This window comes from Coregonus clupeaformis, chromosome 17, assembly GCF_020615455.1.
Source record: "Coregonus clupeaformis isolate EN_2021a chromosome 17, ASM2061545v1, whole genome shotgun sequence".
Lineage (NCBI taxonomy): Eukaryota > Metazoa > Chordata > Actinopteri > Salmoniformes > Salmonidae > Coregonus > Coregonus clupeaformis.
In genome coordinates this window covers 7,015,207-7,076,777 of record NC_059208.1, presented here as the reverse complement: position 1 = coordinate 7,076,777, position 61,571 = coordinate 7,015,207, and the positions used below count along the sequence as shown (strand labels likewise).

Here is a 61,571-nt window from a genome sequence, read left to right as displayed (position 1 = left end):
CTACTCATTATTATTTGTAGATTAGTCAGTCAATCACAATTTACCCATAATACAGGTTTTGATCCCTCTTGAACACGGCCGTTCTGTTGTTGTAGCGCGCTTTGAGCGGCACTGCCACCAAATGATCGCTAGAGGGGGCCGTGTTCACGAGCTAGCTATTTAACCAACGCATAATAATGCACTGGTTTTCACGTTGACAGTTGCGTGTACAATTACTTCTCTCTTTAGGTGCGTTCACACTGCCCCTTAGCCCAGGGCTAAGCACCTTTTAGCCCGGGGCAAAGCGAGTGTTCACACTTGCACACTCTAAAGTGGGCTAGCACCAACCTTAGCCCAGGGCTAGCTGGCCCTGCTCCCAGAAACATATGGTGCCGAAATAGCCAGTGTGAAACGGTCAAGAACAACGGCGCCTACAATGCTCACTGTCCAATCACAAAAGCTGCACTGTCACTTAATTTATATATGCTTGTGATGCATGTACTAATGCGTTCTGCTCGTTATTTTGATGAGTAAATGTATACTATTTCATCCTTCCATTTGAGGACAAAAAACAAAATACTTTCATCCTTGCAAAAACATTGGTTGCTATGCTTAACAAAAATGGTTGCTATGCAGCAAGCTAAGGTCTTCTCACTTAGCCAACTAAAGCTACAAACTCTACAGCTGGAAGGGCAGCAAACGCTCAATTTTCGTCTGTTTTCATAGCTTTTCTATGTACATTTAATTGGCTATATTCATTACAATAATATTGTTGCATTATTTCGCCTGGATCAGAAAAGTTGATGTCTGTTTGTGCACATCATTTTCTGTACAGGCGCGAGATCGAATTTCAAAAGTGAAACATTGTTTGCGAGGTCAGACAGTTTATACAAACCATCACTGTTGGAAATCAAATGCTTCTCTAGAAACAAGATGAAATAATGTCTTAATAAATGTTTATTGCTAACATTGGTCGCGTGTCAGAGATATAATGTTGGTCGCATGTTGTTTTTGTCTGTTAGCCCAGGGTTTTGGAATACAAGTGTGCTTCTAACACACTAACACACCGACTGTGGCTTTTTGGTACACCAGAAGTACATTCATTTCCAATGAAACGCTGCGTTTGTCTTGGAGCATTGCGTTGCAGAGGTAGTTGCAGTGCGTTCAGTGTGGCGCAAACATTGGATTTATCGAACGTATGCGTCAAACTGTACGAGTCAACGGGATGACAGAAATGGTAGCAGAAGGGGAACGTTGAACTTTTGTTGCACACAATCCTCAGCAATCTACACACAATACCCCAGAATGACAAAGCGAAAACAGGTTTTTAGAAATGTTTGCAAATTTATTAGAAATAAGAAACAGAAATATCTTATTTACATCAGTATTCAGAACTTTGCTATGAGACTCGAAATTGAGCTCAGGTGCCTCCTGTTTCCATTGATCATCCTTTAGATGTTTCTACAACTTGATTGGAGTCCACCTGTGGTAAATTCAATTGATTGGACATGATTTCAAAGGCACATACCTGTCTATATAAGGTCCCACTGTTGACAGTGCATGTCAGAGCAAAAACCAAGCCATGAGGTTGAAGGAATTGTCCATAGAGTCACAGATATGGGGAAGGGTACCAAAAAATGTCTGCAGAATTGAAGGTCCCCAAGAACACAGTGGCCTCCATCATTCTTAAATGGAATTAGTTTTGAACCACCAAGACTCTTTATAGAGCTGGCCGCCCGGCCAAACTGAGCAATTGGCGGATAAGGGCCTTGGTCAGGGAGGTGACCAAGAACCCGATGGTCACTCTGACAGAGCTACAGAGTTCCTCTATGGAGATGGGAGAACCTTCCAGAAGGACAACCATCTCTGCAGCATTCCACCAATCAGGCCTTTATGGTAGAGTGGCTAGACGGAAGCCACTCCTCAGTAAAAGGCATGACAGCCCGCTTGGAGTTTACCAAAAGGCACCTAAAGACTCTCAGACCATGAGAAACAAGATTCTCTGGTCTGATGAAACCAATATTGAATTCTTTGGCCTGAATTCAAAGTGTCATGTCTGGAGGAAACCTGGCACCATCCCTACGGTGAAGCATAGTGGTGGCAGCATCATGCTGTGGGGATGTTTTTCAACTGAAGGGACTTGGAGACTTGTCAGGTTCGAGGCAAAGATGTACTGCCAAATTCTCTAAAACGACGTTGGAGGCGGCTTATGATAGAGAAATGAACATTCTATTCTCTGGCAACAGCTCTGGTGGGTATTCCTGCAGTCAGCATGCCAATTGCACGCTTCCTCAAAACTTGAGACATCTGTGGCATTGTGGTGTGAAAAAACTGCACATTTTAGTGGCATTTTGTCCCCAGCACAAGGTGCACCTGCATAATGATCATGCTATTTAATCAGCTTCTTGATGCCACACCTGTCAGGTGGATGGATTATCTTGGCGAAAGAGAAATGCTCACTAACAAGGATGTAAACAAATGTGTGCACCGAATGAGAGAAATAAGCTTTTTGTGCATATGGAACATTTCTGGGATCTTTTATTTCAGCTCATGAAACATGGGACCAACACTTTACATGTTGCGTTTATATTTTTGTTCAGTGTACAACTGAATGTGACACTTGAGGCTCTCTCACCAATTGATTGTACAATGTACACACATTTGTGGAAACATGTTTATTTCAACATTATAAATAACTTTTATAAACAATGGCAACACTGCCATGTTGCACTGAGTCTTGCTGTTGGAAAACCATGAGTGTCCTACTTTCGGCTGTCGCAGATGCACCTCCCCCGACTTCACTACTCGACTTTCGTCTAGCCTTTTCACTCAAAAACAAGCCCAATATCTCAGGTGATGCTCGTGGCAAAATGTGTGCTCTATGGTACTAAAACCTGGATGACCCTGATTTGAGGTAGCTAACAAAGCCTTTGAGTTGAAGGCAGATAGCACACTTACTGTATGTACAGTTGTATGCTCAATAACAACACACTATCAGCAACCTATAGGAGAATATGACCTACAGTTGAAGTCGGAAGTTTACATACACCTTAGACAAATACATTTCAACTCAGTCTTTCACAATTCCTGACATTTAATGTGGTCCTCTGTAGCTCAACTGGTAGAGCACGGCGCTTGTAACGCCAAGGTAGTGGGTTCGATCCCTGGGACCACCCATACACAAAAATGTATGCACACATGACTGTAAGTCGCTTTGGATAAAAGCGTCTGCTAAATGGCATATTATTTATTTATTTTAATCCTAGTAGAAATTCACTGTCTTATGTCAGTTAGGATCACCACTTTATTTGAAGAATGTGAAATGTCAGAATAATAGTAGAGAGAATGATTTATTTAAGCTTTCATTTCTTTCATCACATTCCCAGTGGGTCAGAAGTTTACATACACTCAATTAGTATTTGGTAGCATTGCCTTTAAATTGTTTAACTTGGGTCAAACGTTTCGGGTAGCCTTCCACAAGCTTCCCACAATAAGTTGGGTGAATTTAGGCCCATTCCTCCTGACAGAGCTGGTGTAACTGAGTCAGGTTTGTAGGCCTCCTTGCTCACACACGCTTGTTCAGTTCTGCCCACAAATGTTCTATAGGATTGAGGTCAAGGCTTTGTGATGGCCACTCCAATACCTTGACTGTGTTGTCCTTAAGCCATTTTGCCACAACTTTGGAAGTATGCTTGGGGTTATTGTCCATTTGGAAGACCCATTTGCGACCAAGCTTTAACTCCCTGACTGATGTCTTGAGATGTTGCTTCAATATATCCACATCATTTTCCTTCCTCATGATGCCATTTATTTTGTGAAGTGCACCAGTCCCTCCTGCAGCATGATGCTGCCACCCCCCTGCTTCACGGTTGTGATGGTGTTCTTCGGCTTGCAAGCCGTCCCCTTTTTCCTCCAAACATAACGATGGTCATTATGGTCAAACAGTTCTATTTTTGTTTCATCAGACCAGAGGACATTTCTCCAAAAAGTACAATCTTTGTCTCCATGTGCAGTTGCAAACCATAGCCTGGCTTTTTTATGGCGGTTTTGGAGCAGTGGCTTCTTCCTTGCTGAGTGGCCTTTCAGGTTATGTCGATATAGGACTCGTTTTACTGTGGATATAGATACTTTTGTACCTGTTTCCTCCAGCATCTTCATAAGGTCCTTTGCTGTTGTTCTGGGATTGATTTGCACTTTCCGCACCAAAGTACGTTAATCTCTAGGAGACAGAACGCGTCTCCTTCCTGAGCAGTATGACGGCTGCGTGGTCCTATGGTGTTTATACTTGTGTACTATTGTTTGTAAAGATGAACGTGGTACCTTCAGGTGTTTGGAAATTGCTCCCAAGGATGAACCAGACTTGTGGAGGTCTACAATTTTTATTCTGAGGTCTTGGCTGATTTCTTTTGATTTTCCCATGATGTCAAGCAAAGAGGCACTGAGTTTGAAGGTAGGCCTTGAAATACATCATCCACAGGTACACCTCCAATTGACTCATTATGTCAATTAGCCTATCAGAAGCTTCTAAAGCCATGACATCATTTTCATTAAAGGCACAGTCAACTTAGTGTATGTAAACTTCTGACCCACTGGAATTGTGATACAGTGAATTATAAATGAAATAGTCTGTCTGTAAACAATTGTTGGAAAAGTTACTTGTGTCATGCACAAAGTAGATGTCCAACTTGCCAAAACTATAGTTTGTTAACAAGAAATCTGTGGAGTGGTTGAAAACGAGTTTTAATGACTCCAACCTAAGTGTATGTAAACTTCCGACAACTGCATACATGTAGTAGTGATCAGTTGCATTGTAAGAAAATATGCATCAACTTCCCTACATCCAAAAGACATGGCATACTGTAACAAAACATTTTACATCCAAAACGAGTGTTTCTTAAGTTCAGCTAGGTCCTGCCCGGTTTCAGCCCATTTGCATCAGTTTGGTTCCTAGTGAATACACCCGGTGTACGACTGCAGGTCCACGAATAACAACAGACACATTCAAAAGCCCATAATAAATAAATCCATCACAAACGTCTTACGAAGATTTAATGTACATTTATTCTTAACACATGGAACATATAGTATAAAGATTCATTAAGCCAAAAAAAAGGAAAAAATTGGAATTTACATCAAGTCTTTAGCTACATCGTCTGAAATACAAATATGCAGAATCCATATCACTGGAAAAACAAATAAACACATTTCAAACAGTTTATGTCTTCATCAGGGGTCTTGCTTTGTCGTTGATGTAGGAGCGGAAATGGAACCGTAGCAGACATGGTTTCAGTCATGTTAAGACAGCGGTACTGGAGACAAACTGAAACTTGATCTGTGTGGGGGGGGGGGGATGTTGCAAGGGAGTCGCAGCAGCTGAGTCCCTGTAGCGAGAGACAGGCGGGTGGGTCGGGGGTGAGGGGTCAAAGGTTAGGTAATCCCATGGCGAACTTGATGCAGGGAATTTCACTTGAGAGTAACCTTAATTCATCGAAGATTCAAAATGGTGAAGCGCAACAGAAGGGTTAGAGAGAAAGAGAGAGGAGAGAGGTGTAATGTACAACATCATATATACACAGCAGTCGGGACTGCGTCTAGAATAGAGGAGCAGTCCTAAGAGGTGACTTCTTCTATAAGGGTCAAGTCATACAATCAAGGGACAGAGAAGAGGTCGGGGTGTTGTAAGGTTCACGATACTTTGGGGGGAAAGCCTTTTGTCATCTCTCTCAGTTCAACATTTAACTAAAATCATTTTTAAAAACTACAGTTTGCTGCCAAGCCAGCGTATCTCAGTGTGAAACAGTATTATTACAGTATGTTGACAATTGTTTTTAAGGTGTACAGTACAGAAAAAAAGTCCTACAATCTACTGCACAGGCCTCCTCATTGAAGACGTCTGTCTGTCTGTTCACAGCTGATAACCTGGGTCCTGTAGGGCTGAGTATATAGCATCCAAGTTACAGCAGTATACCAAACCAGAGTCCAGGAGTCTGTTTCACCGTACATTAACTAAAAACAGGTTTTGCCCGTCCATGCCCGCCCTGCTCACCCCCCTGCCAACCCCAAGGGAGGAGAACCTGGGCACATATATCCCCCAGACTCACTGTAAACGAGACAGCAATTTTGGTTACAGTTTTTATCTTTTCATTAAAAAAGTTGTTTGCCACAGGGCAGCTCTCTCCCTCCCCCCTCTCTCTCTCCCTCCATCCCAGGGTCCCATCTGATCGGTCTTATCACATCATATCCACGTTAGTTTCTCAGTTTCCGTGTTCCAGAATGTTTAACTCCACCGCTACTTCAGTAAATCCGTCCTTTAGTGAGAAGGGTAGACAGTGGAATCCGAGGTGATTTTGCATAAATTAAAAAAAGGACAGTCAGTTTTGCTCTTAGTTCTCTCTTCCACTCACACTCAACAGACACACAAAAAAATAAAAGGGGGGGGGGGGGGAACAGGGCGGGGGAACAGAAAGAGAAAGCGAAGCTGAAACCCCCACGGCTGTCATGACTGGCCAATCAGAAAGAGTACGTCACAGATCACATGGGATACCAGAGAGTTCATGAGTGGTGAGACAGAGATGTCCAGTAGGCGGGACTCGTACAGGGTGAACTCTGAGTGGTTCTCCTCCACCTTAGCCATGGCGTGCAGGGCGCGGGCCGCTCGCCGCATCATGTCCACGCTAGTGGGCTCAAAGTGCGCCCCCTGTAGGTGCATCATGGAACTCTGGCTCTGCTGGTACTGCGTGGCCGTTAGACTGTCCTCCAGGAAGCCCAGGAGGTTACCTACGCTGGCCTTCTGCACAGCGATGGTCCTGGCCGCCATGCCGTCTCCCTGGGCCAGGTTGGCCAGTAAGACCACAGACATCTCCCTACAGACGGCCACCTTCCTCTCCCCGACCAGACGTACCAGCGTCCCGTACAGCTTCTCCAGCCGGCTGAACGGCGGCGTGGCCAGGATAAGGTCCACGTTGTTGTCCTGGATGCTCAGCTTGCTGAGGGTCTCCAGCACCAGTCTTTGGGGGGATAGGGCCCCATGGGGCCCCAGCATGGGGAAGGGGTCCAGGGCCTCGGCCGAGGGACAAACAGCCCAATGGAGCAGGCCGTCCAGCAGGGGCAGACAGATGCTCTCTGGGTAGATGGACAGGTCCAACTGGCCGGAGATGTTAGCCAGAGTGACCAGGCAGTTCTCCCTGAGGACCTCCAGACAGTCCCACCACCACTCGTCCCTCTCACAGCTCACCCTCTCGTCCTCCTCCTCCTCCTTCTCGTAGGTGACAGGGGCCTGTTTCCTCTCTGGGTGGCGGTGATGGAGCAGGACCAGACGGCCCAGCAGCAGCAGCAGCCCCGGGTGTTTGGACATCTCCAGGTCATTGCCGGGGATGAAGGACAGCGAGCGGACGATGTTGGAGACGCAGACGCAGCGGCGAGCCAGGGTGTCCTGCCAGTCCGACAGCGTGTTCAGTGGGGTCTCATCCTTGCTGTGAGGCTCGTCCTCCAGGATGGTGATGTTGCGTCGGCTCTGCTGCGCCTGGCGGATGGAGAACAGGAACTTCCCCCCGTTCTCCTTCTGCTCCTCGGCTGCTCCTCGCACCGCCTCCTCCGTCACCGAGCCCGGCCGGGCCGACAGGACGTCGTCGATGGTAGCAGTGACCGGGGCGGGCGTGGTTGGGGCAGAGGCCTTGGTGGTCTTCTCTGCAGGGGAGGTGGTCTGCTCTTCCTTGCCAGGCTTAGTGGTCTTCTCTGGGTCTTCTGACACCGTCGCGGGCACGGCCACCTTCTTTCTACTCTCGGTGGCTGATGGCGGCACCCGTTTCCGCTGCTTGAGGATGTCGCACTGACTCTCGAAGTGAGTCTGGATGTGTTCCGTGGTGTCCCCCCCGCCGATGCTCCAGTGGATCAGCCCGCTGTCGAAGCTCTGCCGCCGGCCTAGCTTACTGGAACGGCCCCCGGGGAAGGGGTCTTTCTTACGCACCATCTTGATGGGTAGCTTGTCGAACTTACTGGCCTGTTTGGGTTTCTCCTGGAGGAGGCTGAGGTTCTGGGGGGCTGAGGAGGTGGAAGAAGACTCTCCTCCTTTCCTCTCCTTCTCCTCCTCCTCTGCTGTCGAGTTCTCCGTCGTGGATTCCTCCTCCTCCTCCTGTTTCACCTGGACCTGCTGCGACGAGGTGGTGGTGTCCTCCTCCTCTTCGTCCTCCTCCTCTTCTTCCTCGTCCTCCTCCATGTCCTCCTGCTCGGGCAGCTCTTCATCGGACCAGTCTTCGTCGGCAGCATGCGGGTCGATGAGCGTCCGCTGGCCAGGGTCTCCCACCTCATACTCCTTCAGGATGCCGAAGATCTCGATGAGGCAGCGTCTGAAATACTCCACTACCAGCTCCAAGAACCCTGGCAGCTGAGAGGAGACAGGATAGGACAGGCTGTAGTTAGACATCCACATCAATGACAAATATAATCACGCATGAATTCTTTATACAGAGATGTGATCAGGACAACCTAGAAAATCTGGAGGATAATGTCAGATAATACATATTGACATTTTGAAGTTTTATTAGAATGCTTCTTAGAAAAGATTACTGTATCATCTGGTAAGATACCAACTTCAACATGTAATATTTTAAAAGTATAATATTAATATAAAAGTATTATTATGGGTGTTTCATCATTCTAATGCCTGTTGGAACTCACCTGGCAGAGGTTGAAAGTAGAAATGCTGTTGTCATCGTATAGTAAAATATTAATGGTGTCCAAGGCCCAAGTGCTCTCAGCTAGTAAGCCTGACTTCAGTGACATCATCACTCTCCAGGCCTCTGGGGTGCCTGAGGGAACGAGCAGAAAATACATCAGTGACTGATATAGGATGATGGCAATGTTCCCTCTAAGCTGCCGCGTAGCGGCAGGCCGCTCACCGGCGCAAGAGATTGAACTTCACCGAGTTCGCCCCATTAGTTTGCACTATATAGATACACTTTTTTTCTGTGATCGAAAAAACATTATATCAGTCCCTTTTTAATGCAACAAACCAAAACAAATCTAACTTTGCAAGATTGAGTCTGATTTTGTTGTAGGCAGAGCCAGAGCGTAACGGAGTAGAATTCGGGTGGGTAGCCCATGAGGGGTTTTTCCAATCACCAGCGAGTGAATGAATGCGCTTTTCATATTTCAGATCAGAGCCGCGCCTGTGAACATTTGTTGATATTCTTTGCTAGTTAGCAAGTTATTAGCCCATTTATAGATAAGCATAGATCAGCAATGGGGAGTTACTGCTTCCTACAAGAGCACAAAACATGTAGGCTACATTTCAAGCTGTCTTTGAAAAGCGAGTAAGGTAAAAAACGTATGTCTTAATTAAAGGGGCAGTGTTGTATTTTGAGACAGGCTTGAAAATGCAAATAAGTCAATAGGCAGAGGGGTAGCCTACATTGTCTAATCTTCTGTATTGTAATAATAATTAATGTTATTTTGTAAAGTGGTTTGTTGCATCATACAACAATGCAATTTACAGTCACCTATTTGGCCCATGGTGTTACAGACCAAGTAAAAAATCATGAATTAATGTCAAGCCCTTCATAATGTAAAAACATTTTTAAAGTCTCATGCAATGTAGGCCTGCATTGAACACCACATATAGGCTACTCTAGGCTATATCATAGAAATCAAAAGCTATTTCCATGTGAAAATCTTATGGGATTTGCTCCATTGGTTTTGTTGGTAGGCCTACATTATGCTCAAATAGCCTATTGGCTACTGTCTAAAACTGTAAGGGTACAGCCTCAGCGTTCACTGTAAACACGCGCCGGAACTTGCACAAAATTCTAACAACGTTCAAGTTTCCGCTCACAATACCAAAAATGTGCTCAGTGCCCCAAAATTTGAGGGAACATTGTTTAGGAGTATAATTATTTTTATTAAATAATTGTTTTGTTTTTTTAGAAACAGCGTAAGTGACTTTGTGCAAAGGGTCTGCTAACATTTAATCTCCTGAAAATGGCAAGTTTTGGGTGAAAAGAATCTGCCAACACTTTCATACCGATGTCTTTCATGGTGAGTCGTCCTCGGGGTTTGAGGATGGGTTGGGAGGCCTCCACCGACCCTGGGGGGAAGGCTATGTCCCGCCTGATGAGGGGGGGCTGCATGGGGGCCTGGCCTATGTGGGACGCGGGCACGGGGGGCCCCGCCTTCTGCATCTTGATGCCTGAGTGCATGTAGGGCGACTTTGAGGGGGACGTCCGGCTTTCCATGGGGCGGGGCATGGGAGCGGGGCTGGACACCTGGGAAATGTGGTTTTGGGAGCTCTGATAGTTGGACTGCAGGGGTCTGGACATGGGGGGGCCCGAGCCCCCCGGCCCGTAGGGGGACTGTCTCTGGCTGGGGTGTCCCGGCCACTGGCCCTCGTGGTTCATCCGCTGGTCGGCCCCTGGCATCATCTCCTCAGAGCGGTTCATGCCGTGGTAGCCCTGGGGGGGCCCCTGGCCAGGTCCTGGAGGCCCCTGGCGGTTGGGGTAGTTGGGGTAACCCATCTCATTGCGTCCCTGCCACATGGGGCCCTGGGGGCCATCAGGGGCTGCCTGCATAGGGCTGCCCATCATCTGGGGAGGCATGGGGGACTGGGAGTTGGGCCCCCCGCTGGAGGACCCCCGGTCTCGGCCAAAGGGGAAAGGGAACTGGCCCTGGGGGCCAGGTGGTCGGCGGTCAGAGCCGGGGTAGCCTGCGTTGTACTGATTGTACATGTCCTGTTGGCCCTGGGGGCCCCCGGAGGGCTGGGGCCCCGGCTGCTGCTGACCGCTGAAGGGGACATTGTACATCCCATCCCCCTCATGACGCTTCGCTGGGGGACCGTAGCCCCCGTCCACTGGAGGACGCTTGTAGTTCTGAAGACATGCATACACATTGTTAGCATCTCAATATCAAACCAATGGATTATATATCCAGCACGTACATATTGATTATGGATTCAATACATTTCAGTAGGTTATTATATGCCTTTTTTACATTCATATCGTATCAATACAACATCCCACATTCATTTCACTGAATAAGTTATACTGATAAATGCAAGTGAACATTTACAAGGCTTCTGAAGCAGATATGAGTACACAAAGAGAGCAATGGACAAAATGTACTTACGGGTTGTTGCTGTGGAAACATTCCTGGCTGCTGATTGGGGTAGGGGCCACCAGGTGGCGCTCCTTGGCCAGGGTACTGATTACCATAGGAATCATGACTGAAACACAACATACAACATACCGGTTAACAAACTTCGGCAATTGAAATGCAGCAGAACTTAACTAAAATAAACTACACAGAAAACACAAAATAAGATAAAGCAAACGCTTGAATAGATAACATAAGCTCACACTAAGATCAAAGCCTTCTTGAGAAAAGACAGTCATGTATTTAACATGTATAAGACCCTGTATGTGACTTAGCCCAGTTTGAGGTACTGACCGTTGCTGCGGTGGGGGTCGGCTAGGGGAGTACATCCCCGAGTCGGCCCCTGAAGGCATCAGGTTGGGCTGGGGGGCCCCAGGACCCATACTGCCGTCAGGACCCATCCCTGGCTCCTGTCTCCTGTCATATCCAGGTCCGTAGGGGTACTGTTGTCTCGGACCCATCTGCATGTTGGGGCCCATGGGCCCTGGGGGGCCTCTGTTGAACTGCCCCTCCATACCACTGTTAGGCCCCGGCCCTGGAGTCATGAATTGCTCTCCAGCTGCAGAGAGTTAGGGTTAAACACTGAACAGTGTCTCAATATTGTATGGGACAAGTCTGTCTAGGCCACTTAGCAGATGCTTTGGACCCACCACAACCCAGTCTTGGTGTTGCTAGCGCCACGCTCTTAACCAACTAAGCCACACATGATATACTATATACTCCTCGTACAGTATTCTTGTATAATTTCCTGTGACCGCCAAATAAAATATCTAAAAGCCAGTTAAACCTATCGCTCACCTTTCCTCATGCCACCAAAGGGGTCCTTGTTGGGTTCGTAGGGCCCCATGCGACCCATCATCTCCGGACCACCCATCCCAGGCTGGTAGCTGTTGGGGGTGATAGAGTTCCGTCTGGCAAATGCCGGGTCGCCCCCGTCTGCAAATGGGTCCTGCAGCCTACAGGGAGGAGGAGGGGGAGAGGGAAAGAGAAAAGGTGCGCGAGAAATAGAGATTACAAAAAAAAGAAGAAGCTAAATACCATTTTCAATTGTGTTGTTCGTTTGGTTCCCCTTGAATGGAAGAATCTATTCTGTTTTTGTTACCAACTCTTCAGTGGAAGGAAGGAAGGGTAGGGGATTGTTGTCAGGTGTAGTAGAGAGTGAGAGGATGTTTTGAGACAGAGTAGTAGAGAGTGAGAGGATGTTTTGAGACAGAGTAGTAGAGAGTGAGAGGATGTTTTGAGACAGAGTAGTAGAGAGTGAGAGGATGTTTTGAGACAGAGTAGTAGAGAGTGAGAGGATGTTTTGAGACAGAGTAGTAGAGAGTGAGAGGATGTTTTGAGACAGAGTAGTAAAGAGTGAGAGGATGTTTTGAGACAGAGTAGTAGAGAGTGTCATGGGTACCTGACTGGCATGGGGGGCATCTGGCTGTGAGGGGTGGAGGCTGGGGTGGGGGGCTTCAGGTCTCCCCCCTCCGCCATGGAACTACTGGTAGACTGGGGGGTCTGGGGGCCCTGCAGAGATCCAGATCCAGCTGCAACACACACACACACACACACGTTAAGAGATACACACGGTAGAGATACGCACATTTTAGACACACGTCACAGGGCTAAATCCCACTGAATGCACACACAGCTTCAGCGTTATTATAGAAGAGACTCACAGTGACAGAGAGAGATCACTTCAGCCCAGTGTTAAGAGACTAAACCCTATCTCTCCCTCTCCCATGCTGCTGCTGTTGGCTAGCTCAATCCCATCAACTCATTCCCATGCTGCACACACACAGTGCACAGAGAGGCTGGCTTTGGCCGCCCACACACACACAGCGGTGATGAATCCTTCAGCACATCTCAGCATGCCTTGCTGCCGGCATCACAAAGTCACCAGGAAACAATGATCTAAAATCAGCCTCAGCCTCTGTCAGATTACCATGTGTGTTGCATGGAGCGCCTCTCGTCCGTTGCCCGGCTCAAGACTTCTCACTATTAGCACGCCTGTCTAATGAGTCATGTGTTTCATTCATTAACTGACACACACACACACACAGTCATTGACAGGTCACAGTTATTCAAATCTTCTCACTTCTCACACACGGCAACGCGCACATCAATCTGCTTGCACTCCCTTCCCCCGGGGCAGGGATTTCCCTCTACTACAGCTGAAGAGTGGAGGAGGAGGAGGAGGGCGAAAGGGGGGAATCTCAGGAAGGGAGAAAAAAAAAAAGACAGCAGGCGAGGGAGGGAGGGAGGGAGGGAGCAGAAAAAAGCGTGTGACTTTACACACACAACCACCTCTTTTCCCATTCATCATTTTCTGGCTCAGCACAAAGCTCCAGGGAGGGGGGAGAGGGTTGCCTGTGAAGCCGTGGGCCAGGAACCAGACACTAGGCACTGCCGTAGTAGTAGCTAGTAATGGAAGGCATCAACAGATGACGACCCCCCCCCCCCTTACTACTGGGGGGCTGCCAGCAGACATACTCCACATCAGAGGGATCTCCCCTGCACCCCTCTCCCCTCTCCATCAACCCTCGTCTCTCTCCCCCAGCCTGGCACTGATTCCCCACCACAGAGGATCTCCCTGCACCCCCATAACCTCTACCAAACCCCCATCCCTCCTCCCCTCAGCCTCCTGGCACTGACTCCCTGCCCCCTGAAATGAAAGCCCATCCTTGGCTTGGCTTGGCTGGGCCAGACCAGCAGAGCAGACTGTTGAGGAGCACGTGGCTGGGTGATACCAAAAACCAGCCTCTCCAAAACGAACAGTGTTTGGGGCGAGAACACCGACAGAACACAACACCCCCCTGAGGAGATATGCAGGGGGGAGCAGATCACTGAGGACAGCCCCATTAACCTCCAGCATAAGACTATGAGGAACCACAGAACAAACACACACTGTCTGTGCCTCTCATAGACAACCACAGGACGGCCTCAGCATACCAGTATGTTTAGAATAAAATGAGATTGAACTCTTTGGCCTGAATGCCAAGCGTCACGTCTGGAGGAAACCTGGCACTATCCGGTAAAGCATGGTGGTGGCAGCATCATGCTGTGGGGATGTTTTTCAGCGGCAGGGACTGGGAGACTAGTCAGGATTAAGGAAAAGATGAACGGAGCAAAGAACAGAGAGATCCTTGATGAAAACCTGCTCCAGAGAGCTCAGGACCTCAGACTGGGGCGAAGGTTCACCTTCCACACCTCCCAAAAGGACAACGACCCTAAGCACACAGCCATGACAACGCAGGAGTGGCTTCGGGACAAGTCTCTGAATGTCCTTGAGTGGCCCAGCCAGAGCCTGGACTTGAACCTGATCGAAAATCTCTGGAGAGACCTGAAAATAGCTGTGCAGCGACGCTCCCCATCCAACCTGACAGAGCTTGAGAGAATCTGCAGAGAAGAATGGGAGAAACTCCCCAAATACAGGTGTGCCAAGCTTGTAGCGTCATACCCAAGAAGACTTGAGGCTATAATCAACATTTTTCACTCATTCCATTTAAATCAATGTGACTAGCTATAACTCAAAACAGAGTCGGTATGGGAGGGAGGGGATGTGAAGTACTAGTTTGAGTATCTGCCACTCACATGGACTAGGGGGCTGACAGACAGACAGACACACACCTGGGCTAGGGGGCTGACAGACAGACAGACACACACCTGGGCTAGGGGGCTGACAGACAGACAGACACACACACACCTGGGCTAGGGGGCTGACAGACAGACAGACACACACACACCTGGGCTAGGGGGCTGACAGACAGACAGACACACACACACCTGGGCTAGGGGGCTGACAGACACACACACACACCTGGGCTAGGGGGCTGACAGACACACACACCTGGGCTAGGGGGCTGACAGACACACACACACACACACCTGGGCTAGGGGGCTGACAGACACACACACCTGGGCTAGGGGGCTGACAGACACACACACCTGGGCTAGGGGGCTGACAGACACACACACACACACACCTGGGCTAGGGGGCTGACAGACACACACCTGGGCTAGGGGGCTGACAGACAGACACACACAAATAAAGACCAAGACAAACACAGCACGGACCTGGGCTGGGGGGCTGGATCTTGGGCTGGGTGGTCTTTTTGGCGTCGGTGAAGAGATCCGGGGGCGGGTCCTCGCCACGTTCGATCTTGCACTCGAAGGCGTACAGACACTGGATGTACTGTTTCTTCAGAGAGCTGGCAGCGCTGCTGGACGTGCCCACGTTCAGGTTGGTGGACAACTCCCTCCACTTCTTATTCTTGTTCACCTGGTGGGCGGAAGGAGCGAGGAGATCTTACAACACCATAGCTACCAAACAGAGTCCAAACTAGCTAAATATGTGATGTTCTAAACTGCTGTAGAAAAATGAAATGACGATGACAAGGTTATCAGGCAAATAATGACGTCGGTATTCTAAAACACAGAGGTACATAGACACATGCACAGACACACTATACACAAATACTGCAACAGAGGAACCACTAACCTGTGTGAGGCCTCCGATCTCTTTCACCGAGACGTAAAGTCTGAAGAGGTCCAGAGGTTTGCGTCCCACAGCGGGAAGGTTGGTCATGCCCATGGCCTTCTCCTCAGCGAACGCCAGATACCGGTCTACCCACGTCCTCCTCTCCAGCTCCGGACCCAGCTCATACAGACGCGTTATCTTCTCATTGGTCGTCGTCGAAGAATTTGACTTCTGAAAGAGGGAGACGGGAGAAGGAAGTGGTGAGGATTTGGCTTGATATTCACCATCGACTTCAACTTACTTCCACTCACTGACCCCATAGAAGTAGAATCCCAATCACAATACTAGGTCAGCCATATTGCGTGTACCCATGAGGTTACCATGGTCAGAGGGGCTTTGACTGTTCTTGGGATTCTATTTCTATGCACAAACAACCATGCAGCTCTTTCATTCTGACTGTATCATTCAGTACCACAAGTCAGAAACCACAAACCTTCTTTACCTTCTTGGTTTCAGGTTTGGGCGTGCCGTCCACCTTGTTGTTAATCTTCTGGGCTGGGTTCAGTTTGACATCGATGCCAAACTCAGGGCTAGGAGCCATGCCTGGCAGATGGATAACAAATGGGGAGGGGGGTTTAGTCCAAGTAGTACCACATATTAGTTAAGTAACATTTCAATCCAATTTATTGCCGATTTTATACAATATCAAATATCAAGTCAGATGATATGCCAAAAGCAATCATTTGTCCACTTGAGTTGGGTGATAAAATAATGTCCAGACGCAACCAGACTGGATATTTTCTCCAGACTCACCAGGTGTGTTGTTGGCCATGTTCCCTCCCATTGGCCCTCCTCCGTAGGGTCCTCCCTGGTTCATCATACCTTGCATGCTGTTGATGGCCCCCGGCCCTGGGCCATACGGAGACCCTGCTCCCATCATCCCCTGGGGCATATTGGGGGGGTAACCTGGAGGCCTGGAAAGGGGGGGAGCGACAACATTATAAAACCATTCACAATGGTTACGATACATGACAGTTATAAAACAACACGGCAATATTCTAAACATGTATACAGAAGAATATCGTGGCTGTCGGATGAAAAGCTCATAACTGTATGTTCGTCAACGGGAGAATATGGCTGGTTTTTTTCCATTTCCTGAAAAGTTTCTGTTTTGGAGATGAGGCTTTCATACTGTATTTCTCATCCCTCCCTTTCCTTACAGAGGCCCCCATCTTCCTAAAATGCCTCGTTGTCTCCTTCCCCTCTCTGCTCAACATCCTCCGTGAACACTTGAGTTGTGCTCAGTAGGGCACACGATAGCAAAACACGCAAAAAAAATAAAGTATTTCTCTGTTTTAAAATGTTTTACTCCATACTGAACAGGGCCCTGTCTTACCTCCTGATGTAAACGTCTGTGTCTCCAGCCTGTCTCCCTCTGGAGCTCTGTGGCTAATGTCTTTCTCTCTGTGGCTCTGTTTCTCTGCTTGGAGGCTCAGCTGACTTTCTGACTGAACAACTGTGTGACTCACTGCCTGGATCACTGTTCTCATATGCCACCTATCTTTCCTCCCTGTCCCTGTGTTCTGTGTTCCCCTGACTGGTCTACATCTTAGCTGGCTGGTTGGCTCACACCTGACCTCTCCTCTCTCACACAGCAGAGCCTGGGAGTGGGAAGAATCAAACAATGGGTTTTTCAGGGTCACACACAAACACACACACAATTTCCAACAAAGAGATGAACCATATAATATTGAATGGCACTCAATGCTGAACTGTCTCCTAAAGCAGCAACGCAGTGTCGTTGAGTACAGACCAGGCAGCTTACCGGTTGTGTATAGAGTTGGCTCCGTGGTGCATGGCAGAGGCTGCATCCGGAGGGCCCCCAGGGCCCTTCCTGTTCATGCCTGGAGGGGGGCACATCCCAGAGGTCACCTGTGGGGGCATGCCGGGGCCCATGTTGGGGCCCATCCCGGGGCAGTAGGGGCGAGCACCCATCTGACCCGGACCCATCCTGCCAGGGGGCATGCCTGCATACGGCGCCCCACCAGCCTGGCCTGGCATAGGGTTCATACCAGGATTTATGCCCCCCGGACCACCAGGGTAGTTGGCGTTGGGCATGCCACTGTAGCCGGGCTGTCTGGGGTAACCTGGAGGGTGGGGAGAGAGACAGAGACATCCGGGGACTGTTCAGAAGGGCACACCGTAATTTGTGTTATTATTGGACAAGTCCATGTAGTTCCTCCCTGTTTCATTCAGTTACAACCCAGGACTTACTCTAACACAGCAAGAGTCCTAATCCTAAAATGGAGCCTTGATTGAATCAAAATCAAGAAAAAGGACTTAACAGCTAGGCCTAATATTTGAGTTTAAAAAGGAGGTTTTTATTCAAGCAGATAGATTGATACCTGTGGTGAAGCTTTAGGCCTGTTGTATGTAGCCTGTGGTGAACCTAGACCTAGCTTGCCTCATTGAAACCTTCTAGCCTCCGGCATATAGAAACCTGTCTGGGAGTTTCAGTGGTCCACGTCTAAATTTAACTCCACAGATATAGCCTCTCTCTTGGTCTCTGTGCTGACAGGCTAGCTGATGAAACGGTGTAGATGCTGGGCTAGAGTCTGATTCGATGAGTTATCTATCTCCATACTTATTCAAAGACCGTGAAGAAAGCCCTCTGAGGGAGAGGGCTATTCTACATTTAAAATGCAGCTTCAAAAGGTTCTCTGTATCTAGGCTACCTCAGAAATGCTGTGATGGTTGTAGGATGACAATTGAAAAATCTTTTCAAAGATTAGAATGTTCTGATCTTTTTTAACATTCCAGAGAGCAATACAAGGCTATAAAAGAGAGGAAAAAGGAGAGTACAGTGCTCCTACTATCTCGACAATCAATGGCTTTACGATCAGGACGAGCCCTGGGTGTATGTTACAGCAATAGCACTTCAAAGCAGCAAAGGGGAGCACATGGTTACTACAGGGCTTCAGTAAGAGCTAGAACAGGAGGATCATATCCTATTGACACTTTCATTTTCCCTTCTCTTCCTCCCCACTCCTTTCACTAAGCTGTGAGAAAATTATTCAGCAGCTCTTGGAGGACATTGTTAAAGGGATACTTCAGGATTTTGGCAATGAAGACCTTTATCTACTTCCCCAGAGTTAGATTAACTCATGGATACCATGTTTATGTCTCCGCATCCAGTATGAAGGAAGTTAGAGGTAGTTTTGCGACCCAATACTTTCTAGCGTTAGTGCAATGACTGGAAGTGTATGGTATTTATTGCGCTAACGCTAGTTAGCAACTTCCTTCAAACTGCACGCCGAGACATAAAAATGGTATCCACAAGTTTATCCAACTCTGGCAAAATCCTGAAGTATCCCTTTAAAACCAAGGTGCTTCAGCATGCAGTCTTCATCAGGGGTTTTACTCACATGGAGCGCCAAAAAACAATGCATAGCTGCCATCTGTTTGTATGAGGTCTACATAGTTGAGACTGTATCTTCTTAAAGCTGCAATATGTAACTTTTTGGGGCGACCGACCAAAATCACATAGAAATGTGTGTTATAGATCTGTCACTCATTGAAAGTAAGTCTAAGAAGCTGTAGATCTGTTCTATGTGTGCTATTTCTATGCTTCTTGTTCTTAAGTTTGTTTTTGCATCTTTTACTTCCGGTTTTGTACACCAGCTTCAAACAGCTGAAAATACAATATTTTTGGTTATGGAAATTATATTTCACAGCGGTTTAGATGTTACAATGATTATTTACACTATACTTGCTTGTTTTGTCACAAACTGAAATTAGGCTAACTATTAGAATTTTAGCAACCAGGAAATGGGGAGCGATTTCTGCATAGTGCATCTTTAAAATGTTCTTAACCAGGTCATCATTAAGCGGGACAGAACAAACTTAATGACTTCACTGTGCACAAGCTGTGTACGGGGCCTCACCTTGTGGTCCGTACTGTCCGCCCTGAGGGCCGTAGTTCCCCATGGAGTTGTTCTGAGGGTAGGGCCCCATCCCAGGATGCATCTGGCCTCCCGACGACTGGCGAGGGGATAAGGCGGAGCCAGGTTGCTGCGGCGACCCGTATGGAGGCATCTGGGGGTTACGCATGTACACTACAAAAGAGAGAGAGGGAGAGAGCGAGAAAGATGGAGAGGAAAAAGTTAGCTATACTCTTTAAATTTACACACAGCAGCCATTGAAGTATAGTTTTCATTTCCTAAAAGCCTATCAAGGTCGGGTGTTGAATGTCAATCAGTCCTTATCCAAACAAACCATAAATAAGCAAGGTGATTTGTAGATCGTTCAGGCTGCAGTCGCCCGCTTCAGGGTAGTCGATCTCAAACACGACCTATATCTTTTCATACTCACCCCTGTCCTGGCCCATGGCTGACTGGTTCATGGATGAGTGGAGGATGCCGTCTGAATGGACGCTGGGCGGCCGGGGAGGCATCTGGTTACCTGCGTGATGACATCAACAGAGAGCACCACAGTGATTCAGACACGCTGGGCATCATAACAAACAGACCATGCTTCTGTATCGTACAACAAAAGCTGTGGTTTACACCTGCTTTAGGAAGCTGGACGTGTACAATGTGATAGATTACTGCTTCTCTCTGGAAACCAGTGGCTCTATTCTCTCTCCCTCTCTCTGTACCCACCTGGCACGGCAGCAGGTGAGAGGGGTCCGGAGCGGGAGGGGGTGACGCTGGCAGGGGAGCCCACAGGGGAGGGGGAGGGCCCGCGGATGCCAGGCAAGTGGGGCGAGGTGTGAGGGGAGAAGGGTGACTGGGCGGGGTTACTCTGTTCCCCCTGGCTACTGGACACCCCCGACGTGCTGACCCCTGGACTCAGAGCCCCCTCCGTACCCGTCGGCAGGTCATCTATGGAACCAGAGAGGTCCTGGAACAAGAGAGAGGAGAGAATTAGAACCACAGAATGAAATAGAACACTAGGAAGTATGAATCGAGAAACAGTATTTATTTGGAACAAATGATTTTTGTTATGCACTAGACAGCGGTGATGTTCACTTGGATATTGAGGGTTGTACAGTTCAGACATATTGGGCAGCAAAAGTCAACAGTCATCTCATCTGGCCAAAGTCTACAGAGGGGATCCACATAACCAGAGACCAGCAAAGAAGAAAACAGACCAGGGTTTCCGTTAGCCGGTAATTGCCAGCTTTTGTATGCGGTTATTTTATTTTTTAAAGCCGATAAAATTGTTGGCGGCCAAATTTACTGTGAGAAAAAACAACGTTAGGCAGGCTATCAGCACGTCAATCACCACTCCCAATGTGAGCTGGAGGAGGCAGTATGCATTTGAAAACATACTTAATTGTTTGAAACCTGAATGTTTTACTTCATATTATGAGGCATGTCTTACCTTGCTTGAAAATCCAACCATAGAGGCAATTATTTTATAAAGACTTCATAGGAGGCGCATGAGTTTCAAGTTCGGGGAAGCATACAATTTATCCTACTGTTTCTACCGATCTTCGTGCCAGTTATGATTTTCATATGCTTTTCGTGGAACACTTTCATTTCAATAATAACGCTTTTGTTTCTCAAAATCATTGTCATGTGGTTAATCATAAAAATCGTGAATAAAATGTAAAAGTTCAAATTCAACTAATGCGAAAGCACCAGCCTCTGCCATATGGACACACTGATATACCATGATCATTGGCAGCTAAATAGTCTAAATGAGTGCATGGAACTCAGAGATGGCCAATGCAGCCGGTGGCCTAGAACTTCCATTGGCAACTAAGTAAAAATACAAAGCCGACAAATAAAAACAGTAAAAAATATACAGATGAAAATTCTGGTTCTTTCAATCAAATTCATTTCTCTACTCAGCCTGTCTTTCTATATCAGTCTTGACTTGAGCTATCACTAGTGAAGTGCAACATTGTATCAAATCAATCAACTGGATCCCAGCCAGAAGCAGTCTCTAGTAATAAGTTATAATAATAAGTTGGTCATTTAGCAGACGCTCTTATCCAGAGCGACTTACAGGAGCAATTAGGGTTAAGTGCCTTGCTCAAGGGCACATCGACAGATTTTTCACCTAGTCGGCTTGGGGATTAGAACCAGCGACCTTTCAGTTACTGGTACAACGCTCTTAACCACTAAGCTACCTGCCGCCCACTCTAGTCAATTTGCAACATTGTATCAACTAGCTTATTCCCAGAGTTTCCAGCACCAGTGAGCTAGGGACAGACAGCTGTTTTTGCGCAAGGTATTTTATGATGTTGATATTGATTATATTTTGCTCTTTCACACCGAGGCTTGGTTATTATCGAGGGGGAGATTGTTGGAAAGATTTTTCAAATAGGCCTACTGTGAGGAAATATTAGGCTATCATTCACAATGTGTGTTTAAAAAACAGACTTTGTTGACTTACTGTGTGAGGTAAATAAAGAATGACTGGAGCTCAGCTTATTAGTGGTGGACGTGGTGAGTTAAGACAACCAGAAATCCCCAAATGGGCATTTTCCTACATTTGCGTACAGCAGGCCAGATAGGCTACTTCTGGAACGCTCCGTCAACGTCAGGACAGAGAAACCTATAGGCTATCTTCGCCACACACCTCTACCCTTCTTCTTGTCTCAACATTTAAAATTATACTCAAGACACATTAACTTCACACATATTTCAGATGCTTTTCACTGACAGCCACAATTCAATAATCAGCTAGGCCTTCCTAGTTGTTGCATCTTTAGATTCACCCTCTTTCTAAATTTAACAGAGATTTTATATTTCTGTCATATACCACATGCATCTGGTGCATATTTTCTGCAAATTGCATTTTAGCAAATGTTTGAATATTATGTTTTATTGTCTGCTTCATTACAGGAGTTGCATGGTATGTTAAGATTAATTACCATTATTTAAATATGATTTCTGTCATTCTGAGCACCATGGGTGCATATGCATATGGGTCCAGTAAATTTCTAAAATGGACAGTAAATTAAAATCTTCCCGGCGCCACATTTTCCTAACGGAAACCCTGTGGAAACCATGCAACAGACCCACCAGATCACTTTAGAGAGGCTGTGTGATCCTCTCAGCAGAACTACTGGAATCCGGTGTCCAATTCAGAAACATTAGCTGCACCAATTATCCATCTGGCTACTCAAAACACATTGTGGAGCTAATATTTTCTCCAGTTCAGGACTCAGTCAGGCCCTAATGCCATGATGTGGTAATGATATTGGCAGGAGAGGTGAGGTGATTGTGTTTGAACAGGAAGTTGAGAGTTGTTTACACATGCTGTCTATAGTCACGTGGATCCCATGTGCTCCTCTCCTCTAACAGCTAGCTAGCTCATCTGACAGTCACATTAGAGGAGGGAGGGAGGAAGGGAGGGAGGGAAGGGAAAAAATAAGTAGAGGGAGGAGGTAGAGAAAAAAAACACTCCCTGGAAGATGGCCAAGTATTCCCACAAAAATCTCACACTCAGTGGCAGGCAGGCAGAGAGGCTGGCTGCGGCCCCGAAGTAGGCGGTTTTCAAGTTGAAACGGCGCCCAGTGCTATTTTTGGGACGTGACCTGACGAAGGCACCCCAGAGGGATCGACAGAAGGAGGACGATGATTCAGGAACCCTCGCCTCCATCCCTCTCTCTCTCTCTCTCTCTCTCTCTCTCTCTCTCAGCAAAGAGCTGTGAGTGCCGTGACCCAACGCAGGAACATGTCATTATGGGTGCAATCATGTGTAACCCACAGGAGAGGTGAGGAGTGTGTGCCTGCGTATGTAATTCCACTCCATAGCACTGGCCTTGCCTTGGACATTACGAGAGTTTGTATGCGTGTATGCGCGTGTGTGTGTGTGTGTGTCCCTTTCTGTGAGCAACCCAGGGGGGTGCAAGTCGATAAAATAAAAATGCTCAGATTGGGGGCTAGATCAAAAAGCGAGGAGGCATTCCTGGTTAAAGAGCCATGTCGGGATCTGAACAGTGTCAGCTGACCTCCCCCACTCTGGACACAGAACACACATCCCAAGACCAGTCATCTGACAGCAGGGCTAACGGGAGGCAGGCAGGGAGGCAGGCAGGCAGGGAGAGAGAGAGGAAGCTCAGGTAAAGCAGTCATTGTAACATTCTGCCCAGGGCCCAGCCCCAGTCCTGCCTGCCTACCTCCCTGCCTGAGGGCCCCACTCAGTCTCACAGAGAGAGAGCAAGAGAAATTCCATCCCCATCCCACCAAGGCCACAGGGCCCTGAGGCAGGGGTTAGGGGTCAGAGGTTAACCCTCTAAGGCTGTGCTCTGTAATCTTACCTCATTGAGAGGTCACATACATAGACAGGAGTCAGGACTATAGAGACATTTAGCAAGACCAGGAAGCAGGGGTCACGTTAAAGTTCAGAAATCTGAATTTTTCAAAAACATAGACCATCCAAAAATCTGAGTTTTAAACCATTTCACCTGTGTTTTATATTGAATGTCAACTGTGTTTGCTTCAATAGAGTGATTAGAGGTGTGCAACTATAGTTCTCCTTCACAGAAAATACATTAGTGCAACATATTCTGCACAAAATAGCTTCCTTTTCATCAATTGGCAACTATTTGGCTAGCAGCAACACAAGTAAATTAGCTTACAATGAAAAAGCAAGGTATTTTTCGTCAAAACGATGCATGGCGCTTGCAACGCCAGGGTTGTGGGTTCGATTCCCACGGGGGGCCAGTTTGAAAAAAAAAAATGTATGCACTCACTAACTGTAAAAGTCGCTCTGGATAAGAGCGTCTGCTAAATGACTAAAATGTAAATGTAAAATGTACGTTAATCACGAAAGGTACCGGAGAAAATTAGCTACACAGAGCGTTTTATCATTTTCTTTGAGTGAAAAACGCAGAATTCTGTGTTAACGTGACCCCTGGGAAGGGAGACACTGAATGTGACAAGAGGTATGGTCCTGCTAGTGTGGAGCTTAGAGAGAGAACAACTGAATAAGCAGATCTTACGTGCGCGCACACACACACACCTCTTTAAAATTCCCCAAACCACTCCCCCAACCAAAGCTGCCAGCTGTGATCCCTGGATACAGCCAGCGCTGTGTACACACACACACACCGAGCCTCCGCCTAGCTACTCCCACTCTGCAGCCAGTCATTGATTTTTTCCAACTCGATATTAGCAGCAGCAGCAGAGAGAGAGAACCCTGAGAGAGAGCCCTGCTCTGCTCTGTCTTGTTCAGCTTTGCTGACTAGACACAGAAAGAGAAAACTGGGCTGGCAGCACTCTACCTACTGCTGCCATTCACCAGACGTGTCACTCATCACAGTGAAAGATAGAGAAATGGAGAGAGGGAGGGATGAATGAGGGAGAGTAGAGAGGAGATGGTAGAGTAAAGAGGGGCTGGGGGCAAAGACTATTTACCCCCCCCCCCCAAAAAAAAATACAAAACAGACCCCTATGCGAGCCCCGACAACATCCCAAATGTTGTTATGTTATGTAGTAAGGCTAAGCTAGTGCAACATGGCAGAGAGAGAGTGGAAGCAAGTGCTGCAGCTCCTCTATAGCACCATCTCCCTCTATGCTCGGCGGCAGCCATTTTGTGTTTCCAGCTAACATGGGAACTTGCATGCCGGATTCCATCTTTTACAGCGAGAAACGGACAGACTAAAATAGAAAAACTTGTCAATTTTTTCTAAAGACAGAAATGTTAACAAAAAACAAACTTAAAATCCCTAAGGTCCAGTCTTAGGAGACTAATTACACCCAGTTTTCATAGTCTTATAGTAAGTAGCCATGTTGTGTCTAAAGCAGCCACTAGAATAGCCATACTGCTCCACAGTCTCCTGCTTCCATCCCAGTTCAATTCACTCTACAGTCTAATGTATTCCATTTACAGATTCCTTCAGTGAATCAATCTGGCTAAACTCCAGCCCATTAGTCTACTCTACAGTCTTTTTCTACAATGACTGTATCTGAAATCACACCTTATTCCCTATTTAGAGCACTACTTTTGATCAGAGCTCTATGTGCCCAGGTCAGAAGTAGTGCACTAAATAGGGAATAGGATGCCATTTCAGGCACAGCCCATGAGAAGCAGAAAGTAGGGGAAAGTGGAGGTGCTATGATATCACCAGTCAGTCAGTAAGATAATGTAACCTAGCTGCTATCTGGAGGCTGGGCTGTGACCGTGTCAGGACTAGTAGTGTAACAGGATCTGGGGACTAGTGGGCTGGGGGTCCTGGAAGAGTTCAGCCCACAGTCACCGACTCTCAATGAACCCCCTCTCTCTCCGTTTCTCTCGCTCTCTCCATTTCCCTATGGCTTTCTTGCTCACTCTCTCCCTCTTTCGCTAGCTCATCCACTCACTGCCTGTCAGGTTTCCTGTTCTCAGTCCTCTGTACACAAAGAGGCTCAAACACACACACACACACACACACACACAGAGGTGAGGGGGGAGAAATAATAAGAAAAAAATTGCTGCCGTCTCTGGGGCTGCCATGGTAACCATACTCCACATGCGTTTCCACATGAGTGCAGACACCGCCCCTCCCCCTCATCCCCTCTCCTCCCTCCCGTCCTCCCTGTGAGCCTGCTGGGGTCACGGTGCAGTCAGCTACTATAAAGAGGAGCTGTCATTGTTACAGGAAGCTCAAACAGACCAAAGCCATCCTCCCTCCCAGCTCCTCACACACACACACTTTAATTACACACACAGCCACCGGTGGCCTGACACACACACACACAGCAGAGGCAAAAACCTTCAAGTGTTCAGCAGTGTTTATGTTTACATCAGCTATAGTGCTGCTCTACTAACTGAATACTAAACAGTACATTTACCTCCTGTTACTATGGGTAATACATGTCTCTGATCTTCTCCTTAGAAGAGCTGAAATGACTTTTCCCACGACCCGATTTCACTATCAAACAACATCTCACCTGATTTCACTTCCATTGATTTCTCCCCACTGCTTCAGCGCATATCCACTACCTGGACTCATAGATGCAAGGGTCACGACACCTATACTGCAGACATTTTATAGGTTTAATATCACAACAAATATCTATTTTCAAATTTGCCTTTCTTTCAGTAGTTTTTGGGAACCATTTTGAATTCTGTGAGTAAGTGGCTCCACCTTAGACCCTCATGACGTCTGAACATACGGACACCAGCGTTAGGCTAGTGTTGAACAGGACAGGTGAGGGAGGTGAGGGGTGCAGGCCAGGGGCACTGGGGTGACCCTCCACAGTCAGGGTAGAGGGTTAGGGATGTCCCCTGCTGCGTACAGGGCCAGGGTAGGGTGTTCTGGGTATCCCAGTGTGGGTGTAGAGAGAGAACCACAGCCCCAGCTCTGGGTTGGCTAAACTGAGCTCCACCATAAGGGGGCACTCCTATCCCACAGTGGAGAAAGAGAGGGAGAAGAGGAGAAGAGCCTCATACAGCACAGTAGCCATTACCGTTTCAGAAACACAAGGCTACAGGAAGAGAAACTCACTATACCAATGGTCTCTATACAACATAGAGGCAACCATACACACACGCTATACAATCAACAACAACACATTACTGAGGCGTCGACCGAAACAATTGTAGAATATCAAAATATTCAAGCAGGGGATATTTGATTACATCTGCATGCAATTAAATTAAAATCATCCCACCCACTAGTTTCTGCCCTGAGGGCAGGTAAGGTAGCAGAGCCAAATACTAGTCAGTTAGTCAGTATACCCCAAACCTCCTCTAGCCCAAGCCACTCTGAACCCCTCCTATTCTAAAAGGTATGTTCCCTCTACAGACCTAGTCCCTTCCCAGTCCCATCTCCCCCGAGACCAATATTAGCCTGCTACTTAATACAGGAGACCATATGGGGATTGTAATTAATGGAAAAGGTAGAGGAGGGAAAGTGGGAAGGGGAAATCGTATAAAAAGATAACAGATTGCTATTAAAAATGATATTTAGCAATAAACTAAATCAATATTGCTCAGCTGTTCTTTTCCGATTTCTAGATGACTATGCTTAGAGCACGGATAGGTCACATGTTTAGTCATGAAAAAATGGTCTACCTGACTATATATGTTTATAAACATTCAACATCTGAACATTTGCCTAATTGAGGTTCTCTATTGGTAACAGTCCCACACACACTGCAGCAACCTGTGTGCAATACATAGCAGAGAGAGGGGGGAGGTCTGATTGCTGTGAATAATGGGGCTAGGGTAAGTGTGTGTGGGGGAAGCAGGCAGCTGCCCAGGCCAGGGTGAGGGGTGCTGGGATCGAGAGGCTGGAAGGGAGGAACAAGGGTCTGCCTAGCCTGCCTGATACTAGGGGCTAATCTGGGGGGCTGGGAGGGAGGAACCACAGCCTGTCTGCCTGATACTAGGGGCTGGGGTTGGGGAGCTGAGCATCTTGACTGGCTGCATCACCGCTTGGTATGGAAAATGCACCGCCCTTGACCGAAAGGGCTACAGAGGGTGGTGCGGACAGCCCAGTACATCACTGGGGCCGAGCTCCCTGCCATCCAGGACCTCAATATTAGGCGGTGTCAGAGGAAGGCCCGAAAGATTGCCAAAGACTCCAGCCACCAAAGCCATAGACTGTTCAGTGCTACCGTCCGGCAAACGATACCGGAGCATCGGCTCTTGGACCAACAGGCTCAGAGACAGCTTCTACCCCCAAGCCATAAGACTGCTAAATATCCTGACTGCTAAATAGTCAATTAATGGTACCCGAACTATCTGCACTGACCATCTTGCACTCACCCTACGCACACTCACTAGAATATTCAGTGCATGTGACAAATAAAATTGGATTTGATTTGAGTCTGCCTGCTTGCCTCTCTGCCCGCTTCTCCAGAGCAACACCCCTCCCACCGATGACAGACACCCAGCAACAATCCAAAGTAGACTAGAGGGCGCTGCCAAAGCCCTTCACTGACTGACACAACCACTGTTTCTCAGAGCAGAAAAACAAAGGTGATTTAATCTAAAAGAGCATAACTTAAAAACATTTTATGAGCTGTTTTGGTGCATCTAAATTCCCCGTCCAAGCAAACACCACGTAGGAAGAGGGGGAGCAGAGAGGAGAGGACAGCGCTGCAGTCAGCCACAGCCTTTGTGCTGCAAAACTAGCTCAGCCCAGCAGAAATGGAGAGAGAGGGGAGGGGCGTGCTTATGAGAGAGAGAGCGAGAGAGCGTGTGCGTACAAGAGCAAAAAGCAGGCTGGGTTTACCAGCTCCAAAACAATTCACTGAGGCAAATCCAAACAATACACTTTCTCAGCAGATTGAATTTTCTCAAGTACATTCATTAAAAATCACATATGTGCGGACGGGGGAGGGAGAGTGAGGGAGAATGAGATGGAGCAGAGAGGGGAGGGGGGGAGTGAGGGAGAATGAGATGGAGCAGAGAGGGGAGGGGGGGGAGTGAGAGCAAGAAAACTAGTAGAGAAACTGAGAGAGACAGTCAGCCCAGGAATCTGAATAAGACACGTGGGCACAGGAAGCTCTGGCCCCAGAATAGCAACAGGAAACACGCCCAGGAAACTGAATACTGCAAAGGCAGGCAGAGCAGAGAGTGAAGCTCGCAAAACAAGGCTGAGCCGGGCAGCGTTACGAAAGCTGATTTATAGAGAGAGAGAGACAGAGAGACCAAGAGAGAGAGAGAGAGAGAGAGAGAGGAGTGATTCCTCACGAAACCAGGACAAAAAAGGGCCATGATTTGGAGCATTTTCACAACATTTAATCCATAGAATGGTCCTTTGGAGGAAGGATTGTTGACATTTGTATCTAAAAGCATAATTGAGAAATAATGAATTAAAGTTAGCATTTTTATGACATTTTGGCATTAACCAGGCCTCCTTTAAGACTCCATAATGTTTCACCTGTAGGTGCTACAAAGCAAACATTGGTGTCATATGAAGCTTTACCGCATGCTATGTAATATGAGTAGTAGTTTTATTTATTTTGTATTTATTATTATATACATTTATTGAAAAATAAACATGAATATTGAAAATATAAAACAATTGTCAAATGTTTCTACATATTGTTGAACATAATATACTCTACGGGCATATTAAAAGTCCCAGAGTGGGATCTCTGTTACTTTTACAGTTATGATCCAATTCGTAAGTATTACCAACAGAGGGAATGTGAAAATGGATTTTCACATTATGCTGGTGATTTGCTGGATGTGCAATGATGTAAAAGGAGGGCTGCGATCGGTTCCATTGCCTACTATTCCAATTTCTAAAACGGGCCATTCCAAGGAAAGGCAAAATAAGGGTTGGAGCTGGGTAGGGTTGGAGATCAAAAAAAGTGAGCCGGCCTAGCTAAGCAGAATGCTCCAGAGCAGTACCGCACAAACAAGCTGTACTGCTGGAGAGTGGAGAGGTAAGTACTTGGCACATACACTATAAGTCATGGGGGTCTGTTTTGGAGATGCGGGTGGACTGCTAAAGGCGTCCGCATGCTTCCCCGCCCAAACAGTTCGGAAGAGTCCGTGCATATATTAAACGTGTTTTTTGTTCGTTTTGGACGTTGGTAGCCGAAGTCGACACCCCTTCGTCGGTGATTGGTCAACAGTATGGGTTCTTCAATAAAGTCTGTTGTCATTCAACGAGAGACTAATTGTTTTTCATTGATAAATACTGCACCAAGCACAAAGATCTCTACAAAAATGTCAAAATTAATGACCGATTTCTTTAATTATCTTTGATTAATTCTGACTATTTTGAGGAAGAGTATATTGACTACGGCGTCTCAAAATTAACACACTTCAAGCGAAGGTATTTTAAGGAAGTAAGCAAGCACACGTTCGGTTCGCCTAGCCACACCAGCCGAACTGAAGCATGCCGACGCCTTAACTGTGATGCAAGCCACTGGAATTCCTGTGTGAAGGAATTTAAGGGTGGAGACCAATTGGCCTTTCCTCTCTCACAAACACACACGCCGGACAATACAGACCCTGAATTGTAAAAGTTCTGAATCAAACTACTTCAGATGAAACAAAAGGGTAAAAGAGGAAGGGATGGGTGGAAGGAGGGAGGGAGGGAGGGCGGAAAAACAACAGAGCGAGTGTGTGACCAACATGTGACCTTCCTCTCTCACTCTCCCTCTCTCTCTTTCTCGTACAGAGCTCTTTCAGTCAGTCAGTCAGTCAGTCTCCACACACCGACAGAGAGCGGTAGAGAAAGAGAGAGGTTGAGAAAGAGAGAGCCGCTGTCACATACCATGATCCTTAGCAGCGGGGGCACAAGACCAAGACCAGTGGGAGTGTCAGTGGGATTAGACCCACGTTGGGAGAGGGGTACAAAATAAACTTTCAGAGAGGGCAAGGAGGAGATTTTAAAAAGAGAGAGAGGGGGAGAGAGGGGTGGAGGGAAGAGAGGAGGGGGGTAGACTTTCCCATTCCCACAGAGGGCTGACATGGAGAGGAAGTGTCACTTCCAGGGAAAGTGAAAGGCCTGCCTGGCTGGCTGACACTGACAACACAAAGAGAGACCACTACCCTCCCCCTCTACACATCCCCAACACACCCCAGACACACTGACAGACAGACACACCTACAGTGTTGTATGTAGGTCTGGGTTTCATGGGGCTAAAACAGAATTCTACAAATAACTATCAGAATATTACCTATTTCTGAGAATACTGCTTCCTATGTCATAACTTTGTGCCTTATAAATTAGAATACAATATCCATATAACCCAGGGGACTTCAACCCATGCTCCTACAGTACTGACCCCTGACCCCTGTAGGTCTCTTCCTGGTCAGCCCTGCCTGGAGTCCACCGACCTGAGGCCAAGCCGAGGCCGAGAAGGAGTCCCCAGACCACCTCAACTCACCTTACCTCGTGGTCGTCTTGGGTTTAGAAATACGTATCAACATTGTTATTTGTTCACTAATTTTCCCTTTACCTAATATTTGGTTTTGGTTGAAGATCTGATAAGATTCAGTGTAAAGAAAATATGCAAAAACAGAGAATCAGCACTGTAGTTATAAGCAATGCTTGACTCATTTTGTGTGCTGGTACGGTTTATATTTAGGTGCAGGAGCTCCACAATACTTTTGAGATAATATTTTTAAGAGGTGCAGGAGCTCAAGCAGTAGAACATTTGAGGTGCTGGTACTCAGCTGCAGAGTGAAATTGCATATTTTAGTTTTGTTGATGAGCACCATCTAAGGGCATTGGTGGTACTGTAGTTCTATAGCCCTGAGGAATGCAGTTCAGAAAATCAGCCGATCAAATTCACTTTATATACAAAAGTATGTGAACACCCCTTCAAATTAGTGGATTCGGCTATTTCAGCCACACCCGTTGCTGACAGGTATATAAAATTGAGCACACAGCCATTCATTCTCCATAGACAAACATTGGCAGTAGAATGGCCTTACTGAAGAGCTCACTGACTTTCAATGTGGTACAGTCATAGGATGCCACCTTTCCAACCAGTCAGTTCGTCACATTTCTGCCCTGCTAGAGCTGCCCCGGTCAACTGTAAGTGCTGTTATTGTGAAGTGGAAAAGTCTAGGAGCAACAACGGCTCAGCCGCGAAGGCCACACAAGCTCACTGAACGGGTCCGCCGAGTGCTGAAGCGTGTAAAAATCGTCTGTCCTCGGTTGCAACACCCACTACCGAGTTCCAAACTGCCTTTGGAAGCAACGTCGGCACAAGAACTGTTCGTTGGGAGCTTCATGAAATGGGTTTCCATGGCCGAGCAACCGCACACAAGCCTAAGATCACCATGTACAATGCCAAGTGTCGGCTGGAGTGGTGTAAAGCTCGCCGCCATTGGACTCTGGAGAAGTGAAAATGCGTTCTCTGGAGTGATTAATCTCGCTTCACCATCTGGCAGTCCGACGGACTAATCTGGGTTTGGCGGATGCCAGGAGAACGCTCCCTGCCCGAATGCATAGTGTCAACTGTTTAGTTTGGTGGAGGAGGAATAATGGCCTGGGGCTGTTTTTCATGGTTCGGGCTAGGCCCCTTAGTTCCAGTAAAGGGAAATCTTAACGCTACAGCATACAATGATGTGCTTACAACTTTGTGGCAACAGTTTGGGGAAGGTCCTTTCCTGTTTCAGCATGACAATGCCCCTGTGCACAAAGCGAGGTCCATACAGAAATGGTTTGTCGAGATCGGTGTGGAAGAACTTGACTGGCCTGAACAGAGCCCTGACCTCCACCCCATTGAACACATTTGGGATAAATTGGAACGCCGACTGTGAGCCAGGCCTAATCGCCCAACATCAATGCCCGACGTCACTAATGCTCGTGGCTGAATGAAAGCAAGTCGCCGCAGCAATGTTCCAACATCTAGTGGAAAGCCTTACATTTTAGTCATTTAGCAGACGCTCTTATCCAGAGCGACTTACAGTTAGTGAGTGCATACATTTTTTTTTTCTTCATACTGGTCCCCCGTGGGAAACGAACCCACAACCCTGGCGTTGCAAACGCCATGCTCTACCAACTGAGCTACACGGGACTCAGATGAGAGATCCACCTCACCAAAGCGCTGCAAAGGCTCATACCCTTTTCCTAAGCCGGAAGCAAGTAGACACATTTATTTTTAAACTATTTTTTATGATATTGAAATTAGGCTGTTATATTTGGAAGTTAAAAAATGTAAAACGACTTCCCAGAAGAGTGGTGGCTGTTATAGCAGCAAAGGAGGGACCAACTCCATTTTAATGTCCATGATTTGGGAATGAGATGTTCGACAAGCAGGTGTCCATATACTTTTGGTAATGTAGTGTAATCAGAGATGTTCATTTGAAGTTGAGTAACTTGGATTAGCCGAGAGGTCATTAGTGGGAAACACTAAGAATAACGTGTTCACCAGAAAGGGGAGTGTGTGGGTTTGTGTGCGTCCATGCCTACACTGGAACAGCATAAGCTGACGCATTTCAAACAGAAAAAGGAAATGTTATTAAAAGAATTCAAGTGAACTGAACAGAATAAGTGCAGTATGGGGAACAACACAGTATGTGGAGCTCAACAGTAAGAAATAGTGTGTGTGTGTGCACAGTTCAGTTAGCAACCTGGCTGAAAACAAACGAGGAACCAGCTCAACTCGTCCAGCTGGTTTCAACCTCGCTGCTAGTCTACCTGTCTGCCTAGTTTTCCCCTTTCTTATGCTGGTTGTTCTTGTTGTTCTTCTACCAGGGCTTGACTACCGTCAGTCAGTTAGGCTTGTGATTTCCCACAGGAATATGCAGCAGACCAAAACAGACTGGTTGTCAGCACCTGGCTCAAACAGACCTGTGTGGATGTACAGAGGCTGAGGAGGTGTTGCCTTGCTAAAGTTAAATAATGTCCATCATGTTATTGTGAAACCAAACGGAAATGTCCACAGTGTGAACAATTACGTTTTTCAAAGTCACATTTTAAAAGGCAGTGGACCTAAGCTATCCTAAAGCTACCTACTTGACATAACATAATGATAAAACTATCAATGTGGTCTGTTCTGGTTGGGCTAGCTGTTGGCATTGGTTAAGGCAACACTGGCTATATGATCTGGTTGAGGCTGCCAGTGTATCTGTACTGTTCTGGCTGAGGTGTTGTCTGCCTGCCTGGCTGGGTGTCTGTGTGTGTGGCTGCATGTCTGGCTGAAAGGCAGCATGGCTAATGTTGGCGGGACAAATCTGCACACTGTGTCATGTGCACTCCACGGGGGAAGGTAGGGGGAGGGGGGGGATGGCTGGCAGCGAGGAATCTGCTGGTCCAGACCTCCGCCAGATTAATGGCTCTCATAGCCAATCAAACACAGCCGATGGGGGAATCCCCAGGAAACAAATAACCTCCTTGGCCAATGGCTGAGCCCGGAAATAAATAAATACACTTATAAAGAAATAAATAAAAAAGAGGGAAACATCCTGAGGACATCCCCCACTGGCACTGACAAATCTCTCTCTCCCTCCTCGCTCTCTCACTCACTATTTAAGTAATTTGCTTGCACTTCCTCACTCCCCTCCCTCACGCTTTCTCTCACTTTCATTCTCTCATTAATGATCTCATTTTTCCACTTTCCATCCCTGCAGCCTTGTTCCCTGTCTAAACCTATAAACAACCACAAATACTGACTACTCCTGGACTGTTACGCTCTTTCACACAGAGAGAGTAGGGAAAGTTCAAAACCTGTTTCATTTAGCTTATCATTTCCAATCTGGGATTAGATAAACTGAGCACTTGCTAATTAAATAGGGGTGAAATAAAAAAGGTAAATATGTTTTCACCTGCTTCTCTAGACAGGTTAATTGTGGTTCAGTAAATGTGGACTTTTTGTCTCTTCTACTCCTTTGTTCCTCCCACAGCTCCACCAACCAGCCCTTTCCTCACCTCTCCGAAACCTGATTCACCCCTACTCCCTGTGGAGTGTGAAGGGAACACTCACGTCAGAATAGCTGTCAACCCAGGAGAGAGTGGGTGACGTGTGTGTGTGTTCCAGCTGATTACCATGTGAACAGTCAAGGTCAGGGGTATACAGAAGATCTCCCTATTTGGTAAAAGACCAAGTCCATATTATGGCAAGAACAGCTCAAATAAGCAAAGAGAAACAACAGTCCATCATTACTTTAAGACATGAAGGTCAGTCAACACGGAACATTTCAAGAACTTTTAAAGTTTCTTCAAGTGAAGTCGCAAAAACCATCAAGCGCTATGATGAAACTGGCTCTCATGAGGACCACCACAGGAATGGAAGACCCAGAGTTACCTCTGCTGTAGAGGATAAGTTAATTAGAGTTACCAGCCTCAGAAATTGCAGGCCAAATAAATGCTTCACAGAGTTCAAGTCACAGACATCTCAACATCAACTGATCAGAGGGGACTTTGTGAATCATGCCTCCATGATCAAATTGCTGCTAAGAAACCGCTACTAAAGGACACCAATAAGAAGAAGAGACCTGCTTGGGCCAAGAAACACGAGCAATGGACATTAGACCGGTGGAAATTTGTCCTTTGGTCTGGAGTCCAAATTTGAGATGTTTGGTTCCAACCGCCGTGTCTTTGTGAGTCGCGGTGTGGGTGAACGGATGAGGAGGTGTTATGGTGTGGGGGTGCTTTGCTGGTGACACTGTCTGTGATTTATTTAGAATTCAAGGTACACATAACCAGCATGGCTACCACAGCATTCTGCAGCAATACGCCATCCCATCTGGTTTGGGCTTAGTGGGACTATCTTTTATTTTTCAACAGGACAATGACCCAACACACCTCCAGGCTGTGTAAGGGATATTTTACCAAGAAGGAGAGCGATGGAGTGCTGCATCAGATGACCTGGCCTCCACAATCCCCCGACCTCAACCCAATTGAGATGGTTTGGGATGAGTCGGAGGGCAGAGTGAAAGAAAAGCAGCCAACAAGTGCTCAACATATGTGGGAACTCCTTCAAGACTGTTGAAAAAGCATTCCAGGTGAAGCTGGTTGAGAGTGTGCAAAGCTGTCATCAAGGCAAAGGGTTGCTATTTGAAGAATCACAAATATATTTTGATTTGTTTGTTTAACACTTTTATGGTTACTACATAAATTCATATGTTATTACATAGTTTTGATGTCTTCACTATTATTCTACAATGTAGAAAATAGTAAAAATAAAGAAACCTTGAATGAGTATGTGTCCAAACTTTTGACTGGTACTGTATATATACACGTGTGTGTTGAGTGACAGACAGGTAGTCTGTGTTGGAAGGGCTCACCGGTAAGCTAGAAGGCCGTCCCTGCATGCTGTCCTCTGCTCCACTCTTGTTGGAAGTCATGGGCTGGTTGGAGGGGGGAGCACTGGACTGGGAGCTGAATGAGTCCTGGGAGAGCTCCTGAAGAGAGAGGGAGGAAAGAAAAATAGACGAATGTGTGTAGACTGAGGAACCTACACTTTCTTTTTCCATATCAAAAGAAATCGTCCTGACGAGTAACCCTGCCTGTATACCTGAAGACTTGAGTTAGCTCCCCAAGCTAATGCCTAGGCCTTAGTTCAGCGGATAGGTGGTGTTTTACCTGTGGCGGAGGTGGAAACCGCTGGAAGGGCGACTGCTGCAGCGGTGGGGTCTGGGAGTAGGGTGAGGGCTGGCCCTGCTGAGACTGACCCTGCTGCTGTGGGGGTCCACCGTGGCCTGGAGAGGGATGGTGGCCCTGAGGGCCCGGGGAGGGCTGGTGGCCTGGGGGTGGCTGCTGCCCACCATGGCTGGGGGGTGGTTGGTGGCCTGGAGAGGGCTGGTGGCCTGGGGGTTGTTGATGGCCCGGGGGTGGCTGGGCCTGTGGAGCGGCTGCCCTATCTTGCTGCTGCTGGGGGGGTCCTTGCTGCTGCGAGGGGGGCTGCTGCTGTGGAGGCTGCTGCCCCTGCCCTGGGCCTGGGGGTCCTTGCTGCTGAGGGTAGCTGGGCTGGGGGCCCTGACCCTGGGGCCCGGGCTGGCCCTGCTGGGGCCCCGACTGCTGCTGGGGCGGTCCCTGGTTGTAGGGTGGCTGGGCCTGGGGTGGACCCCCCTGCGGAGGCCCTTGGCCCTGGGGGTAGGGGCCGGGGGCCCCAGGCTGGCCGTGTTGGGCTGAGGGCTGGCCCTGGGAGGGGTGGACCTGCTGGGGGTAGGGGGCCTGGGTTCCAGGGGTAGTCTGGGGCTGCTGAGGATAGGGGGCCTGCTGCTGGCCGTAGTAGCCCTGGCTCTGCTGACCGTAGCCCCCTGGACCCTGCTGCCCATAGCCGGCCATCTAGAAACAGGACAAACCGCAATGTTGTCACAGATTTAGTCGCTTTACTATCTACATCAGAGTGTCACAAACTCACAGTCCACGGGCCAAAATGCGGTCCGAGGACCAATTTAATGCAGACCAATGAAGAAAATGTGTGCCCAAGCAAAAAGAAGTTGAACCTCTGGTCTACATAAGGTCACGGTTATTTTAGTCCTATTGAGACCAAGGTCTCTTTTACAAGGAAGCCCTGCATACACATCATTTACAAAATACAATATAATATGAAATACACAAACATGACAAATAGATACATGAAAAACAAGCACATTAAGCGGTTAACAAAAAGCGGTTAACATAAAACGTAATATACAGTGGGGAAAAAAAGTATTTAGTCAGCCACCAATTGTGCAAGTTCTCCCACTTAAAAATATGAGAGAGGCCTGTAATTTTCATCATAGGTACACGTCAACTATGACAGACAAAATGAGAAAACAATATCCAGAAAATCACATTGTAGGATTTTTTATGAATTTATTTGCAAATTATGGTGCAAAATAAGTATTTGGTCAATAACAAAAGTTTCTCAATACTTTGTTATATACCCTTTGTTGGCAATGACACAGGTCAAACGTTTTCTGTAAGTCTTCACAAGGTTTTCACACACTGTTGCTGGTATTTTGGCCCATTCCTCCATGCAGATCTCCTCTAGAGCAGTGATGTTTTGGGGCTGTCGCTGGGCAACACGGACTTTCAACTCCCTCCAAAGATGTTCTATGGGGTTGAGATCTGGAGACTGGCTAGGCCACTCCAGGACCTTGAAATGCTTCTTACGAAGCCACTCCTTCGTTGCCCGGGCGGTGTGTTTGGGATCATTGTCATGCTGAAAGACCCAGCCACGTTTCATCTTCAATGCCCTTGCTGATGGAAGGAGGTTTTCACTCAAAATCTCACGATGCATGGCCCCATTCATTCTTTCCCTTTACACGGATCAGTCGTCCTGGTCCCTTTGCAGAAAAACAGCCCCAAAGCATGATGTTTCCACCCCCATGCTTCACATTAGGTATGGTGTTCTTTGGATGCAACTCAGCATTCTTTGTCCTCCAAACACGATGAGTTGAGTTTTTACCAAAAAGTTATATTTTGGTTTCATCTGACCATATGACATTCTCCCAATCCTCTTCTGGATCATCCAAATGCACTCTAGCAAACTTCAGACGGGCCTGGACATGTACTGCCTTAAGCAGGGGGACACGTCTGCACTGCAGGATTTGAGTCCCTGGCGGCGTAGTGTGTTACTGATGGTAGGCTTTGTTACTTTGGTCCCAGCTCTCTGCAGGACATTCACTAGGTCCCCCCGTGTGGTTCTGGGATTTTTGCTCACCGTCCTTGTTATCATTTTGACCCCACGGGGTGAGAACTTGCGTGGAGCCCCAGATCGAGGGAGATTATCAGTGGTCTTGTATGTCTTCCATTTCCTAATAATTGCTCCCACAGTTGATTTCTTCAAACCAAGCTGCTTACCTATTGCAGATTCAGTCTTCCCAGCCTGATGCAGGTCTACAATTTTGTTTCTGGTGTCCTTTGACAGCTCTTTGGTCTTGGCCATAGTGGAGTTTGGAGTGTGACTGTTTGAGGTTGTGGACAGGTGTCTTTTATACTGATAACAAGTTCAAACAGGTGCCATTAATACAGGTAACGAGTGGAGGACAGAGGAGCCTCTTAAAGAAGAAGTTACAGGTCTGTGAGAGCCAGAAATCTTGCTTGTTTGTAGGTGACCAAATACTTATTTTCCACCATAATTTGCAAATAAATTCATTAAAAATCCTACAATGTGATTTTCTGGATTTTTTTCTTCTCAATTTGTCTGTCATATAATGAAAATTACAGGCCTCTCTCATCTTTTTAAGTGGGAGAACTTGCACAATTGGTGGTTGACTAAATACTTTTTTTCCCCACTGTATTTTTCTACATTAGGCTAGATTAAATCAAATTAAATAGAAATACTCTCTTTACTAGCCCTTTAAAACGTCAGTTGATGGTCTTGTGGCTTTTCTGTACATAAAAAGAAAATTGGCGTTGTACTCTTCTCAACTAACTCCAAAGAGTAGCTGACCTTGCCCTGCAAGTACGCTGAGGAAAGAAATGAAAACAAAAGCCGTGTGGTGTCTAGCAGGGCACTTACCCTCTCAACGATTCAAAGAAAATATGAGGAGTTGCAGAAAAGACCTGCATCAAATCCACTTGAAGTGGCTGTTGTCTGAGACAGGTAACAATGAGACAGGACTTGTCTCCTCTACAGGGTGCCTATAACACCCAACAGGCCGCCTATAACACCAAACAGGCTGCCTATAACACCCAACAGGCCGCCTATAACACCCAACAGGCCTATGTGTGTGTGTGTGTCTGTACCAAAACGAAATTACCCATTTAAGCTGTGACTGCATGGAAGTGTGATGAGCGAGAAAGAGAGAGCGGGAGCGAGAAGGATCGACAGAAGAGCGTTACCAACCTGTTGTCCGTATTGCATGCCACCCATGCCGGCGGAGGTGCGTCCCTGCATGCCCATAGGGTACCTCTGAGGCCCCGGTGGTCCATAGCCCTGGCCTGGGTAGGAGGCACCCTGTTGGGCCCCTGGAGGAGGAGGGCCCTGCCCCTGGCCTTGCTGCTGCTGGGAGTAGGGGTTGGCTCCACCATACCCCTGGCCTCGCATCTTCCCTACATGGTCCATAGGGCTGGGGGGCTGGAGAGAGAGGGGGAGGGCTTGTTAGGAACCAAACTTAAAAAGACATTCATACATTTATTTCCATCTTTAACATTGCAATCGCTGTACTCCTGAATAAAATAATTTGAACCAACTCAACTCATTAAAATGTGACCCTGTGAGGAATTGTATACAAGCTAAGCAGGGGAAAAAATTGTATGAGATGTCACTACGGAGTCCCATAACTAAGCCATGCCGCCGGTGGGAAAAGCGAAACCTATGAGGGTATAGCTAAAGAATGCTAACAAAACAGTCTGGACGGATTGGTTTCCCACAAAAAAAAAGGGAAAGACTTGGCCATGAATGAATGAGCCCAGTCTACTCCCTCCATCCCTTCGCCAGGAGCATTTGACTGCCTAGGAGATCAGAATGCCAGTGGGAAGATTAAGTTACGTTCTGACGTTGGGGAGTGTTAAGGTTCCTATGAAAATAAAGTTACGGTTCCTATGAAAATAACCTGGAGGAAAAGGAAGTATCCGTCTGTCTGTCTGCGGTGGCTGGAGGCGAGCCCACCCCTTCAGCTGGAGGGGAGAGAGACATCATCGGAGAGGAGAGGCCTGACCTTGCCTGCACCTGGGGTGGACTGGCTGGGGGCACATGGCTGGGGCAGCGTCTCACACACACACACTTCCTTTCTCACACACACACACACACGGTCACACACGTACAGTAACCTCAGTACCAAATACAGTAGCAGCAGTAACAAACACAGTAGCCACCAGTGTTTCCCCTACTACTGAGAGCTGAGGAGGGCTAGTTGGTATTGCTCCACTCTTATCTTTAACTCTGCATTGTTGGAAAAGTACATGTAAGTAAGCATTTCACTGTTAGTCTACAGAGAAGGTCTACAAAGCATGTGACAAATACAATTTGATTTGACTACAACACCTGTTGTTTTCTTATACATCTGAGCCAGTGTTCACCTTTGCTACCGGCAGCGACCACCAGCGTACAATCAGATAGGATGCTTTGAAGTACCAGGCAGCAGCACCTCGAGCCTCTTCGTCCCCAAGACAGGAGGGCAACACACAGACACAAAGGTACAGACAAAACGCCTTCTCACTGCTTCCCACGGTTATTCATCCATGTCTTGTTTTTCCCTCCCAAACCTCAGTGCCTGGTTATAGGAAGACAAGCACAATCTATTTATAGCCCAGACCAGAGAGCGGGAGAGGGCAGTGTGCCTGAAATGTAACAGGTCCCAGCTGTACGGCGTTTGAACCTGTGCCAGAGACCGGCTCCTCTCCGCTCTTCTCTTCCTGTTTTAATAACGCCGTTTTGGCACCGTATGAATGACACTCGCGGTATGGGGGAGGGAACCGGTCCCATGGGGGGAGCAAGGGGGAGGGGGAGAGGTTGTCAGCATAAGGAGATAATACATTCCACCCACTCCACATTTTACCTCCAGCCAGCCCAGCAACCCCCAGCGCAGGCCTCACTCTCTCTTCAGGGCTACCCCAGGTTCAAGGACAGAGTGTGTGTGTTACTATACTCCCTAGGGTCATAAAAGGACCTCACCACAGGGAGGTAGTCTCCTATGACCTCTCCTGCACTTTTAACCCTGTCTGTCTCTGAGTCTGAATGGATGTACATGGCATCCAGCCACACGATCTTCTAGCTATCCTCTGGCTAGAAAAGCTAAATACTGTCTGTTTGCAACCACTTTCAAGTTTGATGTATTAAAATGCTTTTATTCCTTCAATTAGGTTCAAAACAGAATCACCGCCATGATAGCTTGCCTATATTACAGAAAAATACAATTGGTTTTCCAAGCTAACAATAGCGGTGTTAATCTTCAGGACAGTGAGGTTATCACTTCAAGAGAAAAACTTCAAGTAGTTTGGATGGGTCTGTCTGCCACTAAACTAGGATGATCCATCCTGTCCAGTCATCTTCCCTCCCTCCAGCCACGTGTACCTACCTAACCCCTGTGTTGACATCTCCATGGCAACCACATATATCCACTGTGTGTTCACACAGTAAATAACCTCCTCTAACAGTACCTAAGCAGGTCTGTGTCCCAAATGGCACCCTATTCCCTATATAGTGCACTACTTTTAACTGGAGCCCAATTCCTTATTATATATATTCCAAAGGGCTCTGGTCAAAATGTGTGCACTTTATAGAGAATCGGGTGCCATTTAAGGCCTCTAACAGCTTTTTACCAGCCTTCCTTTTTTATGATCAATGACAAACACAGAGACATAAGAAAAACAAATATAAAACCAATACAATGGAGGCAGTCATTAGCTTACTAGCCTCACATGGGTGTCATCCAACCACAGTCAGGTGACTGACCATCCTCTATACTATTCTTCCATTGATCGGTTTACTACCAAGCCTTTCCTTATAATTGTTGAAGTTGTTCAAATGTCTGACACACACACACTGCCCTGTCTCCGAGTCCCTCTGGGATCCGCTTGAGGAGTGAGAGAGATGGAGCATGAGAGAGAGAGCGAGAGACTTGGCTTTTCATTCTCCTGGATAGAGGTCAAGGATTGTTATGGCATTCTGCTCCTTACCTCACATACTGAGTACCGTGGCACGGTGCTTCTATGAATGAAGAGTTGCTTTGACCAGAATTACACCAGACCAGGGCTGTCCGAATAAAAACAAATCTTGGTCGACCAAGAGTCGTCTGTTCATTCGGCCAATTGATTGGTCTAAATTTTTAAACGTGTATTTTTCCATTTACAGTATAGACACATCCTATGTGTTTTAGTCAAATCAACTATACTGAACAAAAATATAAAACGTAACAAGTAAAGTGTTAGTCCCATGTTTTATGTGCTGAAATAAAAGATCCCAAAATTGTTCCATATGCACAAAAACGTATTTCTCTCAAAATGTGTTATATCCCTGTTAGTGAGCATTTTATCCTTTGTCAAGATAATCCACCTGACAGGTGTGGCATACCAAGAAGCTAATTAAACAGCATGATCATTACACAGATGCACCTTGTGCTGGGGACAATAAAAGGCCACTAAAATGTGCAGTTTTGTCACACAACACAATGCCAGAGTCAAGTTGAGGGAGCAAGCAATTGGCATGCTGACTGCAGGAATGTCCACCACAGCTTTTACCAGAGAATTTAATGTTCATTTCTCTACAATAAGCCGGCTTCAACGTCAATTTAGAGAATTTGTTTAGGAAAAGCATTCCCTATTCCCTCAACCCTTGATCTCTTTACGTACATTTTAGTCATTTAGCAGACGCTCTTATCCAGAGCGACTTACAGTTAGTGAGTGCATACATTTTCATACTGGCCCCCCGTGGGAAACGAATCCACAATCCTGGCGTTGCAAGCGCCATGCTCTACCAACTGAGCTACAGGGGACAACTGAGCTATGTGACACGTTTGCGTCACCAATAGGTCCTGATCTATAGCATATCATAATTACATCAATAAATTGGTTATAACAAACTCAGAACACCGTAACACGTCATCTGCATCCATTATGCTGTCACGTGCGGGGGAATGTTTACTGGTTGCTCAGGAAGTAAAGGGGAAGTCAGATGTGTGGAATAAATTGAGACCAAAATGTTTGATTGCATTTCAAATCATGAATGACTCGTATGCTGTGTGATGAAATTAACTAATGAATGATTGATTGATATAGTAGCCTACATAAATATTGAAATATAGGCCTAAGTAAATTACGTTAAGGAATAAACAGGATGCGCTCTTAGCCCTACAGCTCGATGGTGGTTATCCAAGGCTGCTATACTAAGCCTACTAATGATAATGACATTACTTATTATAATGATGATCACAATAGTAATAATAACAATAAGGAGATCAAGAAAAAGGAGGGTTATCATTATTTCTGTAGATATACAGTGCCTTCGGAAAGTATTCAGATCCCTTGACTTTTTCCACATTTTGTTACGTTACAACCTTATTCTAAAATTGATTGTTTTTCCCCCCTATCAATCTACACATAATGACAAAGCAAAAACAGGTTGCTTTGTTGAAGCACCTTTGGCAGCGATTACAGCCTCGAGTCTTCTTGGGTATGACGCTACAAGCTTGGCACACCTGTATTTGGGGAGTTTCTCCTATTCTTCACTGCAGATCCTCTCAAGCTCTGTCAGGTTAGATGGGGAGCGTTGCTGCACAGCTATTTTCAGGTCTCTCCAGAGATGTTAGATCGGGTTAAATACGGGATCTGGTTGGCCCACTCAAGGACATTCAGAGACTTGTCCCGAAGCCACTCCTGCGTTGTCTTGACTGTGTGCTTAGGGTTGTTGTCCTGTTGGAAGGTGAACCTTCGCCCCAGTCTGAGGTCCTGAGCACTCTGGATCAGGTATTCATCAAGGATCTCTCTGTACTTTGCTCCGTTCATCTTTGCCTCCATCCTGACTATTTTCCCAGTCCCTGCCACTGAAAAACATTCCCACAGCATGATGCTGCCACCACCACGCTTCACCGTAGGGATGGTGCCAGGTTTCCTCCAGACGTCACGCTAGGCATTCAGGCCAAAGAGTTCAATCTTGGTTTCATCAGAGCAGAGAATATTGTTTCTCATGGTCTGAGAGTCTTTAGGTGCCTCTTGGCAAACTCCAAGCGGGCTGTCATGTGCATTTTACTGAGGAGTGGCTTCCGTCTAGCCAATATACCATAAAGGCCTGATTGGTGGAGTGCTGCAGAGATGGTTGTCCTTCTGGAAAGTTCTCCCATCTCCATAGAGGAACTCTGGAGCTCTGTCAGAGTGACCATCAGGTTCTTGGTCACCTCCCTGACCAAGGCCCTTCTCCCCCGATTGCTCAGTTTGGCCGGGCAGCCAGCTCTAGGAAGAGTCTTGGTGGTTCCAAACTTCTTCCATTTAGGAATGGAGGCCACTGTGTTCTTGGGGACCTTCAATGCTGCATACATTTTTTGGTACCCTTCCCAATATCTGTGTCTCGACACAATCCTGTTTCGGAGCTCTACGGTCAATTCCTTCGACCTCATGGCTTGGTTTTTGCTCTGACATGCACTGTCAACTGTGGGACCTTACAGTGGGGGAAAAAAGTATTTAGTCAGCCACCAATTGTGCAAGTTCTCCCACTTAAAAAGATGAGAGGCCTGTAATTTTCATCATAGGTACATGTCAACTATGACAGACAAATTGAGAGAAAAAAATTCCAGAAAATCACATTGTAGGATTTTTTATGAATTTATTTGCAAATTATGGTGGAAAATAAGTATTTGGTCACCTACAAACAAGCAAGATTTCTGGCTCTCACAGACCTGTAACTTCTTCTTTAAGATGCTCCTCTGTCCTCCACTCATTACCTGTATTAATGGCACCTGTTTGAACTTGTTATCAGTATAAATAAAAAGACACCTGTCCACAACCTCAAACAGTCACACTCCAAACTCCACTATGGCCAAGACCAAAGAGCTGTCAAAGGACACCAGAAACAAAATTGTAGACCTGCACCAGGCTGGGAAGACTGAATATGCAATAGGTAAGCATTTTGGTTTGAAGAAATCAACTGTGGGAGCAATTATTAGGAAATGGATGACATACAAGACCACTGATAATGTCCCTCGATCTGGGGCTCCACGCAAAATCTCACCCCGTGGGGTCAAAATGATCACAAGAACGGTGAGCAAAAATCCCAGAACCACACAGGGGGACCTAGTGAATGACCTGCAGAGAGCTGGGACCAAAGTAACAAAGCCTACCATCAGTAACACACTAAGCCGCCAGGGACTCAAATCCTGCAGTGCCAGACGTGTCCCCCTGCTTAAGCCAGTACATGTCCAGGCCCGTCTGAAGTTTGCTAGAGTGCATTTGGATGATCCAGAAGAGGATTGGGAGAATGTCATATGGTCAGATGAAACCAAAATAGAACTTTTTGGTAAAAACTCAACTCGTCGTGTTTGGAGGACAAAGAATGCTGAGTTGAATCCAAAGAACACCATACCTACTGTGAAGCATGGGGGTGGAAACATCATGCTTTGGGGCTGTTTTTCTGCAAAGGGACCAGGACGACTGATCCGTGTAAAGGAAAGAATGAATGGGGCCATGTATCGTGAGATTTTGAGTGAAAACCTCCTTCCATCAGCAAGGGCATTGAAGATGAAACGTGGCTGGGTCTTTCAGCATGACAATGATCCCAAACACACCGCCCGGGCAACGAAGGGAGTGGCTTCGTAAGAAGCATTTCAAGGTCCTGGAGTGGCCTAGCCAGTCTCCAGATCTCAACCCCATCGAAAATCTTTGGAGGGAGTTGAAAGTCTGTGTTGCCCAGCGACAGCCCCAAAACATCACTGCTCTAGAGGAGATCTGCATGGAGGAATGGGCCAAAATACCAGCAACAGTGTGTGAAAACCTTGTTAAGACTTACAGAAAACGTTTGACCTGTGTCATTGTCAACAAAGGGTATATAACAAAGTATTGAGAAACTTTTGTTATTGACCAAATACTTATTTTCCGCCATAATTTGCAAATAAATTCATTAAACATCCTACAATGTGATTTTCTGGATTTTTTTTCTGGATTCTTTTTCCTCATTTTGTCTGTCATAGTTGACGTGTACATATGATGAAAATTACAGGCCTCTCTCATCTTTTTAAGTGGGAGAACATGCACAATTGGTGGCTGACTAAATACTTTTTTCCCCCACTGTATATAGACAGGTGTGTGCCTTTCCAAATCATGTCCAATCAACTGAATTTGCCACAACTGTACTCCAATCAAGTTGTAGAAACATCTCAAGGATGATCAATTTAAACAGGATGCACCTGAGCTCAATTTTGAGTCTCATAGCAAAGGGTCTGAATACTTATGTAAATAAGGTATATCTGTTTTCTATATTTTAGAAATGTTTTCTAAAAGCCTGTTTTCGTTTTGTCATTATGGGGTATTGTGTGTAGATTGCTGAGGATATATATATATTTTAAATCCATTTTAAAATAAAGGCTGTAACGTAACAAAGTGTGGAAAAAGTCAAGGGGTTTGAATACTTTCGGAAGGCACTGTATATTAATGATTTATAAAGCCAAGCACATTTAACAGTCATGTGAAATCCATAGATGAGGGCCTAATGAATTTAATTCAATTGACTGATTTCCTTATATGAACTGTAACTCAGTAAAATCGTCGCATGTTGCGTTTATATTTTTGTTCAGTATAAGTTTGGGTTTCCTCTCTTTTCTTAGACATTAGCTGTTTTCTCATCTAACGCCACTGCTGCCTACGCCACATTGTTCTCAGTACCAATATGCTGGGTAACTTTGCTATTATGCACATGGCAACATGGTCTAGGAAAAGGTGCCAATTCAACAGCGCACTGATGTTTTAGAACCACTGACAGCAACCGCTATCCAACGCAGGAGAAAGCGTATTTTTCATAAAATAATATTATTTCTAGTGTTGCACCATTGTTCTTTGTAATATAACCATTTACAATTTCAGTAGCTGTCTTAGAGTGATGGACTGTGCCATCCCCACGGCCTCCACAATGGATCAGTCCACTCAGACAGGAGCCAATCAGACCGGTGTCTTGTACACCATGGAAAAACTTGTTTTTTTGGCTACTGCTCGACTAAAGAAATCTCGGTCGACCAACAGCAGCATATCGACCAAACAATCGACCAGTCGACTAAATGGGGCCAGCCCTACACCAGACACATCAAGGTTGGTATTTCAACACCTCTAAGTTCTTCTTCATGATGAATCTTACAATATCGTAAATAAATCCTACCATTTCTATCTGCTTACATTCCTAAAAAAGGAAGTGTGTATTCCACATGAGTTTGCAGAGGCATGTTTTTTTTCAGTGTAGCCTACATTCTGAGTTCATGCGGTGCACATGTGTTCAGTTCTAAGCTGACCGGTGAGAATGACAGTAAAAAGATTGCAGCTGAAGACATTCAGAGGTTTATGAGCCAACCAGAAGGTAAGAAGCCCGACACTCCCTCCCACCCTCCCACCCTCGCTCTCTCTCTACCCCACACTGTTCTCTCTCCTTCTGTCCAGTCATCTAATCAATCACTGGAGGAAACTCCTCCCTCCCTCCTCTGCCTTTTTTTCCTCCCTCTTTCCCTCCAAAATAAATAACTAAATGCAATTAGCACATGGCTAATCTGCATAGTGGAAAGCCAGAGCACTCTTGGCAAAAAAGGTTGAGCTGGGTATATTGTCTCCCAGCTGGGCCTGGGAGGGTGGTGGAAGGGTTGGGGAGGGACTGATGAAACTGGTGCACTCTCTCTGTGTGCGCTCTTTCTCTCTCTGTGTGTGTGTGTGTGTCGCGGTGGACTCAAACAGATGGGCTGGGGGCAGACGATAAACAAGTCCTGCTAATTTCATCCGCCACATGGCCTAGGATCTACAGACTATTGTTCTGTTGTAAAGCCCTCCACCCACGCACACTGGGGCTCAAGCACTCAGGGCCTCCCTTGGATGGGCTGTCACTGTCACTTAGGCCCTATGGACTTGCTGGTTGGTTTTGAGTATGTCAAACATGGACATTAAGCTATTTAGAACGGCTACTTCAAACCAACCCAAAGAAATAACTAGTAAACCTCCTGAATAGGCCTAATCCAGTGAGTGTTCACACATGCTAAGGAAAAAGACTACTCTTTGCTTTCCGACAAGGGTGTATGAAGGAGCAAGAACACCCATAAGAACACTTTCTATACCAGTATGTCTGTCTTCATCCCTGTTCCCCTGACTAACACAGGCCCATAGTAATAGCTGGTGAAACACTGTTCACAGACTAACACAACAGCTAAGAAACAATGGTCTATTAACAGTCAATTACCCGTTGGTTTTTAAAGTAAATATTATGTCTGGTGGGCCAAATAGTTATTTGTCTGAGCGGGTTTCTCTGCAACCATCCATACCTGTTAAAGAGCTAATGTAAACAAAACTAATGTAAACAAGTTAAACCCATGTCATGTTCTAAATTAGCAACTCTTTCTTTCCTTCCTTCCCACCATATCGTCCGGCCTGCCACTCTTACAACAGCACTGGTTAGGACTCTAAGCTGACCGCTAGAAGACTGGAATAAAAGGAGAAAAACACCTCACCTGCTTCCTCTCCTTCCGTCTGCGGAGCGAGATCGAGAGAGACTGATGCACTACACTACTACAACAGCATTACACACGCTCAGATGTTCCTCCAGCTGTTGGAAAACATTCTAAAGATTTACAGGACAAAAGGATTAAATACAGGAGCTCACACACACCATGGATTAAAAACGCTTCAATTTAACCCCATTGGAAGCTAACAGGATGAAACAAGGTTAACAGGCCTTTAGTTTTGAGCCTAAAACCTACATAAAAGATTAGGCTCTTATGAGCATCATTCCCTTCCCTGTGAGCTGATCTTGTCCAGAGGGGCCCAGTCATTTTCTCCTTCGGGCCGCTAGCTTTCACTTGGCACCTGCCCGGCGGGCCACAGGACAAATCACCTGAATGTTGAACTCTGCTTTTAGACTAGATAGGCTACTCTTCTTCAAATGTAAGAATTCCCCAATATTATCTGCAAAGTACTGTCTGGCCTAGGTTGGGAGGAGAACACAAAGCTGTAGCCTTCACACACCAAACACAATATCACAGATCAAATCCTCAGATTTTCTTCTATCTATTCAGCGACCAAAATGTATTCTCCCATTGGACAGAACAAATTGTATTTTTTCAGGCTTTTTCTTCTTCTATAGGCAGCATTATATCAGGTCAGAGATAAGAGAGTGAACAGGACCCTCCACCGCAGAACATTAACCTGTCAACCTCAAGCCAGACCCATCTTCTAGCCAGGTCACCATTCCTGTCCTGAAGAGAGGCTAGGGGTGCTGGTGGTTGGACTGAGGGAGAAATAAAACACTCCATAGGGTACAACCCTAGAATAATTCAGCTTTTTTGATTGGCCAACCATCAATGTCCTGCCTCTGCTTGAATTTCATTGGCCATGCTGTTTTCACCAAGCCAGAAGTTAAGACATTTGCAGCTAATAGGGAACTATTTTGGTTTAAGGGTAATGTCATGGTTAGGGTTAGTGGTTAAAATCAATAGGCTACGTGGCCTGTTAGGCTAGCCTGTATTTTAACCAGTAGAGTGGGCCTGTTTTATGCATCAGCCAAAGAGATAAGACAATCCCATGATGTCCCAGCCACAGGTCATGACGTCCTCAGGTGTTTATACCAGCCTAACCACAAGCCATGATGACCTCAGTGGCCTGGCCTGGATGACCCCTTACGATAATAATAAGTGTGTCACTCAGTCACTACACTACCATTTATGTGCCAGAAATACCCAGCTGAACAAAGCCAGCAGGGCCAAGCCAGGCAGGCAGGGAGGAACAGAGGGTGCTTAAGGATCTGTCTGGGTCACAAACCTAACCCACTAACACTCAGTCAGACAACACCTGACTGACTGATGTCATTCACCCTAGTCTCAACTGACTCAAGTACCGGTAGTTGGTCGCCGTTATGGGTAAGCACGCCTCTGAGGCGGAGTAGAACCGTTGGACTGGTGAATTTGCACATCCAGCAACAACAGTTAGCAATACACACACACACTTCTCTAAGCAACAGTTAGGCCTGAGGCATGCAAATTCTGGGGTCGTGGAGAGGTTGCATGGCGGGAGATATCAACGCTGCAGCCTGCCACACCTACACCTGGCCTACATGGTGGTGGAGCCTGAGACCCAAGGAGAAACAATACTAACAGGTTTCAGAGCAGTAGAACAAAATGAGAGTCAGTAACTGTACCACTTAACTTTAACTTCTGAAATATAATTTTGGTTTGCTCAAACCTCCCCAAAATACATTGCAAGGAGACTCTGCAACGTCTGCTTTCCCATCCCTCATGAAGCCAATGGCATTTTAGCACAGAGAGCTAGTCTGAGCAGAGCTGTGTATGAAAAGCTGTGAGGTACAGTAACAAATCTACCTACCCCCACAGAATCAACAGCTGAAACGCCATTCCCCCCTCAACAGCAACACATTTAAAGGTTAACCTGCTTCTCTATAAAACACACATGATACGTCACGTAAATTAAGTCTGCAGCCACGCTAGCATATTACTATGCTAATCTAGTGCATTTTAAAGATAAACCACCTAAATGTCAAAAGAAATGAATTACCCTTACATTCCAACCTGGACTAGAGCAACAGCCCAAGTTTGACATTTTGTCCAAAACATGGGGAGACGAGAGGAATTCGACTGAATTTTGAATGGGTTTGCCCCTTTTTTATTGTGTGTAGTCCTAAATAAATCATAGCAATTAAAACATTTAAAAAATGGGTAAAAGTGGGTTGATGAAGGCAGGTAAAGGTGGTGGACACAACGTGTGGAATGAGAGAATAATGACGGGGGAAAAGAGGAGTGAGAGAGGGACTGTCCTTCGTTTGTCACACCTCCTAGACTGTTGTCTCAGGGCGGAAAAAGACTACTGTCTGTGTTACTGAAGAGAAGAGACGGATGGCTGGTGGCACGTGGAGCACTGAGCCGGTCACAGAGAGAAGATCCTCCTGAGGCATCCGCCACGCGGGAACACACAGTCAGTCAAGCACACACACACACACACACACACACACACACAGCTGTCACAGGCAGCCAAAGATCATTCACAAAAACATCCCCCCTCCCCTGGGTATCACTCACACTCTTTCTCCCCCTCTCACACACAGGATCAGCCCGTCACACAGCGCACACACAAACGAGGCAGCGTGCTGTCCTGGCTGTTTGGCGTGTGGATAATCATTACTCTGCACTGCTGACATACAGAGAAGATAGAATCCTTGAGTGCACAGCCACAATACAATAGAGCACACCTCCTGTCCAGTCCACTGGCTACACAGCACATCTCACAGTCCCCACCACCTCACTGGCTACAGCAGTGTTTCTCAACTCTGGTCCTCTCAAGTACCACCAAACAGCACATCTTGGTTGCAGAGATTGACAACATTTCACCTTAAAATCAGTAAACATGCTCCTATCAATATTTACCTAGAAGGTTCCACAAACTGGTAAAGCCATCACCGTCAGTATGGGCAGGCTAGTTCTAGTGCAGGGAAACTGAGGCCAAAGCCAGTCAAACTGAGACTTCACCTGGACTTTGGTCCACCAGATCAAGGTCCCTCTGTCAAACTTCACTACCACAAACGGACACACGAACACAACCTTTCTCTAGCTGAATGTGTGGCCCACTACCATATGTCAATGTTGGTAGATTAAATTATTCCAGGGTTTTTGTTGTCACAAAATAAATGGACACAAACTTTATTGGACACCAACCAGATTTGATTTCAGCCTGATGCGTCTTGTTCTCTCACAGAAAAGGACTGGGTCTGTCTGTCTGGGGATGTAACAGTCAACCTTTAGGCTAGGTTTTACAACCAAAAGGACCAATTAGCCCACAGACATTAGGCTAGACATCTCTCATCTTTGCCTCAAAGGAAGTGAGCTCCTCCAACCGACCTTCATCAAGCAATTTGTTTCTCCATCAATCAATCAATTTGCCCTTTTAAAAGCAACATTTGTCACAAAGTGGTTTGCCGTAATCAGGACTAGACCCCAAAAGTGCAAGCAAAACTCTTTCTCCAGCCACTCCAAGCCCCACAGTCTCAGCACCAGTCCCCTAACAACCTGGGCATAGGGTAGGGAAATAGACAGTGATGACCTCTGTCCACAGATCTGTACAAATACATGAACTCGAAATACAGAAACTGAAACGCATTAAAAGTCAGTAGCATAGTGATATTGTAGCCTAGGCAGGCACAGCTTATTAATGAGAAGGCATCTAGAAGGCTGAGGATAGGTAAAGGCATTTATAGTCCGATGTAACAACTGTTAGAGCATGAGTATGTGAGCAGCACAATTCAAGAATAACATTACATGTCAATCACAGATTGGATTTTAACAACATAACAGGATTTAACACAAGCCTCTCAAGAGGAGATTGCCACTGGAAATTGCATAATTCTTCATTTCTTCGACTCTCCAGCAGCTCCACATGCAGAGCTGTGGCTGAATGCATCACAAATTGCAGTCCTGGGTTTTAAATTGTCCACTACACAGCCAGCATATAGGAGAATTAACAGGAGTCTGCAAACACCAGAGAGAAAGAATGAAAGTGTCTTTAAGACAGGTATTCCCAGTGGCATCATGCAAGTCTCTTGGGGAGAATAATAAAACAGAGAGGAAAAACAGTCCACAGACTGCAATCATAGTCAACTAATTCAGTGGTTCCCAACCAGGGGTACTAGGACCCCTGACGGTACTTGGCCTATCAACAGGGGGTACTTGAGAAGACTCATGAGAACATAGGCCTACTGGTAAAATGCACAATGGGGTACTTCAGGGGTACTCCGGGCAGAGCTAAATTCAATTGGTGGTACAGTAATCAAAAAAGGTTGGGAACCACTGAGCGAACCAATAACAACTTGTTTAAAATGCTTAAAAATATATCTATTATAACCTAACCTTGAATATCATGTGAACATTTAGGGCTAACACGTGCAAATGACATAATTGCCAAGAAACAGAAATCAACAAATTACATCTAAACTTCAATGGATAGAAATGACAAGTAGGCCTAGCTATTCAATACTTATGAGGTTAACTCTACACCTAGCCTACATGTGGTTGATAATATTCTAAAACCAGTAGTCTGTTGACATGGTTACACACTGTGTAGAATAAGGTGAAAGTAGTCATAGTAACTTGGCTGCCACCTTGGCTGCCACCTCTCAAAGAACACAACACATTCTGAAACTCACTGTAGAACCACATAGCACCAGTCAGATTCTCTCAAAGAGCACAACACATACTGAAACTCACTGTAGAACCACATAGCACCAGTCAGATTTTGTCAAAGAACTCAACACATTCTGAAACTCTACACTGTAGAACCACAGAACACCAGTCAGATTCTCCAGTCTCACCTCTTAGTGCTGATCCTAGATCAGCTAGGAACACTATTCTAGCATGGGGAAAACAGCCACACCTACTCCCTCTGATGTTCCAGAGTCAGCACTAGAGTTCTGCCACATCTCCAATCTGTCTGTGGAGCTGTACATGCATGTAGAAGTATGAACACAGTATTTTTGCATGTAGTCTACGGCTGAGATTTTACCTAGATTTACGCTAAACAAATACAACTGTAATGTATTATAATTTCAGTGGCAGACAATACAGTCATCATGCAAATTACTAGAGGGACTTACACAACATCATGTGTTCAATGAACCCATCCATAAAGTATATTTTACAGTGTTGTTTTATTTAGCATGCATGGACACACACATAAATGTAGGCTGCTGCATGCTGACCGCAATACAAATCAATATTTTGTTTGCATATCATTTAGGCTAGATTTCATGCAACATAACCCGTTAAACAGGCTAAAGTGCGTGAATAACATTAGTAATGTCATCTTGACACTGCCAGAGTGCATGAGCTGATGTGGATGATTTCTGCAGCGTTACATTAGATGCAATTATAAATGGCCAGGAGCAGGGGATGGGGAGCCAATCAGATCTCAGCTAGCATGTCAACCTAAGACCAACTGTCTCCTGGCTTTGACAGAAGGATTTTACCTCCATAATTCAAATCCCAAAGCAAAGTAATCTGCTCTTACTCAAATCACTGGCCGTTTTTACTTGCGGTACAACTCCGGAATACAGGGGCAAAATATAACGTCTCTCTGTCGTTAGCTACAATGTAAAAATCGGAAGAATGATCAGAAGATACAACGTAACAAGTCGCGGGAAGATTTTTGCAACTGAAGGATAGTTATTTGCTACATTTACAAACATGCACCACAGTCACTTTCAACGACAGACGTGTACTTGTTTTATATACAATCCGCTCTGCTTGCTTATAACAAATTGTCCCAATATAATCGAACGTCATCTGTGTCATTGACATCTTGCTATTTAAAATTGGTGTGAAAGCTTGCAACAAACTTAGGGTCTACATGAGTGGATATAGCACAAACATATATTTTTGCAGGGATTCGTTAGCGACATAGCTAGCTGGAGAAATAACTCATTTCGCTTTATACAGACGAAGCTGAAGCAGTACAAGTTTTGCAAAGAAAAAAAAATCGCCTTCAGCCTCCCAATTTCTCCTCAAACTCGTGTCCCCTTTGCCCCTTACCAGGCAAAATCTTCCCATCTTTACCAGCTCAGTGAGTTTGGTATTTTAGCACAGACATAGCTTGTTTTCTGTTTAAATGCTCTTATAGGAGGTGGTGTGGGGAGAAAACAGAGAGGCAGCCATTTTAGAGAGCTAGATACTGTTAGCTACATAGGCAATGGCTGGTCCACTGGAACCCTTCACTACCACACAGAGCTGTCTGCTGGCTGTAACTTGCTCAAAGTGCACTAGTACCGAGAGAAAGTTTACCTGGTTTCTGTTCAGAGGTTGTCCCGTGTTCCCTGGGCTCATAGGAGGCGGATGGTGGCTCCTTTGTTGCCAACCAGGATGGCCCCCACCATACTGACTGCTGGCCATATCTGCTGCTCCCTTGCTAGCCCCTTCCTGGTTACTATAGTCTCCTTGTGGGTAATTCTGGTAGCTCCTTGTAGGGCTAGGAGACGTTAGGAGCTGATTTAAAGTCGGGGTAGACGTGGGCTGTGTGTTTCCCATGTTATACCTCTGATTATTGTACGAGGCAGCCATAGCTGTAGTTCCGCCTGCTGGCTGTTGCTTCACTGGCTGCCCCCCAGCCGCCGGGGGCTGGTTATTACGCGGGGAATTCATGGCGTATCCTTGGCCCTGATAAGAAGTCCGGTTTGGGAAGGGGCTGTAGTTGTTCAAATGGTTGGGGAAGCCGTGGTCGTGTGAGTTGGGCGGGTATGGGTCCATCATGTTGCCTGGCTGCACTGCCGGCCCCGCTGCAGCTGCCATGCCAGGGCTTTGTTGTCCGCCATGTTGATGAAAAGGGCCCCGGCTGTAGTGCTGGTTGTAACCGTAAGGAGGTGGAGGGAATGAGCCCTGGTGGTGATGGCCCATCCCGGGGTGGTTATTCCCCTCCGGTCCCCCCGTATCATTCTGGTTGTTATTATTATTCACCCTGGACGAATTCCCGTTCCCGTTCTTCATGTCAGGCTCCCCTCCTCCCCCTACATTTCCAGCATCGGCCCCGTCCTGCAGATCCTTCTGGCCCGGAGATCCGTTGTCAGATCCAGGTTCCTTATTTTCATGTTGTTTCTCTCCCGGTACCGACTCCTCCAGTGGGTCCCGATCCGGCTTTTTAAGTTCGGATGGCGGGCTAGTGTTGAGAGTGGCGACGCTAGCGACCTGCGCGGCCATGATATCCCTCTCTGCCTCTCTCACAGCGAGTCACTCACAATCGAGCTCTCTGAATAGCATTTAACATAAATACAATTATTTATAACAATGTACCCGTGTCCCGGATCATTCCCCCTACCTCCGGACCGAATCCGGCATCCACTCCCGTCTCCGATTCGACTGGAAAGTTACTGGAAGAATATAAATACGGACCCAGGGAATTAAATTACCCAACAGAAAATGTGGGGAGGCTTCTGTTACAGAACGAGAGTATGAGCAAGAAACCAACCAAACCAGCACGAGGCTCCGCGAGACACAGCCATTTTACTGAAGCGTTCAGACGAACGCAAAACACGGAGCGGATTATACCAGTAGGTAGGAGGCGACTAGCCTACAACAAGCAGGGATGGATAAAGGATGTATTTTGTTTCAATTAATTTGAAGGGGTTATAGAACTAGAGACTCTAGCAGAACATGAGAAATAATGTGACTTATAAATGTAACATAATTCAAAACATTCAATATTTATTCTGTTTTGCGGACAACCACAGAATCTGTAAATCATTAGTTATTTTAATTGCAGGCTATAGATTTGTCTCAAAGCTTCATTCTGTGATTATTAATATAAGAACTTTATTGCAAATCTGCATAGTTATAATGCATTTCGTTTTTCACATTATACAAAGTAGATACACACATGAAGATGTTACTGGGAGACTTTGTATACTTCTAAACACAAGTATATGTTTATAATTGCATCTTATCAACAATATATTCATACAGTTACAGAGTATTAAGATTGTGAGTGACTCCTTCCATGTGCCATGAGAGAATGAGAGAACTAGCAGAAGCAGAGGGCTTGATCTGTGGAGAGGAAAGCATGAAATTACAGTGTGTGTGTGTGAGAGAGAGAGAGAGAGAGAGAGAGAGAGAGAGAGACAGAGAGAGAGAGAGGGGGGATAGAAAAGGAAGAAGGATGGGGGGATGGACTGAGCCAGTCACAGAGCAGGAAGTGAAGATAAAAAAATAGAAATGCAGAGTGAGATAGAGAGAGTGAGAGAGAAAAACAGTGTATGCCACTGAAAAATCCTACATAGAATGGTATATCTAAAGCAAAATTAACCATTCAAATCTGTGTGTGGTTTTGTACAATAGCCTATAGGATAAATGAAGAGGAGATTTTGAGAAAGCATAGTGTAAATAATCAAATGAGAACAGCCACACTCTCCTCTTCCCCACTCTGCTTTCTCTCTCTCTCTCTCTCTCTCTCTCTCTCTCTCTCTCTCTCTCTCTCTCTCTCTCTCTCTCTCTCTCTCTCTCTCTCTCTCTCTCCCCACCCCCTCTCCTCATTCTCTCCGCCCGCCTGCCTGCCTGCCTCGTGTTCTCTCCTAGCAGCAGCAGCAGCCTCTCTCTGCTTGCAAAAGCAGCAGAACTTTGCTATCAGCACGTGGGGGATGGGCAGCACAGCACACAGCTCAGCACAGCCCTTTTCTCCTCTACAATGCAGGGCTTTCTGGTGATGAGCTACAGCAGCCAGGCTCATACTACTGACTAGCATGGGAAAGGGATCCCTTTAGTTGAAGTTTTGTTTATTATTTTTTCTCTGAAATGTGCATGAAGGGAGGAAGGACAGACAGGCTGTAAAAGGAGGGAGGGAAGGAAGGAGGTGTTGGGGTCAGCAGCCTGCCTGACTATATTGGCTAGGGAGGGAGGAGTGTTGCTGTGTGCTGCTAGAATATAGAGAGAGGCAGACAGAGGAGAGAAGGGGGTTGGGATCTTTCTCTTTTTTCTCTTTAGCGTAAAGTTGGTGTTTATTATAAGGGGGGCCTGTCTATTTTTTACCCCCCCTGTCCTATTGTCCTATTTTTAAATATATTTTGTCTGCACACTTCTTTATAGAATGTAATAATGTCTCAAGTGCCTTTGACTTACATGGATTCCACAAACCACTATATGACTTTGTTGCATTATGAATGATTTATAATGTAGAAGTATATTTACGTTTAATTTGGCTAAAGCAGAATAAATACAGATATATTATAAGGTGTTTGTTGGTCGTCAAAATACAATACAGTCTTCATAAAGTAATATATTTATTTGTTGGACCATTTGAACATGGAAAGATTCACGCCAAAGACCCACTCAACTATCATGAGACAGAGGCGGACACTCTGCTTTGGATGGAACTACTACAACCATCCTCTAGGCTTTATAATCTCAAGTCATCAACCACACGAAATAACACTGGTTGAATCAGGTGCTATAAAGACTTTATGAAGTGTTATGAAGACTATTTAGATTGGACTCCTTACACAGTCACATCTGTCCCATGATGGTGATTTAGGAGTGTTTACTCTGTACCCCACCGTGTAGCTGACCATGATGCATCACCCCCAGCCTGGTGGCCTGGGTTCCTCCACCATCACCACAGATAGACCTGGACACATGCCAGGGGAATACAGCCAGGAACTACTTTTTCTTTTGAAGTCAAGTATTGATTGGAGGCCTCTCTGATAAAACAACAACAGACAAACAATGCGTCAAGGAACAGCATTATTTCAACATTTGGAGTAAACAGTAGGTCGATGGGAGAAACATAATGCTATGATAAGGAAGATTTAGAATACATTGGTTGGAATGAATGATATGAGATTATTTTGTGTTTATTTATGCAATTGACAGCAAGAGGACCTGCACTCAGAAGAAGAGGAAGAAGCACATTGCTGGAGAATGCTCTGTTCTGGCATCCACTAACCACTGTTGCAACCCCTGACTGTGATCCAAAAGTTTAACAACACATAATTCCAACCACATACACTAGACTGAACTGTAAATGATACATGCTCAAAATTCATCATCATGAAATTAAATCCAAATTCTTAGGGCTTTTTTATGAGTTTAAAACCCACACCAATCTGAGTGCAACATCTCTGGCCAATAACATTATGTAGTTCCGTCCAAAGAGTAAGTTCACGAGAGGCCTTGTTGAGCCATTCAGAGTTGTTTTTTTCAGTCTGTCATAAAGCTTAATGTATAAATAGATATAGAGACGTTTTTGTATTGTTATTTTTCTATTTTTTGACCCAGGCGTGCGATGGTAAAAGTGTCAGTCTTGAGGAAGTTAATTGATGACGGATCATTGAGAAGTTTTTTTTAATCCCCAGGGACCTAGTCTGGGAATGGAGCCATTCGATCGCCAAGCCAACCCAATAATGTGGAGTGGAATTTCCTAACAAGACTGAAAATAAGAAAATAATGGCGCCGTAGGAGATGGCTGGCGTTTTATGGGCTCCTAGCCAATTGTTCTATTGTGTGTGTTTTTTCGCGTTATTTGTAACTTATTTTGTACATAATGTTTCTGCCACTGTCTCTTATGACGGAAAAGAGCTTCTGGATGTCAGGACAGTGATTACTCACCTCGTACTGGACAAATATTTTTTCTTTAACGAGTCGGACGGGAAGGATTTTCTTCAGACATCCGACAAGGCCCAAATCCCCGTCATGAGAAAGAGACAGAGATATCGGGGACGTACAGTGAGGGAAAAAAGTATTTGATCCCCTGCTGATTTTGTACGTTTGCCCACTGACAAAGAAATGATCAGTCTATAATTTTAATGGTAGGTTTATTTGAACAGTGAGAGACAGAATAACAACAAAAAAATCCAGAAAAACGCATGTCAAAAATGTTATAAATTGATTTGCATTTTAATGAGGGAAATAAGTATTTGACCCCCTCTCAATCAGAAAGATTTCTGGCTCCCAGGTGTCTTTTATACAGGTAACGAGCTGAGATTAGGAGCACACTCTTAAAGGGGAGTGCTCCTAATCTCAGCTTGTTACCTGTATAAAAGACACCTGTCCACAGAAGCAATCAATCAATCAGATTCCAAACTCTCCACCATGGCCAAGACCAAAGAGCTCTCCAAGGATGTCAGGGACAAGGTTGTAGACCTACACAAGGCTGGAATGGGCTACAAGACCATCGCCAAGCAGCTTGGTGAGAAGGTGACAACAGTTGGTGCGATTATTCGCAAATGGAAGAAACACAAAATAACTGTCAATCTCCCTCGGCCTGGGGCTCCATGCAAGATCTCACCTCGTGGAGTTGCAATGATCATGAGAACGGTGAGGAATCAGCCCAGAACTACACAGGAGGATCTTGTCAATGATCTCAAGGCAGCTGGGACCATAGTCACCAAGAAAACAATTGGTAACACACTACGCCGTGAAGGACTGAAATCCTGCAGCGCCCGCAAGGTCCCCCTGCTCAAGAAAGCACATATACATGCCCATCTGAAGTTTGCCAGTGAACATCTGAATGTTTCAGAGGAGAACTGGGTGAAAGTGTTGTGGTCAGATGAGACCAAAATCGAGCTCTTTGGCATCAACTCAACTCGCCGTGTTTGGAGGAGGAGGAATGCTGCCTATGACCCCAAGAACACCATCCCCACTGTCAAACATGGAGGTGGAAACATGATGCTTTGGGGGGGGGGGTTTCTGCTAAGGGGACAGGACAACTTCACCACATCAAAGGGACGATGTACCGTCAAATCTTGGGTGAGAACCTCCTTCCCTCAGCCAGGGCATTGAAAATGGGTTGTGGATGGGTATTCCAGCATGACAATGACCCAAAACACACGGCCAAGGCAACAAAGGAGTGGCTCAAGAAGAAGCACATTAAGGTCCTGGAGTGGCCTAGCCAGTCTCCAGACCTTAATCCCATAGAAAATCTGTGGAGGGATCTGAAGGTTTGAGTTGCCAAACATCAGCCTCGAAACCTTAATGACTTGGAGAAGATCTGCAAAGAGGAGTGGAACAAACTCCCTCCTGAGATGTGTGCAAACCTGGTGGCCAACTACAAGAAATGTCTGACCTCTATGATTGCCAACAAGGGTTTTGCCACCAAGTACTAAGTCATGTTTTGCAGAGGGGTCAAATACTTATTTCCCTCATTAAAATGCAAATCAATTTATATCATTTTTGACATGCATTTTTCTGGATTTTTTTGTTGCTATTCTGTCTCTCACTGTTCAAATAAACCTACCATTAAAATTATAGACTGATCATGTCTTTGTCATTGGGCAAACCTACAAAATCAGCAGGGGATCAAATACTTTTTTCCCTCACTGTAGGTCGGGGTGCCTTGTAAGGATCCGACGGCGAGTGGGTAATCTGCCTCTACCATCAGTCCTATTTTTAGCCAACGTACAATAATTGGATAACAAAATAGACGAACTACGATCACGGATATCCTACCAACGGGACATTAAAAACTGTAATATCTTATGTTTTACCGAGTCGTGGCTGAACGACGACATGGGTAATGTACAGCTGGCGGGATATACGCTGC

The 61,571-nt window shown here is 46.1% G+C and overlaps 1 protein-coding gene across 1 annotated transcript; it reads right to left on the bottom strand.

Moving 5' to 3' along the window:
* Positions 1-5,011: 5,011 nt before the first annotated feature.
* Positions 5,012-56,553, bottom strand: LOC121586530 (AT-rich interactive domain-containing protein 1A-like). The gene is made up of 19 exons (XM_045226059.1): positions 55,334-56,553; positions 39,733-39,963; positions 36,537-37,241; positions 36,239-36,355; positions 20,248-20,488; positions 19,958-20,047; positions 19,531-19,701; positions 17,412-17,733; positions 16,400-16,560; positions 16,080-16,189; positions 15,608-15,817; positions 15,184-15,388; positions 12,524-12,653; positions 11,920-12,077; positions 11,416-11,680; positions 11,095-11,191; positions 9,998-10,838; positions 8,656-8,786; positions 5,012-8,362 (listed from the first exon to the last, which is right to left on the bottom strand). Exons 1-19 carry the CDS (start codon positions 56,240-56,242, stop codon positions 6,476-6,478), a joined length of 6,981 nt encoding a protein of 2,326 aa, XP_045081994.1. The 5' UTR covers positions 56,243-56,553; the 3' UTR covers positions 5,012-6,475.
* Between the last annotated feature and the right edge of the window lie 5,018 nt (positions 56,554-61,571).

Bases quoted from the DNA above. Each gene is read 5' to 3' on its own strand.
- LOC121586530 (XM_045226059.1), bottom strand. From the start codon at position 56,242: ATGGCCGCGCAGGTCGCTAGCGTCGCCACTCTCAACACTAGCCCGCCA. The intron at 16,190-16,399 runs GTGAGTCTGGAG...TCCATCTGCCAG, and splicing joins CATGGCCAACAACACACCTG to GCATGGCTCCTAGCCCTGAG. The intron at 8,363-8,655 runs GTGAGTTCCAAC...GTCTCCTCTCAG, and splicing joins CTACTTTCAACCTCTGCCAG to CTGCCAGGGTTCTTGGAGCT.